Source organism: Rhamphochromis sp. 'chilingali', assembly GCF_963969265.1.
Source record: "Rhamphochromis sp. 'chilingali' genome assembly, chromosome: 19".
Classification (NCBI taxonomy): Eukaryota; Metazoa; Chordata; class Actinopteri; order Cichliformes; family Cichlidae; genus Rhamphochromis; species Rhamphochromis sp. 'chilingali'.
In genome coordinates, this window is record NC_137946.1 from 30,365,150 (window position 1) to 30,437,238 (window position 72,089).

General features: G+C 39.4%; 1 long non-coding RNA gene across 2 annotated transcripts; it reads left to right on the top strand.

Moving 5' to 3' along the window:
* The first annotated feature begins 20,436 nt into the window (after nt 1–20,436).
* LOC308386598 lies at nt 20,437–49,170 on the top strand. 2 transcript variants are annotated; one of them, XR_013969820.1, is made up of 4 exons: nt 20,437–20,527; nt 23,010–23,082; nt 25,177–25,369; nt 37,946–49,170. It is a non-coding gene; the product is annotated as an uncharacterized lncRNA (long non-coding RNA). The 2 variants fall into 2 exon arrangements; XR_013969821.1 differs by lacking the exon at nt 23,010–23,082 and having other exon boundaries at nt 20,451–20,527.
* The last annotated feature ends 22,919 nt before the right edge of the window (nt 49,171–72,089 follow it).

Genomic DNA, 72,089 nt, shown 5'->3' on the forward strand with positions numbered 1-72,089 from the left:
AAAATTCCAAAGCAAATGGGGAAGTAAGCAGGAACACTCTTTACATACAGATTATACATACTCACATGGGGATTAGAGACAGCTGGGAGAAAATGAGATGCACACAATCACAATGGAGTAAGTAAAATTAAATACAGGACACAAGAAGACAACTAGCAAAGGAAAACTAGAAGTAACATTAATGAAACACGGACAGTTGGACACTTAATCTGAGGAGCTGACTCAGATACAAGAAATGGTGGGAAATATTGTTTGTGTATTTCAGGAGTAACAGACGTTTCTAGTTAAGGTTTGAGATCCAGGGCCTGACAGAAATACCACCAGAATAATGCAGAATCCTGTGTGCTACAGAGAACTATTGTTAATCACAAATATTGTTGTCTGAAAAGCGCAAAGCTGTTTTCTGTAAAGGTGAACTGTGTGTTGCTCACTTGCTGAAGTCACACAGGAGTGTTGCAAATCATGTAACAGAATAAAATAAAGTCTAACGAGTTGTATAAAATGATCAAAGTGCATGATAGTTTTACACCAATATATCTTTAATAGTTAAAGACCTTTCTTTGTGAGATGCCTGTTTGTGTTTAGAAAAGCGACTAATCAACCATGCATGAGAATATCATAGGAATCCTACATGTTGTTAAGGAACTGATAGCTCTGCCTGTCTGATAGTGAGCGATTTCTCATTGAATATGTTTCACTGAAAATTAAATGAAAGGCAACACAGGAAGCTGTCAGTGTCAAGGAAATTTCTCACACAAAAAGGAATCAAAATAAATTAAAAAACACTGCAAAACAGAATCAGTGATTCTTCATACCGTGAAACTATGGGAAAGAGTTCTTGAAACTAGGTTAAGGAGAGAGGTGACAATGAGTGAGCAGCAGTGTGTCTTCATGCCAAGAAAGAGCACAACAGGGGTGATGTTTGCTTTAAGAGTGTTGATGGAGAAGTATAGAGAAAGTCAAAGGTGCTGTCACTATATCTTTGTGGATCTAGAGACAGCATATGATAGGAGACCAAGAGAGGAGCTGTGTACTGTGTGAGGAAGTCAGGAGTGGCAGAGAAGAATGGATGTATGGTACTTCTCTGCTGGTGCTAGGAGAGCTGGACGGGGTATCTGCTGGTTGTGCAAAAAGCAGTCCTCCATGAATGAGGACAGTGAAACAGTGGTGAGGTGACCTGTTGACTAATGAGGCCAGGCAGGAGTCTCTGTGGACTCTGGTGTTTGCAGATGACCTTATGATCTGTAGGGAGCATGTGGAATCAAGCCTGGAGAGGTGGAGGTATGCTCTGGAGAGAAAAGGAATTAAAGTCATAAATGTGTGTGAATGAAACCAAGACAGATGTAAGGTCAACATGCAAGGAGTGGAGGAATTTAAATACCTGCATATATCCAAAGAAATGACGAGTGCACATGAGACATGATGTAGAGAGCAAAAGGAAGGGTGGATTTGGTGGTGATGAGTGTCAGAGGTGACATGTGAAAAAGAAAGCTTTGATAGAACTCTGTGCAGTTGTGTGGACAAAAACTGGTGTTATCCTTCCATCACATGTCTGTCGTGTATGTCCTCCATTTAAGCAGCTTTAGCAAGCTCACAGTAACTGTTAAAATGCAAACTGCTTTGCATCAGACCCTAACCTCCTCTTAATAATCAAACATGATCAGTGCTATGTGTGCTAACATTGCATGCTCTTTTTCTGCATATTCATTATAAGGGACTAGGAATTACCAGAACAAAGCCACACAGCAAATCGAAATGACCACTGGTGGAAATACCATTTTATAGCATTTTAGAGCTATAGCAGTTCTGACTGAGCTGCTGCAAACTATTAACTTCTGCAGACACATCTCTAAATCTCCTGATCCACTGCTTAAGCTGTGACCGCTGAGAAGGCTGTGAAGGATTACCAAACACTTGGGCCTTTTACATATCTTAAAAAACAAAACAAACAAACAAACCAACCCCCAACACACAAAATGTCCAAAAGGTATTTAATATGACATGCAACAGCTCTTTGTAAACTGCAGAAATCAGAAAAAAGACTGAAAATGCTACAGTAAAAGAAACTCCAACATAATTAACTGTGAGTAAATTAATTTAGCCTCATCTAACTGTAAATGACTTTAGTCTAAACAGAAAAATATTTGATTACAGTGCAGCATTTATGTGCGTATGTGTGTTATTCCATTTTCTCCCCTCTTAATTTAGTAGTGTGACAGTGTGGGGTATGCAGTTATGACCTCATCACATGGTGGTTTCAGAGACAACAGCCAAGGTTCTGTGACAAGTCCTCCATTTGGTATTGTTGGGGTTTGCCTAAAATGCTTTTCCTAATCCTAAACTCATTTCACATTACTTTTCTAAATATTTTCTTGAACGCAGTACCAGTTCCATGCAGACCCTTGTCTTACCTGACCTTACTGCAAGCTAGCAAAGTTTTCCCTTACCCAGAACTCAGCGTTTTAATGTCTTTGTTTCCTCCCCACACATTCCACAGTTTAAGCAGATTCTCCTTTAGTTCTGATGGTATAATTGTTTTTATTCTAGTGCAGGAACACAGAAGGATCAGTGATCCTTCAGTATGTCTGGGGTTGTCTAACATGACTGAATTCAGACAGCAGGCGCTCTGTAATTATAGATGTTGTCATTCAGTATGTGCTGCAAGTTGGTGCAAATTAATTTCCCCTTTGTCGTGGTTCCATAGTGTAGGGGTTAAGTGAGGGGAAAATCCCTGTTTTGAGACCAGGAAGAGCGACAAAACCCTGTGAGCGTTGTCAGGAATGGTATTAAAAATCTGCCAGATCAAACACACAGATCCATCCCCGGTGGTGACCCGTTGTGAATAAGGGAACAGTTGTAAGAAGCTGTACATATACTTGAGTGAAATAAATTTTACACTGTGTGTGTGTGTGTGTGTGTGTGTGTGTGTGTGTGTGTGTGTGTGTGTGTGTGCTGGCACCAAAACGTCACATAGAGCAATCCTGTCCTGTGGTTGAAAGGAGGAAATGTAATGGTGTATTTTCAGGAATCTGTGATTTTATTCTGTGTAACCATTTTTCTTTAAATCAAAGAAAATTAAAATTAGATTTGTTATGTGCCTCCATTCTGTGATTGAGCAATTTTGAAACTTAATGAGCTACTGATGGTGACATTTTTTATTTTAATGGATTTCTTCAGGAAGCCACTTAGAGTATATTTGCTACTTTTGCAAAGATGTTAAAACTCCCACAGTAAGAGTTATTTAAATGTTGTGTTTGGTGTTACAATGTGCGTCCTGCAGTGACAGAGTGTGAACCATCAGAACGCATCATCTTCCTGCTTTAACACAAGGGTGAAGCACAGGTTGCAAATAAAATGTGAACATAATCACTGTGACATCATCACTCATTGGTTCTGGATGGGCCATCAAAATATTTCATGGCCAGAAAGCTTGCAGTGTCTCCCAGCACAGTGTCAAGAACATGGAGGAGAATCCAGGAGACAGACAGTTACTCTAGGAGAGCAAAGCTGTAGATTGTCCTTAACCCATCACCAGGACCCACATTTGCTTCTTTGTGCAAGGAGGATGGGATGAAAACTGCCAGAGCTACAAAATGACCAAAAGCGGGCCACTGATATGAAGGTGTTTGATTAAACAATCAGACTTAATGAGGGTGGCCTGAGGGCCCGATATCTTCCAATGGGCCTCGTGCTCACTGTCCAGCACTGTGGAGGCTAATTGGCATTTGCCATAGAATACCAGACTTAGCAGGTCCACCATTGGTGCCCTGTGCTTTTCACAGATGAAAGCAGCTTCACGCTGAGCACATGTGACAAAGGTGAAAGGGTCTGGAAAATCTGTGAAGATTGTTATGCTGCCTCTAACACTGGCTGGGTTGTTGTGTTTCAGGGATGGTCTGGGGAGGCATATCTATCGAGGGTCGCACAGACCTCTCTAGGTTAGGCAACGACACACATAATGCCATTAGGTATTGGAATGAATGCAAACTACAGAGTACCATTTATACTTCCTGCACTTAATTTTCTTGACATTTATTTTCCAGATATCTTTGATGGAAGTGAAAGTCATCAACCTACAGAAGACTGAGTGGCATCCTGTTATTCCTAACCCATGACCCAGTCCATATCAGTGTAGCTATCAGCATGATTTTTGTTCCCAGTAAAATTTAATCTAATTTAGTGTTTCTTTATTTTTTGAGCAGTGTACAGTTTTGAATGATGCATTACACCTAAAAGAACCAAAGTATTTACATAAAAAGAAACATTGCATAGCTAAGTAAATGTGTACTGACCAGTGAACTACATCTGCACCTCCAAACGCTGGAGGATTTGAATTCTTTCCTGGGAGGCTCACTGAACCTGTATTCTCATTCATTTCCCCATCCATACCTCCAAGGCTGCTACCATCTGTATTACCAGACATGCATCCGTACCTCAGAGGCTGACAGGCTCAGGTTGGTTTTTTTTTCTCCCTTATTCCTCTACACCTCAAAGGCTTCAGATGGATGGATTTCCCATTGCTTGGGTGTAAATCTTTCATGTGTGAAATTGTCTGTGCTTAAAGAAGCCATTGGCTGTGCTGAAGAAGCTGTCTGTGCTGCAGTTGTTGGTGGCGACAGCCTGTAGTGTCAAACTATGGCAGAGATCAGTCAAATCAGGGTTTTTCTTTAATTCAATAAACAAATAATGGAAGCTGTAAAAGCTGTCTATACACATATCCCCATGTCTGATGAATCAGAGTTTTATGCAACATCACAGAATGGCTTGTCTTCCTAGAATTACAACACAAATCATTATTGAAAATATCAAAGTTTTATTACCCTGCATTACCTTTGCTTCTCTAAACGGCAGTAAAGCTCAACTTTAAATCTGTTTTTTTCATTTGGTTTTTGTGAAATGGAGAAAAAAAAATCAGCTGCATGAATATTATTGTCAACACTGCCTTCACCAGCAAAACAAAACTATTGGCAATCTGTCTAAACACTTTTAACAGCGTGCATTTGTGTTTAGTACTGCAAGTACTAAAGAAGTACTACACCACTGTTACAAAGCCACACAACCTCTATTAGTTTAATGTGAAACCACATTTGCCAATCAGCCTACTACTAGGAGTCATCTCTAATTTTTTTCTTTTCTTTTCTGTTTTTTTTTTTTTTTTTTTTGCAGACATGGTTCTTTAACTATAACCAAATAACACTGCTTCCATAAACACAATCAGTCCTAATCAGTTGCATCAGTCATTTTTTTTGAGAGGCACTGATTAAAAACCTATTTGTTTCTTAATAGCAACTTATCATTGAGTGGCATTTTCTAGCTTTTTAGTGTAGCGCAGGCTACATACTTTAATTCTGTAAAGTTTTACCTTGAAAACATCAATTCAGTCAATTTATAGAGGCAACAACAACTACAGATGCAATTTAATCCTCCGTGGGTAGTTCCAAACAGGACCTTGACACATGCAGTGTGATGGTGTTGGTAGCGTAAAAGGGTCTATAATTCACTGTCAAGATGTATGAGTGGACACATAGATACCTACCTTTATTTAGTCAGGTGGAAAAACTATAAAATGAATAGATATGCACACATGTACACAAACATTGATCCTCATAAAAAAAAAATACAATAAAAATGAAATTAAAGTAAACATTCAGTAGTTTCATTGCTCATGGACAAACAGATTAAAAAGACTACAGAGCATTTGTTATACAAAACATCAGCCAATAGAAGCTTAAACTGTTCTAGGATATCACACTCGTCTAACCTTAGAGTTCTAAGCCTGTTCTCCCTGTGAGCTGCTCAATAGGAGAACACAGAATTTTCCTGTTCTGTAGTCTTAGATTGATATCAAAGGTAATGCATTCTTGTGAACATACGCCATTTTGCTAAGTCTTGAACGTGATGATAAATTACGTGGAAATTTATCAAGAACTGATTTTAAATGGGGGGTGAGGGGGAGACATTGATGTTCTCCAAGTTCTCCGTGTTCTCATTCGTCCTTCTGGCAGAGTATACAATGATGGGTGCTGGAATTGTCATCAGCAATAAATCTAAAAAATACAGCATCAAGGGGCTAAAGTACACCAGCAGCATCATGCATGTAAATTACATCTGCATAGTCAAGGACTGGTAAAAATGTTGCGTGTACAGTCTTCAGCCGGCTGCTAAATGAGACACTGATTGCTTGAGCTTCCTCATCACTTCCTCAACGTGAGTAGCAGAATTTTTCCTTTGTGATCAGATGAAAAGCATGTAGCAATCTCAGTTGTATTTTGCAAAAGCTTAAGTCTACTTGGTGCGTTCTGAATTACACAGAAAAATCTAATTTTAAGTTAAATGTGATTTTGTCAATCAAGAAACGAGCAACAGCGTGTTTGGCTGCACTACCCTAGCTGGCTGTTTTAACCTGTTAACATGTAAAAAGTACACGGTTGATTCCCAGCCTAATGGTGTGCGCCTACAATGAACACAAAGCGATATCTTTGCACTGTGATATTCAAGTTTGTCAAATCTTAAAATTGGACATGGCAGCAAATAAAAGTGGCAATGATATCTCTCACTGTCTCTGATGATGATGTCTCTCAGACAGTAGGAAACTGTGTTCAGCTGGTTTTCTAGTACACTACCTAAATTTTTCATTAATATCTTCAATCCCTCTGTAGATACTGTCAGATAACATGTTCAAGCATTTTTATGATATATTTTCATATACTTGTTTGATTTAAAAATAAGTGTGCTGGCCTGTTTCTGTTTCCGAGCTCTTAAAGAGCATTAAAAATGTGGTCCTCCCAGTACAGACACATATGTGATCTTGTAGAATATGATACATTACTGTAGTTTAAAGAGCATTTAGACTTAGCTCAGTCTTGAAGATCTGCAGCAGTAATATAGATCCAAACAATACTGATGGGGAACATTTTCGCAGTATTTTTACTTGCCAATAACATCATTTTGTGTCATGAGGTGTTTTCTACTTTCTGCAAATTTCCTCCAGCACTCGTCTTTGTCAGTGGCAAATCATTTGATAGATGTCAAAGTAATTTACACTTTTTTAAATGAAGAGGTGCATTTTTTTATTCCATTTTTCTAGCACAGTTATGAAATGGTATGTTTTAATATGATATGCTCCAATTTTCTTTGTGATAAATGAAGAAAAGAAAGAAAAAAGCAAACAAAAAATTTAAATAACGTAAACAAAAAAAATTGCTTCATACAATGTTGTGAAAGCCTGTCAGCTGTGACTCACCGGGTAAATTTTGGGCTCACCAGATGCTAAGAAATGAAGAGCTAGCTTATTATTACCATTTGAAGGTAGCTAGAGCTGTATGATTCAACTTCTTTATATGGACCCAGAAAAAAGAAGAGTGCTTGGACAAAAGTGAGAAACTGTAGGAGTTTCTGATTCTGTACTTACAGCAAGCATTTATTGCTCTGGTCGTTGGGTGAGGAGGATAATGTAGAGCAGGGGAGGGCAACTCCAGGCCTCGAGGGCTGGTGTCCTGCAGGTTTTAGCTCTCACCCTGGGTCAACACACCTGACTCAAATGATTAGTTCATTGCCAGGCCTCTGGAGAACTTCAAAACATGTTGAGGAGGTAATTTAGCCATTTAAATCAGCTGTGTTGGGTCAAAGACACATCTAAAACCTGCAGGACACCGGCCCTTGAGGCCTGGAGTTCCACACCCCTACAAAAATGTGCTTCATGTTTGATCAGTGTCGTTTCACTGGTCCTGTGTTTCACATGCTGTTCCTGGTGATTATAAGACACTGCTCCATTAAACAAGTCTGTAAGTGGTAATAAATTGTAATAGGTTAAGGCTATACAGTGTGTAAGGAATACCCAACGGCCAATCCCACTGAAAAACTGATCCTCAGTGAAATGACAACCAAATAAGACCTTCTGCCATCAATAAATTACTAGACTAAGAACAGTTTGTGTGTTTGTTTGTTTTTTGTAGTGTTTACTATTAAAGAAACAAATATTCTACTTTGCTTCTATATTGCAGCCAAGTTTATCAGCTCTCATGGGGCTGCTGGGCTCAGCACAATATGTGGAACTGTGCAAAAAAAGGTGGAGGTTTCAGAACTTTCAGTGAAATATTGATTGATTTTTTTTTTTTTGCAACTCTTCCTCAAAAGCTTTAATAGCGTAGCACTTGCGGGAGGAACACAACAAATCAAAGCTGCGTTTGCACACACTGCCGACCTACAACACACACCTGATGTGTCTACTTGGACAGAAAACTGTTTCTGTAAGTGTTTTTCTTTAACCTTGTGCTGTATGACTTAATTCAGACTCATGCTATCAAGTCATCCAAGTCATTCCTGTCCTGCTGTCAGCTGGATGTCTGTTTTATTCCCTGTGTAGGCGGCCGTCACGTCTGTCAAAAATTTTGTTTTGTTGAACTTTTGACCGCAGTTCCCAAAAGAGCTCCCTAGCTGCACTTGTGCCTTGTGGAGCAACAAACTGTCGTTGTGTGGTGCAAACTGTTGAAAATACTGGGTTTCAAAGTGCAGTCTGTGCAGGTTTCTCAGACATTAGACTGTCGATTACAGTCTTTGGTTTTTATTTTTTCTCCATTCACTGTTTCTTAAATTTTCTGTCACTTGCATGACTCCCACTCCAGCCATCCATCCTATCATGGGTACACCCTGGATAGGTTGCCAGTCTGGAGGAGGGCTAACACAGAGAGACAGAGAACCATTCACACCTATAGGCAATTTGGAATCTCCAGTTAACCTAATCCCACTAACTGCATGTCTTTGACTGTGGGACGAAGCCGAATACCCACACGGACAGAACATGCAAACTCCTGACTGAACGTTCTACGTTCTCATATGAAAACAAAGGGGCACTGTGCATTCCAGATTTTAGTCAAAATTATGTAACAGCTGAACTCTCTCTCTTCACGCCCTTGAATCTTTGGTACCCATTTAAAAACAGCTGAAAAACATCTGTTCGCAGAGGCATTTGGGTAACGATTCTGCATTTTCTGTTTTTTTATTCATGTGTGTTTATTTGACTGTTTTCAAAAACTTTGTAAAGCACTTTGCGACAGGTTCTTGTCTTGAAAAGCACTAAATAAATAACCTCAACCTACTTAAGCCTTTGTTTGTTAGAAATTCGAGCAAATTTACAGTTTAAAACTGGCTTTGTCAGAAATGAAAAATGAAGCCAGTGTGAAAGTGCCAAAAACTGGAGTTTCTCTAGGCACCACTTGAGACTGGCTCCAAAACACAACCAATCCCCAAAGACTCCCGAGTTAAAATAGTCAATTTTATAGCACTAAAATACAGTAAAATCCACAAAAAACAAAAAAACAAAAACTGTTTTGGCATTTATAGATAGCCATGCCTTCGTAACAACATGTCTGGGGTAATTAATGTTTAAAACTCACTCATCTGAATACTATAGGTGGGGACGCAGCCACTTTGACCTGACACAGGCAGCTGAAGTCAATCAGCATCTTCACCTCATCCATTCTGAGTCATTAAACTGGACATCTTCACTGAGTCTTTGCTGTCTGTGCTTTCAGAATCATTTTAATAGATGCTCTGTCTGAGTAAAATTATAACTTGAACTGTGATTCAGACCACCAAAATCTTTGTGCTTAGTTTTAGTGAGTGACTTTCTAAATTTTTGTTGATTACTTTTCCATAATTGTGTCTGTGCATTGCATGATTTGGTTTATGCTTCAACTTTGGACTCCACCCTTCCACCCAACATGTGCCCAACACGCTGCAGAGTTCAAAACCAATGGGTGATGTCATCCATGTATTATGCTGTACATGGTCAGAATGAGTTGATTATGGTTTCGACAGCACAGTTCTGCACTTTCTTGGGTTCCCATCAGTTCCCATCTACCAAACATAAAGTTCATCAGAAGAACAGACAACAGGCACACAAGCAACTACTTCATGCATGATAATATAACTCTGTGTATAACATGTAGTGTCATACCCACCAGTATCGACATGGTGGATGCAGCTCCAGAGCATTTGACCCACCAGCTGCAACAGCAGCTGGCTGACTGACATTTTCCTTAATAATTTATAAGTGGTCCATAAGCAGATGTGTGCCAGCTGCTGCCTCAGGGCTCCTCCTTATTCTCCTCCAGCGTGTTGAGACAGCAGGCTTAGCTTTATTTGGATATTATGATATTTATACTCCAGACATTTGGCGGATGTTCTTAGACAAAGAGAGCTGCTGTGGATAAATGCAAGCTAGTTTACCTTTAAAACCATAAGCATGATAGTAAAGATGTTCACAACAAATGAAAAGGACCTAAACTGATGTTTTTCTTCACCTAAAGATTCCGGAGATTCTGGTCTTAATATTCAAAACACGCCATGCCATTCATTGTGTGTGTGTGTGTGTGTGTGTGTGTGTGTGTGTGTGTGTGTGTGCAGCTTCAGGCTTTCTTGTGCTCACAATACAGCTTCGTTAAATTTGTGTTGTTTTAATGAAGCCTGTTTTGTTCCAGATGTCACCCTAAAGATGTTTAAAGTGAAATCATAACGCAGCATTGATGAATTGCATGTTTCCACAGTTGAAATATTGCAGCTCTGAGCTCTGACAGTTTAATTACTGTAATTTAAAGACGAATTGTAGCTTAATCTCTGTCATGGTTTGCAATCAGTATTCGGTGCCAGAAGGAAATGGCATTGCTGCAAATCACATGAAGCCCTCTGGCAGCTGTCCTTGTCAGGGCCTTTTGATTTGGTACAAGTGGACCAGAGGCACTCATTCAAAAACTAATGGAGAAAAGTGAGAAGCGCTGGGGTGTTACTCATCATGATTTAAAGTGCTGCGCTTGTCCTTCTACAAAGTAGCACGGAGAACAATCTGTGAGTCTGTTTTTCTATAAAGAAAAAGATTTGTTTTAGAGCTGCCGTTACTTTATTGAGCGAGAAAAGTAAATGCACGTTAATTTCTTTTTCAGAAAGTGGTGCAGAAACACTTTTGTGTGTAAATTTACTAGGGATATGGCACAAAATGTATTGCCTCCTTCAGAATAAATTGTAATAATTTGTTCCTTATTCTGAGCTGCTGGGAGAGTTGTTGCCCAGTTCAGGTTCTCAGCCGTCACCTGGTGAAAGGTGAACTATACTCTGTGCAGGTCCACAGTCTATCAGGGTCAGGGTTCAGGTTGTGATATTGTTCATGTTGATTAGTATGAAATGGAGGGATGGAGGGCAGTCTGAGCAGATACGTGGAGTTGTACCTGTGCTCCTTATTTATATATAGTGACCATAAGAAATCACAGATAGGGTGCTGAAATTAGTTTCCTCTAGACGACTGCAGAGCTCAGTCTCTTTCAGGTGCAGAGGGGCAGCTGAGGTACTTTGGTTAATTTGAATAGAATGCATCATTGTGTTCATCTGACTGGGAAGAAACCCAAAGGTAAAACTGCAGGTCATTGGGGAGATTACATATTTCATGTAACTCACCTTGTAATCTCTGAGGAGAAAACTGATATCTATAGAGGAGACGAACATTAGGAATACTGTTTTGATTAGCGTTGGTTGGGTGGAAGTATTTCCTTTATTGACAACAACTGTAAACCAATGACTCAAGTGCACTTTGTCTCTCATGCTGATATAAATGCCAACCATTGTTAATATCCTCCATTAAAATTGTCATGTTAGCAATATCAGCACAAACTTTTACGTTTACTTCATGAAAGGTATTGATGAAAAGGAAATTTTAGCCTGTCTTTGCTGTACAGTGAGTATTATTGCAGAGCTCTAGAGCCTTTCAGCTTTGTGCAAAGCCAGAGTAGCTGTAGCTTAGGAGGCAGAGCAGGTCATCTGCTGATAGGAATGGTGGTTAATGGTTCGATCCCCCTAGTCTGCATGCCAAATAACCTTGGGCAAGATATTAACCCCAAGTTGCTCTCCGATGCATCCATCGGGGTAGGAATGTTAGTTAGGAAGCACCTAAAAGCACAGAATAATGATAATAGAATGTATTTGTGGCCTAAGTGGCTGTGTCCTTAAACCACTTGGCCTGAGCGTCCTCACCTTTGGCCTCATAAGTCACAGTTCTGAGTACTTATCATTTTGGAGATTAAAGACACTTCCTGTTTCTTGTTCATCTCTATACTTTACCTTGCATTAAAAACTTTATACAGCCTAAATAGTATAATGTCAGCAGGTCTAATAATAAATATTATACAACTACACTCTGCATGTGTAATTAGTCTAGATCTTGATTAATGCATCATGCACAATGATGGTAATTGTGCTGGTTACACGAGGAAAATGGACTGAAAGCGCTTTTGGTTTGATGGATAAGAAATTGGATTTCCAACAGAAAGGAGGGGCTGGTGTAGCCTTTATGATGAATAAGTCTGCCTTTAAAGTGAATGCTTTCTGCAACAGGGACCTTCGATTTCAGAATTCTCTCCCAACCTAATGATGTGAAGCTCAGTAAACATATGAAACTGATGCTGTTTAAGCAGTTTGTATGTACTGCACTTTTGATTCATTCCAAGGTGCTCACTTTATGCCATTAGAATTGTAAATGATTTTTAGGTTGTTCAGACCCTTTAGCTTTTTTTGGGTGGGGGGTGGGAATCTCACACCTTTTCAGTGGATTCACAGGAAGAAATAAAATGCAGTGTTACTGTAAAGTTGATAAAAGCTTAATATATTCATGAGGGTTTGTTTTCCTTTTAATGAGAACAGCATGTTTCCAAGGCAGCATAAAAACCTACAGCTGTTCTAATGAAGTGTTTTCTTGCATAAGTGAAGAAAGACAATTTAAATTAGTGCAACTATCTCTGTAACCGAACAAATATTTTGCCTGATGAAACTTTGGTGTGCCAATGCATAATTTCACAGATCTTGTTATTCTGCATTATCATGCTCTGCTCATGAGTGGCACCCTGCAAAGTCAAAAACGCATCTTCATATTATGCATTTTGCCCAGTTAAAGTGGTCATTGTGTTTCCGCCTATTTCTGTTTTCTTCTGTCAAAAGCCACTCTGTTGCTCTGCTGCTGATATCAGCCAGTGAGGTACGGCTAGTTCTTTTCAAAATGAGACGTGACAATCTAAAAGAAACGACAGAGTCTCAAAAGTGAATTCAAATGAAAAGTAAATTGCATCCTGTCATGAAAAGAAAAAATATCTTCTTTAAGCAAGCTTTTGAGTTTTACTGAAAAGGTGTCCCCAAAATAAGTTGGGATAAAGAGCTGCTTATTGCATGTGAGTGAACTAGTTTAATGGAGATTTTAGTCAAACATATGGAGTGGGAGATAAAGTCTGACTGGTTATCACATAAGCACAGGCCTGTGAGTCTGGAGCTGAATTAAATGCCTACAGAAAGCATGTAATCCCTGAGCACTAATACTGCCTTTCTTTCCCTCTCAGGGGAGATGCTTGATACTGATGTGACTAATATCCAAACGCTCCTCCTGCCTTCTGATTCCTTCAGACCAGGGAGTCAGGAGAGGTGTGACAGGCCTGCTCTGCTCAGTTGAATAATTACCGGTAACCTGCTTTTCCACAGAGCTTTGGAGCTATAAATGACCACGCTGTCACACACTAATGGAAAATCATGGCCGTGGCAGTGTGGCAGCGGCAGGCTCCGGTCATCAGGGACCTTGGTGGCTGTATTCAGGTCAAATCCTTTAGTTAATGTGCAGGCCTTCCTGGAGTAAAAGCTTTAGTTTGCCCAGTAATACGGTGAAGCTGTTTAAGGTTACCTCAGGATCTGCAAAAGGCAGCTTTGCAAGTGTGGTGGTGCTGCTGCTGCTCCAGGTCACCTGACCAGAAGAAAATCTGCTTGCCATGCTATTATGGAGATATAATAATCCAAAGAAGATTAATTCTATATTTTATTACAAATACAAATACAGTGTGTGTGAGAACATCTTCTCAGCATCACATGTAGTGCATGTGCACTTTACAGCAAGCCAACCCTACTCGTCTACATGCCATACTACTCACAGAATGAGGTGTGAGTGCTTGGATTTGAAATGCTCTTTTTTTGTGAAATAGCTGAGAGGGAGCATCGCATCACTGTTGGCATCATTTCATGTGGTTCGTATCTTGGTAATGCTAGAAATCTTCTACAGCTCTAGAGATTTTCATATGACTGTCCCGCTGATACAGAACAGTGAGTGTGAGTCCGGCTTGAATGTAGCAGACATCTCACCAAGTGAGATAGAGATGAGATCCACCAGCATCGATTTAACAGTGAAAAAAAGAAAAACATGAGTCACTGATTTATCCAGTCCAAATCTTGCATCTTGTCATATGCAGGATTTATAGTTTTTACTGTACCCTGACACCTAATCCTAAAGCACCACAATATGTAAGTGTTAGCTTTTGAACACTGTTCTCTCATTTCTTGGCAATTTACAAAAAAAGACACAAAATCCATCCATCTGTTTATCTTTGTCAGGGTCGTGGGAAGAAGCTTCTTTTTTTATCTAAAATATTGTGTTTGGGTCACTTCTTACCAATTTGCATCACCGAAATCTCACAGTACAGCCTGTTCTCACATCAAGACATAGCACATTGATATTTTGTGAGGACCCCTCCAAGGCATCACGTTGTGATACACCTTTGCTTTTTTTCAACATGCAGGGTTCAACATGATACAGTTTAGTATTTCTTCAGTGTCTACAAAAAAGACACAAAAAAAGTTGGCAAAGTTATGTAATTTTGTACATTTTGTACTCAACCTGCTTCATAAACTTTAGCAGTTTTTTGTTCTTCATCAAGTAAGAAAAAAACACTAAACTTACGATATGACCAAGCATCATGTGCAACCTAATCCCATTATTTGAGATTAGGTTTTATATGAACTGCCTGAGCAGTGTAAGCCTCTAAATAATTCTGTATGCTTGAACAAACTCTATGACTGAATTTGCTTTGGAGAAAATGTGCAACATCATTTGTTGTCACACACCAGTTTTTGTAGGAGGAGTTTGAAGCCTGAAGCTGTGCCACTTGCCATAACCTTGAAACTTTCAGGAATATCCGATGTAATCTGATTTACACCAGGCCTATTCCACAGTGTACTGTAAGAACTGCAGGAGGCCTAACCTACTATGACACAAAGATTTTTAATAACTAATGTTATTTAAGACCTTGCTGTAGGGTTGTTGGGTTAGATGTTGGAAACCTCTCCCACCAGTTGAAAAGAGCCAAGCTTGTTAGCCTGCTTGGTTGCTACTTTGTTCACCAGTAAACTTATTTTTGGCCAAGAAAAAACATTTGGCTGGGATCGGCTGTGAATGTGCCAAGCCTAGAGAGCATTAGAATAGTCAAAATCTCCTCAGAGGAATAAGTTAAACTCAGCACAGACACACAGAATTTTATGAGCTACTGTAGAAAAATCTTTAAAAGGGATTTTTCACATTATACACTTCATCAAGATTTACAAGTGAAACAAAATAAAACAGGTTTAAAATAAGATACAAAAGTACAGCTTAGTGTGTAAAAATCAGCACTGTGTTGTAAAAGGTAAAGAAGTCATAACTGCTGACTCAGGGTTTTGAGTCCTTGAGTTCATGATTCCATTTAGTTTTTGTTCCTTGATTTCATAATTTAGGTTGTACTGTTCATATTTTTCATTACCTCCCCAGGTTATCTTTTGGCTTCTAGTTTGGTGCTTAGTTTTCTATTTGTTGTTGTTTCTTTCTTGTATGAAATAGTTCAGAAATCTTTATTTTTTGTTGTGTTTAAGTTCTTCAATGTTTATTTTCTAGCCTTGTTATTTAAGTTTTATCTTCATCTGTTTTTTTTATTATCTCTTGAGTCTTTAATTATTAGTTTTGTTACTGTGTCTACTTTAAGTTTGTACTGTACTCTTACAAAAAACTCCCAACAATACAACATGTCTGAATGTTAACGATGCCTCTTATGTAGATAGCTTTGACTTGTTGACTAAATCAAACCAGTGAAACATGCTGTGGAGCTCTTTTCAAAGCTTCAAGTGTCATTCATCACATGACAGTGGTGTTTTGTTACACTTCGGGACACCTGGCACAAGCTTTGAATGTTCGGTATCATTGGCCCATCTTTAGTTGCATTTGGGTCTGCTAAAATCAACAATCCACACAGCACATTATAAGAGCTGAATTTGATCATCAGGAAGATTGTTTCTTAGCCTCTGGGCTCTAACTGGAAATACCTGGAAACACATCTCTGTCTAATTTAGAGGTCAGTAGAGGCACATCTTTGATCATGTTAGATCTTTAGAACCTGTAAAATTGAAATAAAGTTTTTTATTTATGTATTAATGTTCAGATTAAATATATTCAGTGGGGTCAAACTTACTGTATCGTAAAAAAAAAAAGGAAATTGAATAAAAAAAAATGCACAAGCTAAAAAAACCAACCAAACAATAAAACAAATCACAAAACAAAACCGTCACAAAAACGTGACTGAACAGCTGCAGAGATGACTTGTTAACAGTAAAGGGCTAATAGCAAACACGTATCTACTATATTATATGAATTATGTGGTTAGAACAGATATTACCTGCAGCTCTCTTGCAGCTCTCTTCGGTCCTAGTCTAAGGAGCTTGGAAAGAAAAGCAACTGGACGTCTTTAAGTGTCTTGAAGAATGTCTCCTTTCATCCTAGAAGCTTCTTCAGCTTGAAAACCGAGTGGCTTTTGGTTTTAAAACTTTGTTATCAGCAGTATCAGCTGGTAATGACCCACGCCTTTTTCCAGACATTGATTTCATACCGTGGTGTGAAAAAATGTGTTACACACAAAGGCTTTTAACAAGTTACCAAATTGTAACGTGCAAACATGTAAAACTACACAACTAAACGACCAGTATCAGCTGGTTGGTAGAGTGACCATGTGACACCTACAATTGTATGGTCATGAATGTAATATTTTCTAATACATTTATTGACTTAAAAGGCCTTGTTTCGTAGCGGGGTTGCACTTTTCAGTTGAGGTTATGAGGACGTAATTGCGTGGTATAGCCACAAGGGGGAAGTAGCTGTGAGTACGATAGGCCTTTGCAACTCTACCGTACCTCAGACGAGGAAGAGCCATGCAGACCAAACTCTTGTCTCCTGTCTCTACTTTTCTGTATAAAACAGGTCAGTAGTTCAAGTTAGCTAACTGTGATGCACGTATAAAGGCAAGAAACCGTTTTCTGTCTTAGTTTAAAGACTGGAAGTGTTGTAAGAAAGTATGTTTTCATAGATTTTATAGATTGAGAGAAAGCAAAATTTCCTCCCAGTTGTAATGGAAGTCGCGATTCCACCTGTAGTGTAAAGAAGTAGCTGGTCTTATTACATATGTTTCATTTTGTGGCAAATGTAGACACATCTTTTATCCTGATGTTACTGGAAAGTTTACAGTTGATTAAGATGACTTCAACAAAATGCAGTTCTTACTCATTATGTTGTTAAATGTAAATAGTGTGGTTTAAACTAATTTGTAGGCAATTGCAGAATGTCTGTTTGTTGTTTTTAAATGTAATATATTGTTGAATCTGTTAAGGCAAAGAATTGACAACAGTAATGATAAGCAGGTTAATTGCAGTGTTAACATTACTGCACAGAAATATCGTCGACGCTGGACAGCAGCACAATTTAGTTACAGATTTATTGTAAATAAGGAGGCTGATATAAGAAGATTTATACTTGCGAAATAAACAAGGTAACCAAGCGGGTCTCACATGTGAACCTGATGGAATGTGTTTTTTTGTTACAAGACGAATGTGTGTGTAAACAAACAGAAAAGAATGGTGAAAAAACAGACGCCATAGAAGGCCTGTAACAACCACAATGATTATATTCAGGGGTGCACATAAGTGGTCCGCAGGTGTGCATTTGCTGTCAAAATAAAAGACGCACACCAGATATAAAGTTGCAACGCGTGTTTGCATACATATAGAAGCACTGATTTTGTCCGCCAGAGTGGGATTTTCACGGCTTATTCTGCACCACATCTCTGTGCGTTCATCATTTGTTTGAAGCCAGCTCACCTCCTGCAACCACTTTTCCGAGAATACGCGCTTCTTTTGCGGTTCGGACTCCTTCTTACATTTCTTTGGAGGTGGAGGAACACCAAAGTAATTGCTTAAAGGAGCTTGCTTGTTCGACATCTTTAAGAGTTCTAAACAAATGTCTCTCCTCCTCCAGAAAATCTTATGTACGCACCCCTGATTATATTGAGCCATCAGTGCTGTTAGCCTCTCCCTGAGTATCATGCTGCCCTAACCAATCACAGCATGATATCCAGTACCAGTATAGCCCTAACACTCAGTGTTCTATTAGAAATTAAAATTCTTTAATGTTCTGGTTTGTTTTGAATATGATTGTGCCTGAGGAAGATATATTGATATGGTATTAAACATTTTAATGATTACATTAAATTATTTGTTATGAGAAAGCAAGATCAAATTAGTATGCATTTCTTAACATGTCACTTGTGTTACTTTAACATTTGTATATGATGGTAAGCGCACACATCCTTGTGTTTTAATATCCTTTTCCTATTTCCATTTAATGTCCTAAAACCATCCAACTTGTCGGAGAAATTTTCTCCACTTGAAATTAGCTTCTCCTAATGAAAATTGAATTTGTTATTATGAGTGCAGTTGTTGCCTGAAGCGCTGCCTGTGAGCCTAAGATTTAAAAGCCTTGAATGCACTCAACCTGAAAACAAATGGATTCCAGGCTGGAAGAAATTGGATGTATCCATTAAAGTGACGTTACCCAGGCTGAAAATGGAATTTGACCATTTGTCTCCAGTCAGTGACATCAGTTCAGTCCGGCATGGAGTACCTAATGGCTGATGGTGCATGCAGTATTGGGACAGAGTAATTCCCACTTGACAATAATCATGGGATCCTATCAAGTCAATGACTGCATTTACCACAAACGCCTTCACAAAGACTGGGCAATTTTCTGTCTAGCAGCTCCTCCTGTTATGTCCATGAAATCGATTTTTCTAAAGCTGATGCGAGTTTTGGTGACAGTTTAAACTTTACTAGGAAGAGAAGTTTATACGGTGAATGAAACTTGGGGACCAGGGAGAATGGTCTTATTAATAATGTACAATTTGTCTCCACAGCTTCACATGTTGTGATTTGAAAAATGTTTTTCTCTGCTAAATAAAATGCTTTTTGTACATCATCCAACAATTTTGACCATGAAATTGTTTTGAAATCCCATATAATAAGAGTCATTTTTTTTAGATAGGTAATCGCTGTGCAATGTGAGGGAGGTTGCTCAAAGAGATGAACCCACAGAGATTTATTAAGGTTGCAGCTCTACAGAGCTATTTGACCTATTTATTGTATTTTTTTAGATTTTATGGCACATTTGATTTGTATTCTGCTTCATCGCTTTTATCAACCTCCAGTGGCAGCAGGGATTGAAGCAAATAAGCAATCAGTGTTTTCACTACACACACATGTGCATGTACACACAGTATATATGTGAGTTAATTGTATTTAATAGATATCTTGTATTCCAAAGATACCACAGTTTGACAGACATAGTGTGGTATTTGTGCACCAACAAGGTGATTCCCAAAGAGCTGTTTACTGAAAATAGGTTTCAATAGCTCTTTGGAAATCACCTTGTAAACAGTGTCATCAAAGTAAACTGCAACATATCCCGCCATGGTGTGCAGGCCACAAGAAGTGTCAGGCCTAAACTATCTAAGCGGAACATTATCTGAAAGTCACATCGATAACAAGTTTTTAAAAAATTCAACCCATTGTGACCTCCCTCATGTATGAAGGAGGTCAGGAGAAAGTTAGAACAGGAAGTGTCTACATTCATCTACACAGTGGAGACTCTGTATCGTTGTATTTCAGATGTTGCTAACATTGATGGAATTATGAACACCAAAAATGATCCACCATGATCAACCATGCAATACCATCTGGAAAGCTTCTCAGCAGCATTATCACAATGATCTCAAACACACTGCCAGCACAGTAAAATCATGCTATGATTGAAAAACATGCAATGGAACACATCAGTCATGGATTAGAGAACAGAACAAAGAGCAGCCAACATCTAAATAAAGTACAAACTCTGTTTTGCTTTATATACTGTTTCCATTTGTTTTTATGTTTAAATAAATTGCTACAACTATTTCTGATTTTCCTAGAGAAATACACAGTGTTCTCTTTCGCTGTGTGTGTTCTTTCTTTGTCTGTTTTCTGCCCCCTGGTGGCCATCGGTACATTGATGCAACTTTAACAATAGCTTGTTCTTATAAATCATGCATATGTGGCACCCCTGTGAGGGAATGACCACATTAATGTTATTTTGTGTAAAACACTCATGTAACGGGACATTTTTCATTGCTATATGTATTTATTTTCAGTTCTTTAAGAGGATAGAAAATCCATGTAATAGGGATTCATTTTATGTTAGAAAGCAGTGAGGGCGGAACTTTGGTGCTTGCTCCGGGGTTTGGGGGTGCAGTAAGTGGAGCCCACCTTCCGCTGCTTCCTCAGACACGTTCTGGAGGAAAGCAGAGACGCATCGTGTCTTCCTTACTCCGCCCTTCACCTGCTTTTACAGGTCGGTAAATGGTGCTCGCACCGAAAATGTTGTTTATTGTTACCATGGTTACCCACTAGGGTTGCCAACCGTCCCTTAAAATACGGAATCGTCCCGTATTTCGAAACAAAAGTACACGTCCCGTATTGAGCTAATAAGGGACGCACTTTGTCCCGTAATACAGTGAGAATCAAAAGTAGTCTATAAATGTTTATGGAATTAACACTTTGTTTGAAAACATAATTCCCAGCCCCTCTCCTGCTTTGTGACCAATGAGCTGACACCACACTTATGACAATTCGAGTATGACAATTCAGATTACCGCTCATCTCATTGGTCGAGGAAAGGTCGCTTGCGGAGAAAATACCGGAAGACAACAGATGACCACAACAAGAAGCATGGCCAACAGGGGAACAAACGCCGACTCTGCGGTGCAAGTCTCGGATGACAGTACACCTAAAGCTGGGCAAACACTGTGCGATTTTTTTCAGTCACGTTATTCAGCTCCTGCTCAAACTGCACGATTGACTCGCAGGGGTTAGAAGTTCGTATGTCACGATGTACTCTCACACTATACCGCCCGATGCTCTGATGCGACCTGAGTGCTCACACTGTGCCTCCATAAAATGAAGGTTATAACAGAAAATCTGTCGCTCGCTCTCTCTGTCTTTCACTCACACACACACACCACCACCATCAACTTTGCTAAATTGCTAATGAAAAACATTGCTCAGGCAGCTGTGATTGAGCAGCAATGTAAATCCAACTGTTTTCACGGTTGTTGTGGTCGTGATAATTTTGTGATGCCACATCGAAAAGGCTCGGATGAGCTTTCCAAAGTTCTACAAGTTGTGCCTCCATCGCTTGTGTCCAGATCACACGCTGCACAGCCGTGCTGCGCCGTCTTTTTCACCAACGTTTACGTTTGCGCGTGAGCAGTGTGAGCGCCTGTGGTGACACCCTCACGAGCGATTGATGATCGGGAGCTGGTCGTGAGGTGTTAATCACTTCTCGTTACCCCACGTATACTACACGACGCACGATGAAGGCCAAAATCGGTCCGATCACTCAAAAATCGGCTCAAAATGGGCCAAAAATCGCACAGTGTGAGCCCAGCATTAGAGCAGCAATGTTTGTTTCCCTCAGAGAAAGGGAAGAATGGGAAAAGGAAAACACCTGGCTGGAAAACGTTAATATGGGCATGTGCAGTGAATATCAGCGCTATGTGGCCAGAAGTGTGATAATATAATTTATTTTGTGTAATAAACAACTGCAAGGATAGATGATTACAACAAATTGATGACTAATACATAAAAGTAATACATAGATGAATAATGATGATGAGTTATGATGCGTAATCATGGGAACAAGCGGGTTTACAAACAGGAGCAGCTGATTAGCATTAGAAAAGCTGAAATAATACCTCAACTGAAGCCAATTGTACTAAATGCACTAAATGTGCACTGTTACAAGAATATTTTTCTTTCTATTGTTTTCTATTATTTTAAGTTAAGCAGGACAGAGTTCTTTTAAAGAAAGATTTACTTATATTCTCAAAAGTTAAGCATGACAGGCTTCTGTTTAAGAAAGAGACCTGTTTTACTGTGTTAATGTTGTCATTTTGAGCTAAAAATAAATGGCTAAATGATCATTTGTTTCACATGTGTTCATATCACAAAGAATAGAATATGCATCTACTTAAATCAACTTCAAGTCAAATGGTTAAAAAAATAATTTCACACACAAAAAAAGAGCTAGAAAATTCACCACACTGGGAAGGGTGAAGACAACTGGGTCGCCCGGCCCTGGCCACGAGGTGTCCCTTATTTATTTTTCAGGGAGTTGGCAACCCTATTACCCACGTTAATGTGAATGAGAGAGTTAAGGCGGTCCGCCCGAGTTAATTACATGTAAACGCGGGAGAAAACCAGAGGAGTGTCCCGTGCGACCGCACCGCGAGCCCGCTCGTTAGGTGGAGCGCTCGTGAAGCAGAGTCAGTGCGCTCCTATGCTCGGTGCAAACGTGTTGTAATGCTCCAATCGAATCAGTTCTGTGAGATGTGAATGTTAATAGTTATGTTGAAAGTGACTGAGTAGATTAGCTAGTGTAACACAAGCACTCTGAGCAACTCTGTGTAGCTAACAGAGGCATTCACGGGTTAATTAAACAAGCTGTGTTTCATGATGCACTAAATAGTGATTTTGCCAGTAAATTACTGGAGGGAACAAATGTAATGTATTTACCAATGCTGTTATTGAATATAACTGTTTAGCCAGTAAGACACTGCAGAAGACAATGTGATGTGTTTATTGATATGATAAAAGGATGTAGTTGTTATGGAAAGAAGTGTGAACTTAAGAAACTGAACCAGTTAAAAAGAGTATATTTCACTGATGTTGTGAAATAAGTAAATGTAATTGATGTGAATGAGGAACCAGCTGAACAGTATATTGAAAGCTCATGTTTAGTGTTTTATAGCATTTATTTGTGTGAAATAAATCAGACTCAGACACGTTCTGGAGGAAAGCAGAGACGCATCGTGTCTTCCTTACTCTGCTCTTCACCTGCTTTTACAGGTAACATATTTGTCATCGTGGTCTTCATCCTTGGGACCCGTAACACATATGAGTTATGTTTTGCCTCAAAAATGTCCCTATTCCTCCCTTTAGGAGCCATATGTCTGTCGTTGTGTGATTCTGCATGTATGTCAGCCTTTTTTTATGTGTGTACATACTTTATCCCTCTTTGAGCTCTGTGCCAGACATCCAGAATCTTAAGTAATGGGATGATGAACAGAATGTTTCGCGTTGCAGAATGGGACACATTTAGATATTCTTTTGATGTTACAAATTGCATTTTCGACACTCAGGCCCATCCAAATGATAAGCATTTGCTCCTGCAATTCACTTTGATACCTTCCTGGCAAGCTCGCTGGTACTGCGAGAAGGCTGGTCAGGTGCCAATGTTGAGAATTGGAGTGACACCATTTTGTTTCACTGGCTGTAAAAGGACAGAAAAATGTAAATGATCTGCAATTCATTCTTCCCTCAAACCACCTCACTGCACGGCGAACAGGTGTTCCACTTTATTTCGGAACTGCACAGTAATATTTTTGCCTTGTCCCCCATCCCCATAACATCTCACTATATTGACTAGTTCTGTGGGACATGTGCTTCATATAGTCAGAATAAGGCTAGCTTGTCTAATGCCATACTCATCAGTGAAAGCACCAAGTAATCAAAAAGTCACAGGCTTTGCAGATTTTTTGAACTATAATGAAATGTAGAAAGAAGTTGCAGTATACTTGATGTGTGCCGTAATTAGTTATGATAAAAATAGCCCAAAACATTCAGATATGGCTCAAAAAAGGTATCCCACTCTATGAATATGTTCAATACGATACCAAACCATTCTAATCAGACAGAAGAGCAGCTGAAATAACTGTGAAATAGAAGAGAATTAGTGAATATATAAGTCTGTCACATGAAACCAGAAGAACAAACTCCATCCATCCATCCATCCATCCATCCATCCATCCATTCGCTTCCGCTTATCCTTTTCAGGGTCGCGGGGGGCGCTGGAGCCTATCCCAGCTGTCATAGGGCGAGAGGCGGGGTACACCCTGGACAGGTCGCCAGTCTGTCGCAGGGCCAACACACAGGGACAGACAACCATTCGCACTCACATTCACTCGCACATTCACACCTAATGGCAATTTGGATTTTCCAATTAACCTATCCCCACAAGCTGCATGTCTTTGGACGGTGGGAGGAAGCCAAACAAACTCAAGCTTCATTTTATCCTTATTGAATTTACTGAACAAGAGAATTGGGAAAATATTTTTCATACACATACTAAATGACAATCTGGCAACATGCACATTAGCAATTTCTTCTGTTTTAATTCTCAAGTTAGTTGTGGAAATTTCAAATTACCTCTCAGCATCACTGACGTGTCTGACTCCTACCTACCTGGCTATGAAATTGAATGTATAGTCATCTAAAAAAAGGCATTGCTAAATGCATTTTACATGATACTAGTCCCTATAAATATCTCTGACTCAAAAGAGACTGATATTTTCAGATAAAACACATTCATTTCCTCTTATATTTAGAAATTCTGGAAACACTGACAGTCACTTTGCACACGAAGAGCTTGTACTGCACATCATTTGAACAGCTGCAACAGAGTAATTATCATATGGGATAATAGTTTGAGTGCTTTCAAAATCAGTTGTTGACACTTTGCATTATAGTGTGTTTGTTGAAGTTGTTAGATTTGAATTGCTAAATCTAGAAATAATGCACAAATGCACTTTTACGATAATGGATTGTGCCTTTGGTACAGGTGAGGAGAGGCATTAGGTTTGAGCAATTTTATTTAGTTCTAAAAAAAAAACAAAAAAACAGTCAAAAGTCAAAACCCACAAAAGAATCATGAATTTCAGTCAATTTGTAAGTAACCAAGGAAATCAGTTAATCTGGGAGTTCATTTAGGAAAAAAAACCTTGTGTTTTTCATGGAAATAAATCAAAACAAGGATGAATCCCCTGCATTTCCACCAAAAGAATCAAAGTTCATGAAATCAAAGTATAAAATCAATAAAGAAAATAACGGAAGCTTGAAGGACAGTCCTGTAGTTTTGCTAGTTTCTGTTTCTGTTTCTCCCAGCTGAGCAACCTGATTCAAGGTTAATCTACATGCTGCCTTACTACTTACAAGGAGGGGAGAAATGCCAGGGGTAGGCCAAGATGCCAGTGATGTGGAGGACTCAAATTCAGTCTGCTTTCTTCTCACGCTGAGTGTTAGGTCTGCAAAAAGAAATGATGGGCTGGACAAGTGGCAAAACTGAGTAACCCCACAGGTAAGATGAATGAAAAATACTCATACAAACAGGCATACTTACATGAACAACAGAACAGTTTCGTAATCACTACAAGGTATTAACCTGTAACTGTCATACTGATTAACCGGTATCCTGTCTAAAGTTGAAATTAAAATTGTACATTAGGAATTGATTGGCAAAGTCTACTTTCTTTTAATGTAATTTCCCCTGTTGTTCACTTGTGTTTATTTTAGGACGTCTTGCATTCCTCACATAGAAACCGTTGCACTCAAGTAAAATACCGTTTTACACATACAAAAAAAGGTTCTTATGTAGCAACCTCCAGGTGGCTAAACCTTCTTCAGCAGCACTGTTAGGGCCCCAGGTTACCCATCGTGTTGGTTGGTTTGCTGCATTTATGCTCACCATGACAGTGCAGGTAGCTGTTTCAGTATTCTTTTGAACAATAGGCACTTAGACAATACTTCCACATCTCCTGCTGTAGAAGGAGAAGAAGTCAAACCTGGAAGAAAAAAACTGCAGCTTTTCTAACTTTTGCAACATCTCCTTCTACATAATCTGTGAATCTCTGAGCGTGTTGGTTAGTATATCATTAAAGTGGTGGTAAAAATCAGTGATTGTACATTCAAAAATGTCTTCAACCCAGCAGCAGCAGGGACACAACATACCGTGCTACAAACCTCGAGACTGTGGCTTGTAACAGCAGATGTGAGTCACTTTGATGTCAGTTTTGTGTATGCTGCTTTTCATGAGGCACCATATGATGTATGGACAATGCTGCTGGTAGATGACATAATAAAAAACAGAACAACATAGAACTGAAATCAGGAGAAACAAGCATTGTGACTGATCCAACTCTGAGTCAGGGCTATATATTTCAGAATATAAACAGTTTCTGTCATTTCATTGGCTTGTGATTTTCAGCAGTAAAATGCTAATCATTTTAATATGATTAGCACTTAAATTGAAGCTGAGAGCCATTATGGTTTGGTCCTGTCCATGCCAGGTGGAATTTAAGCATTAGAATATCCTTTCAAATGGAAGCAACCTGTTGAGTGTAAAATTCCCAGATGGCTCAGTTTTCTTTTCACTGCTCATAAAAGCACAGTTAAAAAGTTTTCTAACATCCCAGTTTATTTACCTCACCCATTTTCCTTCCGTGCAGTCATAATGCGTGAAGAAGTGATCCGTAAGAACATTTTCTATTCCGCTTATAGTAGTGCTGTCCTGGAAAGCTGCCAGTCGCCGCATTGTTTTAAGCGAGATCCACCCTCAACAAAAATGCAAACCAAAAAGCCTTCGCTGTGTTGAACAGAACCATTGTTTATGTCGGCAACATAAAGAGTTGGCCATGCTGGCGGAGGCTCTAAGCCAAGTCAGTCTGCTGCTGGTAATGAAGCCGTGTTTGTTTATAGTTTGTTTTAGATCATCTTGCTGGTCAGGTAAGACACCATGGGAGGGATGTGTGGTTGATTCAACAAACACCCACACACCCACACACATAGACACACAGTAGTCATCTGGTAGTAGGCTGAAAACACATTTGTATACTCTGTATGTCAAGAACATCTGTTTATGCACAGACTCTTGCAGTTTTACATGGGCAAACTCCAATTTAAAAGTGACACGCACCCACAATATAAATAAAACAAACTGCAGCATATCAATAAAACTCCAAGAGGGCAAGAGCAGGGAAAGCCTGAATAATTTATCACAAGAAATTACCTTAAATGGTAAATGGTCTGCACTGATATAGCACCAACCCTGCTAGTGCTGCACAAGCTGCATTACCACATTGCTCACAGCCATCCCGAACTTTAGTTTTTTTTGGAAATGTGTGAAATTGTAAAGCCACAGTAATGTAGAAAAGAAATGTGTTTGGTAGATTGATCACAGTTAGTTTGATTTCAGCACGAACTGTTTAAAAACAAAAAAAAAAAACATTGTTTAAAAATGACTTTGACAGATAAACAAAAGCAGAATACTAAATTAAAACAGCTGTGATGACAAAATCACTGTCACTGATATTATTCAGCAAAGACAAAGTTATCATCTGCAATTAGCCCAACCTGATTCTCCTGAGAATTGCTCAAAGGACTTTTCCCGGAAAAATTTAATGATATATGATTTTTGATACATGTCAGTCTGAATTTCTTTTTTCTTTTTTTTGTCCCTTGGGTTAAAACTCATAAATTAGTGTTAGTTTGATCACAGGTAGCAAAAGTACAGGCATTCTTTACAGTACAGATAATAATGATAAAAAAAAAAAACCCTGGTAAAGATATTTGAATCTCTTAGTATATACATATAAAAAGCAATTCATTAAATAATGATAATTTATAAATTATAATATATAATAGCATTAGCACATGGATTTTTTTTTTACTTTGACTTTAACCCCTGACTACCCATTTTTCTGTTTAAGGGTGGAGGCAAAGTGGGATTTGGGAGGTGGATAATCTTAAAGCTTGATTTAGACTTCTTGCGGGAAACTTACATAGTAAATGGAAACTCCTTTTATCCCTACACTGCACACCATTTAATCCGTTGTGATATGCAGCGTGTGGTTACATTTCATTTTACCCCAAAGTTCGTATTGGGTTAAAATGGGGTTCCAGTTATGACATACATGTAAGTTATGACGTAGATCTGACACAGAAATTACATGTCAGATCAGTTGGATTGGCTCTGTGTGGGAAAAAGTATCACAACTCAAAATCATTTCTATTGTGAGCTTTAGTAGATTTTCTTTGTGTGTAGGCTGTGATCAGCTGACCTGCTCCTCTTTGTGGATTTACACAAATGAATTCAGCAGGATGTAACCCAAGTAATCTTGGTTGACTTCCATCTGCTACCCTGACAGTATACCGTTTATACTGTTTACAGTGAATGAATTCAAATTCGTCTCATTTTCATGTAACTTTTAAAATAACAAAAGAAAAATATACACCTCACTTTGTTCTATAGAATGTTTCACAATAACATCACTGACGCCTCACATTGTCATTCGATTGGATGTATAATATCTAATCACATGCACAGTAAGGCCTCAAAGTATCTTTTGCATGGAAACTTGTTGCTGTTTTTGCAATCACAAATGTTCTAAATTTCTGATTGCAGCCACATGTAGGTGCAGTTATCTTTCCAAGCTCCATATTTGTGTCTATTTCTGATGTAGCTTTACCTTTATGTTTTAGACAGATAAGCTCTACCAGCAGAATCCTTTTTGCTGCTTTGATTCCTTGTTCAAAGAGCAGAGGCTTCACTGCCAAATCTAACTGTATAATCATTTGACACAAATGGTAAATTCATTGACATAAATCCCCCCACCACCACCACACACACACACACACACACCCTGCATTATGTAATACTGCCACAAATGCTTTTGATATAGATTACCGAAAGTCCCTGCCAAATTTCACACTGAGAGCAGTTTCACTCTCTCTTGATGGATGTTGGGTGCACAGGAACAAAATTCTTAGGTGCAGAAATGAGACACATTAAAAGTGTCTGGAAAAACTAGTGGAATTATGCAGAACCGAATCGAGCCAAGCCAACCGTTAAGAGATAATTGGCGTAAAACGGTAAAAAGAGAAGCACATGTGAACAGAGAATGAGCCAAATTAAAAGACCACTTCACTCAGATGTGTCCATGACATGTGCGTTTGTTGTCATCTGGGAGCAGGACCCGGGTTTCACTACAGTGCATTCAGCAACAAGTTGAGAGTTCTAAGATGGAATGAAGCAATTCATTTACTAAAACTCCACTAAAGACACAAAATCTGTTTCCTCTTGAGCGGCTTATTAATACGTGCCTAAGAGTGCAAGAGAGAAAAAGCCAATCTGCCCTCCTGTACAAGCCTGATGTCACTACGGTTTGGTAGGCTGGAAGTGACATCTCATTGACCCATCAATGTGTGTGTTGGGTTAACATTGTGAACATATTCTAGCAGAAAGTATTTCCATGTGGGAAGTGAAATTTAAACCACAATAAACAATTAAAACAGCAAAAATAGTAAACTAAAACTTGTTGGCTAATGCTGGGTTAATGTTGTAAATGTTGTTTTAAACCAAACCATGATAGTTTCCAAAACCTTACCAAATAGTATAATGAACCTAATCAAAGAGCATATGGAAATGACACCCTATAATGAACCACATCTAAGTGATGAGTGAAAACAATACAAAACAAAGCTTCCATGCAGGAGACATAACTGTAGGAGACATGCAGGAGACACTAGTCTTATGATTTACAGCACTGCCATCCCTCATACCTCCTTATGCAGGCTTTGTCACTGCGGTGTTAAGCGCGTCAGCTTTGAGCCCTTCAGGCATTTTCTGCAATGACCCTCACAGCGCCACAAGAATTTAAGTTTTAAGATAAAAATAATCCTTTCTGCAGTATTTTAGGTATGTTATAACCTTTACGAATATTTGTTTAAAATTCATGTGGATTTTTTCTTTTGATTAAATATGATTAGGGCTCTGCAAAAGTTTTTGGTTTTTAAAGTCCATGCATATGAAAATCAAATAAACATCTCAAAAATCCTCAATTTTGAATCCAGTCTTACACTTGATCCTTGTCAAGATATATTCAATTAAATCTGAAAAGTGTTCACTTATGAATGGAGCATTCAACTGTAAAACCCTTAGGTTAAGTTAATCAGCCCAGTGGATTTGTTTGTGTCGGTAATGGAAAATTTAAATTATGCAAAAATGCCTTTAAGAAAATATTATTTTATCATCATTATAGCTTAAAGACATTAATAATGTGAGTCTGTCAGTGCCTTTATTTGCAATTATTTGCTCAGGAAGAGAGCAGGCATGACTCACTCGCAAATTTGACTTTGTCTACAAACAATCCACTACAGTAGTAACGAAGGGCATAGCTTAATTTTTGGTAAATTGTAAATCGGTAGGTTCTTATGTAAGCACACCCGCTTCCCTGATATATATATATATATATATATATATATATATATATACACACACACACACACACACACACACACACACACACACACACACACACACACACACACACACACACACACACACAGGCAGCATTGGACCCGCAATATAGTCTCATTTTACTATAAATTAAGATCTACAAAGCCTACATTGTAAGGTTGGGGTGCCCGTACTGGCAAAAGTTGCAGGTTTGTTAGTCCATAAACATCCTGTTGGTGCCTTTTATGTGTTTTGCACTTTGCCTTTTACACCTTTTTTTGTTTTCCAATTCACTCTTTGCAATCAGTTTCACAAGCTGCAAATAAAAGAAGTTAATAAAATAAAAATACTTGTGTAGTTTAAAAGACAGGGGCTTAGGTGAAAATACAGCCCTTGACGACAGTAACCCTGTATGCTGAACCTGACGAGTGGGGACTGATACACCCTCTCACTGAGGCCATAGCTGATTGCATTAATCCCCTCCCTGGGAACGGGCTGCATGTTTATAATAAGCTCTAAGCAAGCAACACTCTTTGGAGCTGGAAAAAACACGGCAATGTGGATGTGCTGACTTCATAACATCTCTAAGCAGGTTGTGAATTTTTTTTAATACCTCATCCATCTGGATGCTGGAGTTAGGGGCATGACCTCTATGATTGATAGGTACTCCTTCACAGGCAGCTCTGGCCGACAGCTCTCTGCTTCAGCTTTTGTAATAAGAGTCACTGAACTGAACCTCACTGCCATGTTTCTAATGTTGGTGCCTCTGGAGCATTTTTATGGATTTAGGTGAAAAATACTATGGCATATTGTGAGATTCAGTTTTAACCCTTTTGTCCACATAAGGTAACTCGCGGCTTCAAAAAAGAACGTGTTAGTTGGAAAAATAGAAAAACATGAAGGCTTCAAAATATAGGACCAAACTATATGAATGACAACCCATATGGAAAAGAAATAGTAAAAACATATATGATTTACTCATGAAAGTGGCCACTTTCTCATTACTTTCATATATTTTTTTAGTAAGTATACAAAACATACAAGTTTCATTATATAATTTTTCAAGGGATCTTATATGTGCTTTCACTCTTGTATGCTTTTCATACAAGTTTCATACAAGACAGATAATAACTTTATAAGATTTATATATATCTTTTCCATATGGGAACACATGGTTACGCCCATAATTAACACAATCATTCTGACCCTGTAAGTTTGGATTCATTGTTCTGTATGCTGACAAAAATGCACATTTTTAGATTTTGTTTTCTTGTATAAAACAACCATTTAAAAAAAGAAAACAGAAATTGTGTACATTTAAAAAAAAAAAAAGCCTCCATGTAAACAAAGGGAGTGCCTTGTCGTTGATGTTGTTTAGACACGCCAGGGCGCTGTACTGTAGCTGCCAAAGCAAATTACAGGTCTGGTGTTATGCAGGATTAAATGCACTGTCACTAAATGCAGGTGGACTCTTGCTGCAGCCTTGATCAGGAATTTCCACTGCCAGGCTGAGCTTTCCAGGTGAGCAGCTGCAGACAGAGCGATGGACTCCAGATGGCGGACGCTGTTGGTGTCCTTCCTCAGGGTCATTCCACACGACCTCTGCTCCATCACTGTTTTTCTGCCTCATTAGAAACCTCTCTTCTGTTTTTCCTTCATCATCTCACCTCACAGGCTGCTCGACAGATGGCAGCCAAGGCGACAACTACGGTAGATTTATACGCATGGGGAGAGCCAGTGTTGACAGACAGTGTGTTTCTGTATTGATTTTACTTATTTCATTAGGTAATTGGCCCATATCATGATGTGACACCACTTTTCATCAAAGTTGTGAGACTTATATCTGTGTGAGTAATGAATGACTCTGCCTGTGTGTGACTGTGTTCAGGTTTATGCAATTGTGATAGCTGGGGGAAGAAAGAAAAACAGTAGTTATGTAATTTATTTTATAATGAATGGAGCTGAACTCTAGAGTAGCATTTTGAAACAATCCTTATTTATCTTATAGAAGGTCTTGGTGCAACCCATCGCTTAATCGTCTGTCTGAAACAAGCAATTTTGGTTCAGTTCTCCATCTTTTAAGCCACCTTTCATCTAATTGGCTGTCCTTTGTAAAGAAAAGATTTGAACCAGAGCTGTGTACCCAAGATAACTATATCAGAAATATCCTAACATGTGGAAATCAAAGAGTGGGTGAAATTGTGTGAGCAATCTGTTCAATAGGAGCTTCAAATGCTGTAACTTTATATAAAGTCATATGGCTCTATGCAGAGATGCTACTAATTTAATCCACTTGATTAACTGATCATCAGCAGGTGTGACCTCTGCAACAGTGAGTAAGTAAACTGTATTTAAATACAGGGTGGGCCATTTATATGGATACACCGTAAAAACATGGGAATGGTTGGTGATATTAAAGTCCTGTTTGTGGCACTTTAGTATATGTGAGGGGGCAAACTCCTCAAGATGGGTGGTGGCCATTTAGAAGTCGGCCATCTTGGATACAACTTTTGTTTTTTCAATAGGAAGAGGGTCATGTGACACATCAAACTTATTGGTAATGTCACAAGAAAAACAATGGTGTGCTTGGTTTCAACGTAACTTTTTTCTTTCATGAGTTATTTACAAGTTTCTGACCACTTATAAAATGTGTTCAATGTGCTGCCCATTGTGTTGGATTGTCAATGCAACCCACTTCTCCCACTCTTCACACACTGATAGCAACACCGCAGGAGAAATGCCAGCACAGGCGTCAAGTATCCGTAGTTTCAGGTGCTGCACATCTCGTATCTTCACACCACAGACAATTGCCTTCAGATGACCCCAAAGATAAAAGGGGGGTCAGATCGGGAGACCTTGAGGGCCATTCAACTGGCCCACGACGACCAATCCACTTTCCAGGAAACTGTTCATCTAGGAATGCTCGGACCTGGCACCCATAATGTGGTGGTGCACCATCTTGCTGGAAAAACTCAGGGAACGTGCCAGCTTCAAAGAGGGAAACACATCATCATGTAGCAATTTCAAATATCCAGTGGCCTTAAGGTTTCCATTGATGAAGAATGGACCCACTATCGTTGTACCCCATATACCACACCAAACCATCACTTTTGTTGGTCCAACAGTCTTGGAGGGATCCATCCAATGTGGGTTAGTGTCAGACCAATAGCGGTGGTTTTGTTTGTTAACTTCACCATTCACATAAAAGTTTGCCTCATCACTGAACAAAATCTTCTGCGTGAACTGAGGGTCCTGTTCCAATTTTTGTTTTGCCCATTCTGCAAATTCTGTGTGCCGATCTGGGTCATCCTCGTTGACATGCTGCAGTAGCTGGAGTTTGTAAGGGTGCCATTTGTGAGTAGCTAATATCCGCCGAAGGGATGTTCGACTAATGCCACTCTCCAGTGACATGCGGCGAGTGCTACGCTGTGGGATCTTGCTGAATGAAGCTGGGACAGCCACTGATGTTTCTTCATTAGTGACAGTTTTCTTGCATCCACATTTTGGCAAATCCAACACTGAACCAGTTTCACGAAATTTAGCAAGCAGTTTGCCGACTGTAGCATGGGAGATGGGTGGTCTTGTAGGGTGTCTTGCATTGAAATCTGCTGCAATTACCTGGTTACTGCGTTCACCAGATATCAACACAATTTCGATCCGCTCCTCACGTGTTAACCTCTTCGACATGCCAATGGTTGTGAACAAAGAGAAACTTGTAAATAACTCATGAAAAAATAAAGTTACGTTGAAACCAAGCACACCATTGTTTTTCTTGTGACATTACCAATAAGTTTGATGTGTCACATGACCCTCTTCTTATTGAAAAAACAAAAGTTGTATCCAAGATGGCCGACTTCTAAATGGCCACCATGGTCACCACCCATCTTGAGGAGTTTGCCCCCTCACATATACTAATGTGCCACAAACAGGACTTTAATATCACCAACCATTCCCATGTTTTTACGGTGTATCCATATAAATGGCCCACCCTGTACTCAACCAGACCATGACAAAAACGACTGCTAGAGTCATACAGAAAATGATTGCTTCTAGGTACTGCTGCTTTAGCTGGTTCTTTAAGCTACTGAATCATGGTGGGTACTTTAGTAGCGAATGAACAGAATCAGTGTTTTGATCAGTTGCCTTATAAGCTTTGTTTGCATTATGAAACACAAATTCTCACAAATATCTAAATGCTGAAGGGTGGAACAACTCTTCCAAAGAGAGCTTGTTTTTATGGACATGTCTCCACCACTCTTCTTTTAATAAAATACAAACAGACAGTGCTTACATAAAAAATATTTAGGCCATACTTTTTACATCTGAGACAAATTCAGATATAGCCTACACACTAAAACTATACTAAAAGCTGTCAGTTATCTAACATTGCTGGTACAACGTTAATGTGACTATCAGAACATCTTTTTACCATTTATTTTTGGAACAATTAGGTGGGACACATACTCTCTGGATGATGCAAAGCTGCACCCACGAGTGAGCCTATCATGAGTCACACAGTCTGTGTGGCTGCTTTAACCTGTTAACACAGGAGCTGAAATAAAAAGCTACAGGTTCTGGAAAGTTTCATGCACAAGTATGTTAAATTGTTCCTGAGCTCAGCCATCCTAACAAGATGTTTTAAAATTGAAAGCTGGAGTGGTGATGGTAGTGATGCTTGCAAATTGGCCTATTACTGCTTTAAATCTGGCTTTAAAGATAATATCCTGCAGTGGTTTAGAATCTAATATTGCTGCAACGATGTAGCAATTCACTCCAAGGTGCATGAGAGCACAGTGACATCACAGCTGGGTGGTGTTACAGGTACAAAAAGTACCTGTGGTTAGAAACAAAAGCACTTCTGACCGCATTAAACCAGAACAGGAATTAGAAGTGGTGAAAAAAGGCTCATAAATTTAAAGCAGAAAGGATTATGAAAGAATAGTTTTCAATCTGATATTAAATTATGAGTCAATGACAAATTTAACCCACAACATGTTGCACTGGTTACTAGCGCTCCACCATTAAAGAAGTGTCAGTATACCCCTAAAACTGCTATGCTTCCATCTTATTTATCAAGTACACAAATTGTGCAACATTTTAATGGAAATCTGTCAGCAGTAAAAGGTGTAGTGAGATTTGGTTAGGTTCTAATTACAGTGTGTGGTGTAGTAAGGCTTCTATTATCTAAAACATAATGTAGGGAATAAAAATCACTGAAGGGTCAAAGATGTTTCTTTTATAAATGCAGATTTCTCATTTTTTTTAAATAACACCCTTCATGTTGTTCGCAATTGTTTTCTTGCTGTCTTAGTGATGAAATTTGCAGAATCCCATTCGTATTTGTGAAGTCTTATTTTATTTACTTTTTTTCTTGCCACTAGCTGCCATCAGTTGATCCATTGTTGTGTTTGTGCTGAGTGCAGAAATGAGATGAGCAACTTTTTTTTTTTTTAAAAAGTCACATTTTGGTATCTGTTTTATTCTTTGTCTTTTGGTGATGATGGGTGAATTATCAATCTCTCCACTCAGTGTTCATTTTGTGTGATGTATTGGAAAGAAAGCTGGTATAATTTACAACCCTTGTCCCACAGTGTAGGTGAACCTCGGATTGGTTAATTGGAAAATGAACAGGGGGAAATGAAACAGGGTGAAAATCAAAGGATCTGTCTGTGCCTGTCAGCACCCAGACTGAATTATTACCCCGAAGGTACAGATTTAAACCTGCACTGCACAGCTGGGGACTAAAAATTAAACCTATTCATCCATCTGTCTGAATACAATTGGCATTTCATAAATATAACCAATGACGTGGTTCATAAAAAACAAGTTTATTAAAAAGGACTGTTCTGTGTCATTAAATTTCAAACGACTGGACTTGAGTATTTCTCTCAGAAAAACAATTCTCATACCACGAGTTTGAACAGACAACTATTTCATCAGCGTGTGTACGTGTATGTCGTTTTAATTCCCCATCCAGAATTGGTAATGAAAAACCCTTTGATAGAACAGCAGTATTTTATGAGAGCAGGTTGCTATTTCTCAAAGTTGCTGGCATGCAGTCAATATGTACAAAGTCTGCTTTGGTGAAGTGGAACACTATTTCACATTAGCAAGACTTGTTTCACGCCCAATCATGAAATAGAATATAATGATGCCTTTTAAAGGAGCTATTTGTTATTATAATTTCCTAAATCTTAAAGTGAATCGATGAATTTTTTTTTCCTTACCTGTCCCAGTTCTAGTGCAGCTGTAGTTCAGATTATGATCCATTACAGCTGTACTATAATGGCCACAGCCAGCAATACTGAGGTATGCACTGCTGTTAGTGGGTGTTAGCCAGCGCTGGTGAAACTTTCTTTGAAGTGAATCTAACATGTCAGACACTTAACAAATAAACTCTCATACAAGGTGAAAATCTAATCAAACTGTTTATCAGAGGGAAAGTGAAATTTTTAGGATACGTGAGTCAAATTTTAGCTGGAATACTGTTAGCTTATAACCAGCTTTTGTTTAGCTGGCCTTAGCCCATGAGTTCTCACCTCCTCCTCGGCCACTGTATTTAAGATGCTTTACTCTTCACAAAGGTTATTGATTGCAGTTATAAAAAAAATAACATTATTATTATTTTTTTGTTGAATTTTAACCAGGTTAAAACCCAAAAAGTGCTCGGTCAGTTTCTTACAGTTTTAGTAAAACCTGATCAATCACTCTGACGATGATAGTCTGACATGGCCTAAGAGAAAATGGTGCAAATTTAACAATAGGTGGGTTTTTTCCCTTTTTTTCCACACAATATAAACAAAATGCTGCTGTTGTAAATTAAAGAAACACATTAGCACGGCTCCTTGGGCAGAAATCTGTAATGTTTACAAATACAGAAAGCTACAGGAAAATAATACCACACTTTAGCAGGACATAGGTGGTGACTTTGTCAACTTATTCAGACCTTTGGCTCTGAATAAATTAACAAACTCTCATGATGTGATCCATTCTTAAGGACAAACTACACTCATATTTATGCCCTCTTCCTTTCCAATTTTCACATTATGCAAAGCCATCCAGTGAGCCAGATTGGTTCTGGCCCCCCAAGCCCAGATATTTCCCCATTTTTAAGTCAAGCCAAAGATTGAAATGAATGATTTGTGCTTGCAATTGTAAGCTTCATTTATGCTCACAGGTCTGTGTTTGAATCCCCCTTTAACCTTTTAAATTTAACTTTTTGGGTTAATTGCAAATTGCGAAATACACAGAAAAAAAGGAGTTTATTTTTTAAAGAAGGTTTACATATTTTACTGTTTTATTTTTGTTATGTTCTTTTTAAAACAGAAAATGGTATATAATCTATCTAGTGAGTGGAAAATTGGCACAGCTGTGACCTGAAGCTGGAAAGACCGCCAGATTTAAGGTGCATGTGAGACCAGCTTATCAGCTCATGGATAGATAGCACTTGTCTTGGGGGGATTAGGGTGAAACCTTATGGCCCTACAGAACAGTATGCCAGGACTTGTAATAAAACACATCAGATTCAATCACCCCACAGCTGGAGGACACATTGTTTCGTCTTGACTACCTTCCATCGAGTTATTGATTCCCCAGCAGCACCTTGTGATACTTATTAACCCTGTGGATTGTCTCTTGCAGAAAAGGGGAAAATGCTGGAATTATCAAAGAAGAGGACCAGAGGTATGAAGAGAGGGGAAGCAAAGAGACGCAGTGAAGCATAAAACCTGTGTCACAATTGGATTTCCGGAAAAAATGTCAAATTATCTCAGAGCGTGGCATACAAATATGACAAATTTAAAGTTACTCATGTCTGACAAATTATGTTCAGTTACAATGACTGTACTTCTGTATCATCATTTGACAAAACATCAAATTCTGCTTTCCAGATAAATTCTAAAAACCGAAGGAACCAGAAAATTACATCTTCAAACATGGCCAGAATATCATGCCCGGTTTATTGTGGGGAGGATGTGTGTGTGTGTGTGCACACGTGCACTTATGGGGTGAGGGGGTTTAGCGTGACCACCAAAGCTAAAAATGAGTCCACTGATGTTTCTTTGAGGCCCTTTGGATAAAGCCTTCAGCCCAGTTGCTTACATTAATTTGCATGTTCTGTCACAGTAGAGCCAGATGGCGAAGGGAGACCAGTTTGAACTTTCAATGAGAAAATCACAAATTCTGTGGCCTTGCTCCCGCATATAGTGAGTCCTTGAACATCTGCGAGTGCAACCCAACTGCTAACTACCAAGTCACAGCTTGTGAGTGAAATGTGACACTGAACTCAGTATGTCTCCATCTTACATCTGTAACTTCTTTGAAGACGACACACTAGGGGCAAAAAACAAGTTTGTTTATTTTCATATGATGGAAAATTTTAAGATTTGGGGTTAGCCACATTGATAATTGTTATCTACTGGGCATTTATTGAAATTAATCTCTGTGTGTATAAGGTATCAATTAGAAAATGTTATGATGCAAACTATTATATGACAACAAAAAACACAAATTAAAAAGAAAAACGTGATTTCCATAGCCATTTACTCAAACAAGTTTGCCTTCAGACACTGGATCAGAAATCTTTACATCAGTAATGTTAGATTATAATATTATTTTATGCCATGTTATACCCCTAATTAAAGATTGTGAATTATTATGTAGTTTTAGTTTGCATTATTCTCCTGAATTAGAAGAAGCTGATAACTATTGCATTAGTTAAACTGATTTGCATTACATTAAACTGCTGACTTGTTGTGAATGAATGATATTGTTTTATGATGCATTATACTGCTGAGTTATAAGAAATCTAATTTGTCTGAGTAGAAGAGAACAGAGTGTGCTGGAGTTTTCTGCCCCATTTCAGCAGGAGCAGATAAACAGGGAGCCAAGGTCGTAGCTTAGGCGCTGTGTGAGAGAAAGCATGTGAATGTTTAGGCTTTGTATGATAAGGTGGAGGCACCAGAGGCTATAAAAGTTTGAGCAATGCTCCACCATTTTGAGATTTTGAGGCTGTCTGCATCAGTGTCCATCTCCCACGTGTGTGATCATTAAATCATCGTTTGACTCAACCCGACCGGACCAGTGTTGTTATTGTGGTTTTTCTCTTGTCTCCATCCCCAATATTTTGAACCTTAACATTTTGGGGGCTCGTCCTGTGGTATTGGGGTGGAATTTAAAAGTTTGGACGGTCCGAGGTTGTCGAACGGACAGGCATGAGCCAGTGGTCTGATTTGAGTGGACAAAAGCCGGCTTATCTAAAGGTAAGGCACTACCTGTTGAATTATTTCCAAAATGTGCCAAATTGGATATGACTAAATTAAAGTCTACTCACTGAAATCACTGGTAGAGTGTCTGTTTTGATTTTGATGAGAATCACCGTGTGTTATGCAGTTAAAGTTGCTTAAGAGTATTTAATGAAGTTGAAGAAATATGAAACTGTTCCCAGAAGTAACAGAGAATGTTGGGTTTGAGTCCCTGGATATTGAGCTGAAGGCTCAGGTAGTTTGGTAGGGAAATTAGGACAGAAACTGTTCCCAGAAGTAACAGAGACTGGTTAATAGTTTTACAAATTAGGTCAGAAACTGTTCCCAGAAGTAACAGAGACTGTTTAATTGGTCGTAAAAAAGTTATCTTTCTTCGGTGAGACCCGTTATTTTAAATTTGTCGAAATTGTATAGGCGCTCTTTAGAAGTTAGGTCAGAAACTGTTCCCAGAAGTAACAGATACTGTTTGATTGACTACAAAAAAGTTGGACTTTCTTCGGTGAGACCCGTTATTTTAAATTTGTCGAAATTTGTTAGGTGCTGAATCTGTCAGGCCTGTCAGTGATTGTAAATACAAGACGTCTTTTGTAATATAAAATAATAGAGTTTTGCCTGAGCTTGGTGTGAGACTCTGTGTGACGTGCAGCTGCAGCGCTGCGAGCTATTTTTAGACGGTGTGTGAACATGCAAATGAGCGGTGACACGCACAGAGGACTTTTGTTGCTGTTTAGCGTGTTTTTGAGTTTTATAATTTTGATTTGCAAACAATGATACATGCCTGTAATTAAAACGCTGATTTTGCTGATTATGATACTACAAATAAGGTTTTGAATGACTAGGGTGTGAATGAGGTTGGGTTTTAAAGCTGAAACTCAGAGAGGAGTGTGTTGGGAGACTGGCATGTAGTCTGCAGTGCAAAGGTGGGCGTCTTGCCTGCTAGTCTATTTAACAGTGATGAAAATGATATTAAATAAATCTCTCAGTGTGTTGATACAGGTGGCTACGGGGCTGGACCAACTGCCCCCACAAGCACAGCGGCCGAAGCAAAATTATAGTAATGGAAACCAAACTCAGCAAAAATCAGCAGCTGTGGAAAAGACAGCAGCTAGCAGAGAATTAAAGGAGAAGTTAAGAGAAGTTTTTACACATAAAATTGCGGCCAACAGACTTGTGGAGGTTGGGAAGGCGCCTGGAGCATCACAACAAAAAGGTGAAATAAAAACACACACAAGCAGAGAAATGTGAGAGAGAGGCACGTGCTAGAGAAATGCCTCGTTTGAGAAAAAACGTTAAATTAGCCCATGTACAAACGCACATACACGCAATGAAGAAACAGCTTACACCCATGAACATGTGAAGATTTTCCAGCAACTTTAAAGCAGTGAAGCTTAACATACACCCGCCGTTACACAATAAAGTTTATCCACTACTAACAAATAAACCCTCTGGGTTGCAGGACAACAACTTAACTTCAAAAAAAAAAAAAAAAAAAAATCACAACCAGTGATAACACGACAAATTTAGTGGTTAATAAAAGTCAAATTGTGACATGTTTTCTTCTGATTGATTAATACAAGTGATTACTGAATGAAAGAAAATTCCATTTTTGTGCTTTAAACATGATCTTAAGAATTTTAACATGTACCTGTGTTGTCCTGTCAGCTTGGTGGGTTATGAGAGGATTATATGGTGAGAAAAAACAAAAAAAGGGGGAGAGAAGGCTGACACAGGGCCTGGTCCCGTTGTTTTTCCCCTCTCTGAGTAACACAGCCAATACAACATGATTTTCCTGTTCGTTTGTTTTTGTTTTTGTTTTGTTTTGTTTTTTCTCTTTATGCTTGATTACAGGCTGCTTTGTCGGCCCGGAAAAGCCGAGGCTGACCCTGGACTCCTGCTCTCCCCTCTACCATCGTTGCTCTCTCCTTTACCATCTTCGATGTGACTCTGACCAAATGCTAAAGCAGCTGGACCCACAACAACTTGAAACTGTCAACAGTGCTGCAGGAAAACGATCTCAGGCAGCAGAGACGGAGAGAGTTAAATCCAAGGCCCGTTTCACTACACGGGGAGATTTCCGTCAGCGTCTTTTCTTTCTGAGAAGACTGAGAAAGGCCCGGCTCCCACCACCGATTCTGACCACCTTATATAAAGGAACTATTGAGAGCATCCTGAGCAGCTATATCACTGTCTGGTTCGGGAACAGCACCATGCCGGACAGACAAGCTCTACAGAGGGTTGTGCAATCAGCTGAGCGCACCATTCGCTCCGAGCACCCTGACCTGCACTCAATCTACAGCAGGCGGTGCTGGACCAAGACCAGGAAGATCGTGAAAGACCTCAGCCATCCCAACAACAGACTGTTCTCTCTGTTGCTGTGTACGTGACAAATAAACATCTGGATTTGGAAAACGAGGCACTCGCAAAGTCACCAGCATTGTGCCTGATCGGACACACCCCTCTCACACACTCTTCACACTCTTGCCATATGGAAAAAGACAGCTTCAGCTGACAGAGCTGTGATGAGACGCCCATTAAGCCCAGATGAAAAGTGAGGCCGAGCAAAACCATGCTGACCTTAACCACTCTGCATTAAAACTGTGCAGGACAGTGACGGACCAACAATGACCATCGGGCAGCAAAAAGGGCGTGCCAGAGACAGGAGGAGTAACTGAGGTCAGGAGGCACCTCAGAATGGACAAAACACCAGGAGAAAATAAGCTGAAGGCACAGGTGTCGGGGCTCGGCCAGGAGCTGACCTCTGAGAAGAGCCGAACAGCAGAGCCGCAAAAGGACGTGGAGCAAAGCAAGGAAAACATCGATGTACTTCAATCTGAAGTGGACGGAAAAGATTGTGAGGTTTCTGCCCCTCAGTAAGAACTCAAGACATCAGAGCAGAAACTGAGCATGGCTCAAGAGGAGCTGGCTGATAATGGAACCCATCAGACTTGCAGTCCCAGACGCTGGACGTGAAATCAGGCCGGAGCATCCTGGAGCTAGATGAGCAGTGTGATTTGTCCGGTCTGCTATGGAGCAAACGTTAGGGGGATGGCTTCCTGTCGCCTCTGCCGTCCTCTGATCGTTCAGCGTCCTGGGCTGCCCAGCTCCGGACTGAACGCTCGGGCCGAGACACCCAAACAACCATGGACTCCATTCCCCTGGAATGGGACCACGACTACGACCTGAGCCGTGGGCTTGAAAGTGCAAGCAGGGATCCCAGAGAGCCTTGAGGCCTGTGTTAAACTAACAGAACAAAGATTGAGGTCTTCCACTGGGGAGGTGGAAGCTGCAGACTCTCCTATACACCTTCTGGATGTCAGCCGTTCCACCTGCAAACAAACGGACAGCAGTCGCACTTCTGCAAGCAACAAACGGACATCCAGACAATTGAGCTGCGTATCAAAACCCTGAAGGAAGACCGAAGCAAAAGGGTCAAGTTAAGGAGGAGCGAAATAAGGAGAAGATGCTGGACACTGGAGAAAAGGACTGCCTCAATTGGGGCCAGAACCAGTATGGACAGAACTCTGAGCAGCAGCACCAATGGATGCAAACAGACTGAAAAGGAGGAGGGCAGGACCCAGGGCACGCTTCAGGCCGTGGTTTACCCAGAACACCAGAACAGGAAAGTGATGAACACAAACACCCACACAAACACACACATCTACATGCATTGACTCAGAATGAAGAGAAACACATACGAACATATGCACTCGTTGATTGAGTGAGAAATGACACACACACCCGCAAAAAATCAAAATGCTAATTCAATTCACTGAGAAGTGATCCACACACACACACATCTACAAGCTTGTGCAATAAAGAGTGATACACACACACACGCTGATGCAACGAAGAATGCTTTACTAACAAATGCTGCACACAAACATCCGAATATGGAGTCGGGTACAACAATAAGAAGCCATTGATTGTTTATGGGTTAAATGCATTTCATGCCACACAGAGGGCATCTGTGTAGATTTAGGGGACACGGTTTAAAGTAGTTTGGTTGTGAAAACAATGTCTGTGCGTGATGTCTGTTTATGGCTTGAGGCCTCCACTGAATTGTGTACTGTGCTTCACACACCCTGATAAGGAGCAGTGGTACAGAGTGAAAATGATGAGTGAATGATGTGAGTTTTATTTCGGAGAGAATATCAAAAGGTTGTGTTGATTTGACTCAGTTGTTTAAGTTTCCGCCAAAGCAAAACATTTGTGTGTAACCAGTGTCTACTATTGAATCAAGTCAATCCAACATGTCTTTGTCAGTGAAAAAAAAGGAGTTACGGTGCCTGTAGGCCTACACAATACAGTGTGTGAAGTTTTGGTTGATCTTTGGGTTTTGTTTGACACTAGGTTGATTCTATCAGTGAGGTTTGGATTGTTCTCTTTCTCTAAGAGAGAGAAAGATGGTTTGAACTTTGGACATGTTTGCAATAGGCCCCAGTATCTGTAATTATATGAGTGTTTTATTGTTTACGTTTGTTTTTGCTTTTGTTACAGTGCACTGAGATAAGAACATCTGAGAGGTGTGATCCACCGGTGGTGATATTTTGGTATTTTGTGAGTTCCTGATTTAACAAATCAGCTCTTTAATCCAGGCCTGAGAGATTGAACTTTAAAGCGCTATAAAATATTCTTATTGAAAACAGTCGCAAAGTATTTTTTCTCCATGATTATAATGAGCTTGGGAGAAAATTCACTTATATGGGACACTGATCCTGAAGCCTAAAAGGATTGCAGCGAGTCAATCCAGTCCAAAGAAGGAAAAACAAACAAGGAGCTGTTTCCTTTAAAATGATGACGTCATCTTGCTGGTGATGGAGCCTCGAATAGGTTGCGCGTGAGACACCATTATCAGCAATATCTGGTATGAATGTGTGTGAATGTATGCATGTGACTGGACTGTGACGGACTGACGACTAAAAGTTTTAACTGACTTGGTACTGAGACAAAAACGGTGCTGACTTTAGGATTATTAAATGTCCACAGACAATTCACCCAGCCTGTAAAAGAAGGGTGGATGTTTTGTTTTGCTTTGTTTTGTCTGCAAGAACAGAAGAATGACAGAGACTAAAGAGCTGTAGCTTCACAGCAGTGTGAACTGCAGACTGAACCCTTTGGTTGCTAATTTTGAGCTACTGATGTTTGCATTAAGGAAATTGTGTTTTAGTAGCTGTGTTTTAATTAAGGTATTACATTATATTGTTGGGAATATTAAATGCTAAAGTGAAGAAAAGGTTTGATCCCACTCATGACTGAGCATGTTATTATTAACCATAGTGGGTCACTATAGAGAGTCAATTAATTTTAGAAAAAAACAAACAAACAAAAAACCCTCCACCGAGGTCTATGAATAATAGGGGAATGATAGACAGCCACACTCGAAATGGAGATATGTAATGATAAACACTGGTCCCCGTCTTTTGGGCGCTTTCTTGAAGTAGTCAACATTTTAAAAGTAAGATAAAATAACAGGGGCATGTGCTGAGGGGTGGTGCTGCACAAGAACAAGAGTAAAATAAAGAAAATATTGTTTTTAGTTTTGAGAAGTGCAAATTAAAATGTACCATTACACTCAGAGGATCAATATGAAGCTTGATATTTGTTAATTTTGAATGAAGTACATGACTGGTGACTGTTCTGTCCTGAGCTTTTGTTTTTACAGCACCCGCTTGATCACACCAACAGTTTCTCGCCACCGAAGAGGGGTACTTGCAAAAAATAAAGAACGGGGAGGAATATCATCAAAACTGGAAAAAGGTAATCCCCAAAGGGGGTGATAACGCCATAACTTTCACTATGGTCAAATTCTCAAAGTTTGACCCTCAAAAATTCTTCAAACATTTAGACACAAAGTGGAGATTTAGATAAATATAATGTCGTAAACCACATAAGCATGAAGTATTTGATTCAATAAGATGGTGAAAAAACAAGCAGCAAAAGGTTGATCATGTTAATGGTGTTTATTCAAGGGTGCAGAGGAGATTATTATTATTAAAGACAACAAATGAAATAACGAAAAGTAGAAGTGGAAAGAATTTGCGTTAACGGTAATAAAATCAAAACAAAAAGGAATACTAACTAAAACTGTACTGAATGTTCACAAAACTAACTAAAATTAACTGGATTTATAGCAAAATGTGTTTGGTTGCATTGATGTGTGCGTGCCCTGCTGTAGTGAAATTAAGGTAGTACGTTAGTCGAGTCGTCTGTGTTGCTGCTCCGTCCACGCGCAGAATCAGGTCAGGAAAAGTCGGGAGACAGCGCCAGAATAGAATTGAGGATGATTTTAATATGACTGTTTTGTAGACATAACAAGAGTCTTGTAGTGGAGAGGGACGTAATGTCCTCCTGAGACCCAGAGAATAAGAAAAAACAGGGAGAAAATATTTTCGTTTTTTCTTTTTTTTCTTTTTTCTTTTAAATGAATCAAGTGTTATTAAAATAACAATCTCATAAGATGAAGATCAGGGACCAACCCAGAAGTCACTGACACTTCACTAGCTGTAAACTATTGGTTCAGGAATAAGTGATGGCACTGAACTTTCTACTTCACAAAAGTCAATTTATTTAGGAAATCTGAGGAAGTACTGATTTTATTTGGAGACACAAAGGAACATTTGGCACTTCCCTCATCTTACATCTGTTTCATTGTTGCACCCAATCATTCTACAACTGAAATGCCTTGGACTGCTAACCATTTCAGGCAAGTGGAGTGAACTATATTTTGCTAGACTCTCATCAGATTGGGGCTTCCCTTTATTGATCTTTGGAGAGAAGTCTTCATTACTGGTATTATTCAGGTCTTGTTCATATGTTTGTCCCAGGTTTCTCAGCCAAGAGGAGCTTAAACTCCAGATACTGTGAGTTCCTTTCACACATTGAGATCACTGATAACTTTCAGCAACGACGTGATCTTGTAGAAACAATTAGGTGTTATGGATTCAACTATAATTGCGACTCTTATTTTTTACTTTATTGGAAAACATTCCTGCATTTTACCCATATTTTATTTTTAACTCAAAATCAAAATTCCAGATTCTACTACATGTTGGTTTTGCACCAGATAGGACGACAGATTTCAGGTGGCCCTGTGTCTTTCTCTATTACATCTGCCACTGCATCTCGATAATCTTTGTGTGGCTTTTAGTGGGTCCTGACCCTCTCATATTTTGAAAAATCTATGTTTGAATCTCCCTTAATAATTCTGTTAAGAATTCTCTCCGCCTTTGTCAAAAGTTGGGTATTAGGAAAAAGTGAAATAAATATAAATATAAAGTCCCAATGTGTAGAGCACACATTAATAAATTAGTCATGTTCCCTGTGAAAGTAAATGAGCCTAATTCTTAAAGACCCCTGAAATTATTTACTAGATGTTTATTTTTTGAATAAAATAAAAATCTGAGTTTAACAAAACATTTTAATTGTAAATATCAAGCTTACCTTTCTTTCTTCCATAAAATGTGCTGGTGGGCACGCCAGCCATTTTGAAAAGGTGGGAAAAACAATTGGCAAGGCCACACCCCCACACATGTGACATAATTTTAAAGGTACTGTTGTCCTCTCTAAGAAACATCAGGACTTAGAGGAGTGGCAAGTAGAGTAGGAGAGCTACAAGCAAAAACTAAATGTGTACTACAGTGCGCAAAAAATAAATTACTGGGTCATCAGGGGGTCTTGAGGGACATTTATAAAACAAAAAATCCCACAAACCTTAAAAGTGCACTTGAAAAGCTCACACAAGAAGGTTAACCTAGCTTACCTAGAAGACCTCATCAGGGGGAGCACACTCCCCCTCTTTGAAGAGCTCACCCACTTAACTCGCATTCCAAGAAAATAGCTAACCCCAGATAAGGCAGCGTGATGTATCCCGAGATAACAGGACTGGGACATCTAAATAAAGGTGTGAAACAATCGCATGGAAAAGGTTATCAATTGACTTCAACCAAAATTAGGACCACTCGGTGCGGCAAGAGTTAATAGTCTCAATACCCAAAGATAACCAGAAGAGCATGATTGATATGATGGAACTGGGATTTTGTTACACTTAATTTTTGTAAAACACAAATAAAATTAAACTGAAACTAAGGATTTTCAGAAAATAAAAAATAAAACCTAATGAAAATGGCAAAACGTTTAAAACCCTGGTGCAGAGATTGGCAAATCTGACCAGGAAACGTTATAAAATGGATTGTCAGGACAGTCAGCGTTAAAGCCACTTTTGACAGTCCATACTAGGATGGCATTGGACATCTTCGGGGCGGAGGAGGGTTGGTGTGACCAAGGTGTGGTTTGGCTTGTTGTATGTATATTTGAGATCATATGGCCATGGATGGACCAGTTACCAGGGCATGGAAGGAGGACAGACTCATTAAAGGAGGAGAAGGAATTTCCTGGGATTGGAGATCCTCTGGGTGAGTGGTTGATTAAAAGCATGCATAAAATAGAAGTTATCTGTTGTTATTGATTGGTAATAGATTGATAATTGGCCACATTTACAGCTGTATTGACTTGTTGTGGACGTAGTCGACTTCAGGTTTAAACACTCTAATTAACAGGTTGAAAATAGTGACATTAAAGGAAGAGTATGCAGCACCACCCTGTCAGACGCCAGTGATGGTGGAGCTCACTGATGAATCAGGTGAGCTGGATTCATGGCTGATTCAAAACTAAGATCCCCCTGCTGTGGTCAGTAAGGGGAGAAAAGGGGGAAATAAAATCAAGAATAAAAGAGGCATTTATAAACGTTTAGGTGTCAAGTGAAACGGGACAAAAGGGGGTGTTATACTGTTATTTTCAATGTCAGCATTATTATTGTATGAGAATCATGCAACAAACATTGCATCGATGATCATTTATTGAAGCTTTTGACCTTATACTAACATCTGTGTTCCTGTGATTGTTATAACCTCTGATGAATCTTCTATTTACAGGTGTTAGGATAATGATATACTTTTTCATTGCAGGTGTAACCATGATCATTTTCATACATATTGCAACTTGTTGCTCATTGTGGAGTTGTGCTCAAATTATTAAGGGTTAAAAGCTACAGTCAGCGCGAATGTCTGACTGATCTATTGAGGGGAAAGGCTTCGAGCATAGAAGGCCGCACGCGCTTACAAAACACTGATATCATGTTATTCTTTGTGATCTTTTCTTAAATTATGTCTTTAAAGTTAGTTTAAATAGTGGCAGTTAATTAAACGAGATTTATTAAAATATTAAATACCTGAGTCAGAACGTTACACGCGGATCACCTTAAGAGTCTGGGAAACTTTGTAGCTGCCTAACTTTTTTTTTGAATGTTCTAGCTCCGTTGATTTGACACATTGGAATGTGTCAAAAAAGGGGGGGAAGGTTGAGCTTTAACATCAAACAAGGATTATTTGAACATTTTATAACTTCATTTGTGTCTTTAATACCTTAGGAATGGTAAAGCTTAAGCTAATAGCGGTCCGAGAAGACGGACCTTTTAGAGAATCAGTGAAAAAGCATAAACTATCACTTTCATGTTTAATCATTACTCATTGAAATGAACTGAATAGCGCTTAGAAGATTTGTTAATTTTTTGTCTTTTGTTAAAAAGAGGGGTTTCAATAATTTTCAGACACACCTTTATATACAGCAGTTGTGTTTTTATTAGCAAACACCTATATGTGCATGGGTAGTCTTTATCTTTAAACCTTGGGGTCTCTACAAGAGGTCTGTGAGCTTGAGAATCCTGTGTAGTATCCATCTGCATGTTGTTCCCGGGATCTGCTGGACCTACTCGCCCGGTTTTGGGTTACTGCTCATGGCGACCACTGCTGTGATAGCAATGTCTTCCTGATGTTTCTATGACTTGCTATAGCTACATCTATCACTACGGCCGTCTTCCTCTGGTTGTCCACCACTATGTCCAGTTGGTTAGCCAGCACTGGTTTATCTGTCTGTATCTGGAGGTCCAGGTTTGTCCAGCCACCGTTAGGATTTCTCAATGTCAGCGACTTCTTCAGTCTGCTACTGGTATAAACCCTGCAGGGAATTTCAGCATTAAGTACAGAATTTCATTTGCCTACCTAAAGTAGTGCTCTTGTGTAAGTAATACAATAAAATTAAATTAAATCATGAAAATATTTGACAATTTGGACAGCTTTTGAGATTTACAGGTCAGGGCTATCTCCTACCAAATCAAATCAAATACTGTGCAGCCCCACGCACGCGGCGATCCGCGCTAACTCGCTAACAGAGATTTGAGTTCAGATCAGATTTAATGTGGTTATGGCATTAACGTCATTTTAATGAGATTAACACTGACAGCACTAGTATATATGTATGTCAGCTGATTAATATTGTGCAAAAATGGCATTTATGTACAATATGGAGTGCATAAAGTTTCAAACTTTCGATAATTGACAGTGAAGTGTCTGTGAAGTGTTAGTGTTAGTGTTAGTGGTCAGTGTTCAGCAGACTGATGGCCTGATGGAAAAAGCTGTCCCTCAGTCTGCTGGTTCGGGACCAGATACTGCAGTATCTCTGCCTGACGGAAGTAGTTTTAACCAGTACCAGTATGGTCTCCCCTTAAATCTCTTGAGTCACATGCTCATGAGCTTTATTTAGAGGCTTGATGTCTGAGGTAAGGAAGCCTGACTAACTTCATATAATATCTCTTTTAAAACAGAAAATGCAGCTAAAAAGCAGCTTCTTCTCTGCATTGATTAGAACCACTGCAGATGTTTCATGAATATCATGTCGAAATCTCATCCCGCTTGTTGCAGACCCTTAAGCGAGAAGATACCATGTGGTCTGGCTTGGGAAAGTTCTGCATTTCTCCAGGAGAAACTTGAAAACAATGTACTTTTAACTAAGAATTATAAATGTGTGAGCAGAGTAGACAAAATCTTGGATGTGCAAAATTAGAATTCATTCAACATTGTCATTTGCATCTCCAGAAATATAGCAAATCAAAACTAGAAAGGTAGCAGTCCATTTTACATTTTAACATTCAATTCCAAAGCTGTTTAAACAGCTTCCAGTCTTAGAGGGCTTTCCAAAACCTTTTGATACCACACTGAAAGGATTTGCTCCCATTAAGTCACAAGAGCAATAGTGTTAGACTACTGATGTAGGAAGAGTAAGGCCCGTCTAACAGTCAGTTCTTCCCAAAGGTGTTCATCACACGGCTTTGCACATGGGAACTTTGCAGCATTGTCATGTTCGAGCATATTCATATCATAAATACTTGTGATTTTCCAGCTGTCCAGTATTTCACATTCAGAGGCTCAGAACAGCACTCCGCTGAGAAGAAGAAAAAAACCCCTCATCATTTCAAAATGTAAAATCAAACTCGGTCTGAGAAAATGTGCTTTCTGAGTCCATTTGACTGTACGGCACACATGCTGTACATCAGACACTCGAGACTAAAAGCCTTGTTACGCTTGTGTGTGAGCACTGATTCATGCCTGCAGACTGTGAATGCATTCCCACTAATGAGAGCACACTCCAAAGGGATTCTTCAAAGGCCTGCCTGAGCCTAAAGAGCCTCCTCTTGTAATTCACCTGCACAAACTGAGTTCTGTTCCTCTGAGTGCTCTGCTTTTCGAACGAGACATGTTTGCCTCAGTGCATAGCCAGTGGTAATCAGCGATGTGAAAAGGTGCATAGAAAGCCAAAGAAAACTGTGATTTCCTGCCAGAAATGAAAGGAAATTTTATATCACAAATGTCTTTAGGAAATACAACGTGGGGGATAAATTTTTACCAGCCATGAAAGCAAATGCTAACATTTTTACCTTGTGCCTCTGTCTGTTTCTGTACATGTGAGTCATCGGGGGAAAATCCAACGGTTCTAGCAGGAACAATCGGCAAAGATGCAGTCTTAAAAAAAAAAGCAGAGACGTGTAGTTTGAAGATAGGTGTAGTCAGACCAAACGGAAACCTCATACGCTGAAAGTGCCAAAACTGCAGTTCCCCCATTCCCCACATAAAGATCAATACTGTTTAGTACATCTTGATGCATGCTCAATCATCCAGGTAAGTAAATCATCAGCTGCTTATCCCAGCTGGAATTTTGTCAAAGCTGTGAAGGCACTTGAAGAAACCTCCAGCCGTTCCAGGAGAGAAGGACAACTGCTGCCTAAGCGAAAACCCATAGTGATCCCATATGTGTCAGGAGTATCGGAATTTTTTCTAAACCACCGAGTCTCTGTGGCCTTTAAACCCCAAAACACGCTGCAACAAAAACTGGTCCACCCTAAGGATCAGGTCCCCCGACACAAACAGACTAATATAGTGTACGCTGTAAAGTGCCAGGAGGATTGCCAGAATTTAAACATCGGGGAAACCAAACAACCTCTGGCAAAGCGGATGGCACAACACAGAAGAGCTACCTCGTCAGGCCAGGACTCTGCAGTCTATTTACATCTAAAGGCCAGTGGACACTCTTTCAATGATGAGGATGTACACATCTTGGACAGGGAAGAGCGCTGGTTTGAGGGCAGAGTCAAGGAGGCCATTTACGTGAAAAGGAAAAGACCATCTCTGAATCGAGAAGGGGGTCTTAGGGTACATGATGTGATTGCAGCCATTCCCCAACTCTCTGTGAATGGTACTCATGGCCATTGATCAGTGGCTTTGATCAGTGGTTGTTGATCAATGGTTATGAGAATTTCCATATTAATGATTAAGGAACTGACCTCCCAGCCCAGTGTTCCTCAGTGGTGCTGGTTTCAGTCATTATGCAAATGTACTGTTTAGAAGATTGGGGAAACCTGCAGTCAGCTGAGACTGAAGAAGTCACCTGGATGAGTGACGAAACGTTTCTCCCTCTGAAAATGCTACGTCCAGATGAACAGAATCAAACTTTGGGGACTGTTTAGTACATACACGTTGTTTCTCTCTGTAGCTTTTACCCATTTATTATAACGATAGATGGTCATCTGACTAAACTGGACCATGTTTGCGGTTTTTCTAGTCTTTTTCAATTCAATTACCGGCAAATGACACAGCCTGCTGTGCCAGTAATTGCAGTAGCACCCGTCCAATAAGTCACTGCTCCAGTTTTGGTTTGTGCAATGGTGACATCACAGTGGCTGTTTTGTATTTTCCTCCTCCTTCTTCTTAAGATAAGATAAGATAAGATAAGATAACCTTTATTAGTCCCACACGTGGGAAATTTGTTTTGTCACAGCAGGAAGTGGACAGTGCAAAAGTTATGAGGCAAAAATTAGAATACAATAAGAATAAATACAGTACACAACTGTACAGAATAGAATAAAATAAAATACTATATACAGTAGAATAAAATAAAATAAATATACAATAAGATAAAAATAGAATACAAATACAAATACTATATACAACTGAGTAAAAATACAACGATGACAGAAAGGATTATTGCACTTAGTATTATTGCATATGTATGGATGTGTGTGCTTGATCAGTTAAAGTCTTTATTATGGAGTCTGACAGCAGTGGGGAGGAAAGACCTGCGAAATCTCTCCGTCCCACACCGTGGGTGCCGCAGTCTCCCACTGAAGGAGCTGCTCAGTGCTGTCACAGTCTGCTGCATGGGGTGGGAGATGTTGTCCATCAGGGATGACAGCTTAGCCGCCGTTCTCCTGTCACTCACCACCTCCACTGGGTCCAGAGGGCATCCTAGAACAGAGCTGGCCCTTCGGATCACCCTGTTCAGTCTCTTCCTGTCCCCAGCAGAGATGCTGCCGCCCCAGCAGACCAGACTTACTACTTAGTACTAAAACTGCTTTTGTGCTAGCTTCTGCTATGCCCAACAATGTGCCTCTTTCAGGTGTTCACTAAAAGCCCTTGACACCTAAATATGTTTCCACAGCATAAAGTTTGGACTAAAGCGATGTGAGGAAGCAAGATGAATTGGTGAAGCACATTTTTCCATGGTAACTGGGAAAGAATTCGTGCTCTTATTGTTGTTGTATACCAGTATAAGCATGAAATACGTTTCCTCTCTTTTTGAACATACAGGCTGCTAACTCCTGTCATCTGTGCCAAGTAAACTTTAATTTATTATATAATGATGATGCTCATTACAGCTTACCCCAACATGTTTAAGATAACATACACAGAGCTTAAAGGGTAGGCAAATTCAGCAACAAACAGTCAACCACAAAAAGATAAATGAAGTTGCTCTCAGGTTTCTCTCTGCCTCTCTGAAGCACACATAAACACACACTCCTTTGGTGTGTTTGATGTGCGCTCTATAATCCTCTTCAGTAATAGGAAGGAGCTGTTTTGTGCCACAGGGAAAAGCCATCATGTAGAACAGCTGCTCTGAGCTCAGGCTGATCAAATTATTACCTGGCTAATCTGACCCGCTTGCTGCTTTGTAGTTTACCAGCTACTCGGCATAAACAAATCCCAGGAAAACAACCTCTGCTCCCGGAGTGCCCCGTCAGAAGTTTTGATGCCATTTTGGCATAAAGCTTCTTCACCTGCATTTGGATAATCAATCAAGCATGTGGAGGTCCCTTAGTCACGTCCTCAGGCTGAGCTTCATGAATGATATTTAGTTTAGTATTTTTCTAACCTCCAGCAAACCAAAACAGCTGATAGAGAAGCTGCAGTAGCAGGGTTATTATACTGTTTTCCCCATTGGTCAAAAAGGAAATATGTTTTTGTTCTTATTTTCATCTCTCTCTCTCTATTTAGATGAATCGATAGATAATAGATATTCCTCTAACAAGAGCTAAGCTAGTTTAAGAGTGTAAGATAAAGACCGTATCCTAATTAAATTAATACAGGGCTTTGATGCAAGTTCATCAGCTGGCAGAAAAAACAAGTTTTCTCTCCATCCACCCCCCTTTCAGCCAGCTTACTGATTGGCTGCTCCTCAGAATAGTTTAACAGCATGTAGGTGAGGATTTTCTGCTTACCATAAAAGCTGCGTTCCTGAGATAGTAACATTTTTGCAATTTTTCTCTTGCCCAGTTTTGAAGCGTCTGTGTGAAATGTAGCATCGGTTTCCTATTCTTAGCTGACAGCAGCGTCACCCGATGCGGTCTTCTGCTGCTGCAGCCCATCTGCCTCAAGTTTTGACATGTTGTGCATTCAAAGATGCTCTTCTGCATGTTGCTCGCTGGATATTATCTCTTTTTCAGACCATTGTCTGTAAACCCTAGAAATGGATGTATGGGAAAATCCCAGGAAATCAGCACATCTCAGCAGGAGATCGTGTTTTTGGAACCAGCACTTTGGGGTTTGGACTTTTAATTCTTTATTAAACGCTCCTTTAGCTTCTTAGTTTGTTTATTCTTGACCCTTTTTGGGGGGCTTTAGTAGGAGTTTTGGTTTTAGTAAGTGGGTTTCAGTTAGTATGTTGCTTAGGGATTAGTTTGTATTAGTTTTTCTTTATGTTGTTTTTTTCTTAAACGTCCCTTCTGTGTCAAGTCTGTGTGTTTGTGTCACTGTCTCAGTGTTTGTTATTTGCTGTTTTATTTTGCTAGTCTCATCTTGTGTGCATTGTTTTTAGTTTTGGTTCCCCTTGTTTCATTTGTTAGATTCTGTTCACCTCTGTCTTGTTTTCCCCAGCTGTGTCCTCTCCTCTTAATTACCTTACGTGTGTTACTATAGCCCTTAGTTTTTCCCAGCACAAATAACGTCATGTTCAAAATCACTTGAATCCCTCTCCACCCCAAATTCTAACACTCTGAGCCTCAGCAAGTTGTCATGAGCATTGTCTTCTTAGATATGTGTTAAACATGCATACTTAATAAAGTGGCTGGTGAGTGTGTATGATAGAAAATAAGGAAAACCATGAGAGGTCCACTTCAGATCAACTTAATTATGGTGTTAACAGAATTCTGACTTCTTTCTCCTGCCCTCTTATTGTTATGTTGCGCAGTAGCCTTCCCTAAAATCTAGGACTTGATTCTGTCATCATACTTCTCCTTCTGCTAAAGATGAAACACAGCATGGTGTAGTTTACACATGCACGCACGCACACACAAAAACAATCAAAAGAATTGAATTAACTGCACCTAATACGCATTTCTCCAACAATAACATTGCAGTGAGGTGGAGGGTTTCCATTGCTGCTGATCAAACTCAGATTTTTGTCTTTCGTGTTTCTGTTTGCTTGCTTGATTGTGAGGTTTTTTTGGGGGGGGTTTTACCCATCACAGCTATGCATTTCCAATGAATGGTGGTGTGATTGAAGCAAGACATCTTGTGAGCACAGTGGGTAGTCGGCTGCATTTGTCTAGAACTGACAACACTTGTGTTTTTCATTTGTCAAGGCCATAGTGGCACAGGCAGGAAAATGTGGAGTAAATAACTTTGGCTCTCAAAAGACAATTGGAAATCCTGTCATCACAAACTCTGTCTTTGTTGATTCAGTGCAGAGACACCTGACAAAAATATGCAGCCTGTGGTTCATGCCTGTGTGGAATCCTCAAGTCTTTGCTATGCTCAGCCATTTATTTATTTATTTATTTATTTATTTATTGCCTGTCCCATTTGGTTCTTTTGCCATCAAAATTGTTGTCTAAAGGCAAAGAAAGATGCCCAATGGATTTACTTTACCAAATGGACCATCCCAGCCTTGCACTATTGGTCTATTTGATTCACCTTTGCTTTTATTGTTTATTTTATTTTCATTTGCTGAACACGGGACAGACTTGACTGGGGAAAAGAAAAGGGAGAAAGAAAGAAAGAAAGAAAGAAAGAAAGAAAGAAAGAAAGAAAGAAAGAAAGAAAGAAAGAAAGAAAGAAAGAAAAACAGCGGGGAAGAGGGACGGTGATAAAGGGCAAAAACCAACAAAACAAACAGACAGAAAATACATATATCAATCAGCTGGATCACCTGTTGAGAAAGAAAAAAGAGAAAACAAGCAAAGAAAAAGAGAGCAATATAATAAACAACATCATCACGATGATTTATGTGAATATAACAGTAAATACTAAATATTAAATATTATTGTGCAGCACGTAAGATTGACAGCGCACAGTGTGCTTTGCGGTAGCAGCCAAAAAGGGTGTAGTTTGTGTGTGTGAGCACCCATGTGTACACCTGTGAGCATGAGCGCGGTTGTATTTAAAAGGTTCCTTCATGTAATGATCTGCTAGAGGGTGTGGGCGGGCCACAGCCCCGTCCTCCAGGGCATGAAGCAGGTATGGAGGAGATCAAGGCTCCAGACATCCAGAGGCCCCAAGAGCAAAGGAGACCAAGGAAGACCAACGGATACATGCTCAGCCATTTCTTCTTTCTCAGTATACATTAGTGGTATTTCTCTGTATGCCTGTAAAGACTGTATTTTCAGCTCTTCCAAATCAGCAAGCAGATTCTTTTCTACTCTAAATATATCAAATGATAGTCCTGCTTACAGCTGCAGGCTTCTGTTCTACTAAAGCTGATGCTGCTAAAATAAACATGTTTAATAATGCAACTACAAAATAATGCTGGAAAGTTTTATCTAACAAAGTCAGAGTAAAGAGCCTAATCAAGACTTTATAATCTCGGTGTTATGGTCTGCTTTATGGCTGTGTCAACTTACCTTGGCAATTAGTGACATCAGCTCAGGGACATCAAAAACAGTGTCGCTTGAGATTAATGATCTCAGGAATGTTTTTCCCAGCTGGGAGCTGACTGCAGGAGGCTGTAGTCACTGCAACCAGTGGACAACTTGACAGCAGCTCTTCCGAGTGAGGGAGTATTCATTTGTTTAATCCATCTGGGAGGCTCTGCTGATTGGAAATTACTACCTAGGGATCCTAAGATTTTCATTAAGTCTGCAATAAACGCGTCACTGTTTCTCTATAGTTTCATCTTATTTTTGACATCATTGGGTAATTTGACACTACTCAGATTGACATCTGGTGTTTCCAGCAGGTGCATCTGGCATCTCCATCATAGTGTTTAAATTGCTTACACCCTGGATGTGCATGGTGATGTCAGTCAGTCCTCACAAGAGTGCTCAGAAGTAATTTTCCAATTTTCTTTGTGCTTATGCCATTGCACAGTATGTTCCCAGGACATCACAGGCTTGTTTTTGGGTAGATATTAAGTGTTTAGTTTGTCCGTGCTTAAATATTGCCCATGTTGAAGTGTAGTGGTGGTGAGACTAAAACTTTAACTTTAAACATCTGCTGGAGCAAAGATGCACTTTGGCATTGTTTCAATTTGACGTGTACCTTTGTTTTTGTAATCTCACACTGGTACTGAATGCTGCCACCTAGTCGAAGACACGAGTCACATGACCCTGTCAGTTTTTAAGTACAATAGACACTCATCCAGGTCTCATCAAGAAATGTGAACCACCATTGCTTTGCCACCACCAATATTTACTTTTTTTTTTTTTTATCCGTGTGAGTTTTCATTAGACCCTACCATTTTAGCAACCCCTTGACTTTTAAGGAGGACGAAAGCATTCTGACACATTTTATTGACACAGTATTCCTTTTTGATCTTCTCCTAAACAGAGTTATGGTTATGATTGACACCTCACAGGAATAAAATATTGTTACTTTCCTTGTTCTATTATAACTTTGTCTTTATCTACATCTGAGATCTGCCCCCTTTTTTCCAATTAATTCTTTGTGTGTTAGAGACTGGCTTTGATGTTTGATAGCAAACTAGAAAAAAAAAAAGAGTCCTCATAAATTACTGCAGGGAAAACAGGAAGGAGATGGAATTATTCACAATATGAATACAGAAATGAAAAAATGATGAAAATTGAACTTTTTTCAATTTATTAAAATATCTAACAGTTTATAGGACTAGCTGAAATTGCTGATGTGAATCATGTGAAATTAAAGATTTCCTTTTCATGATAAATGTCATCTGGTTAAATGGAATTAGTATGGAAAACACAACTTGTGAGCTTCTTGTTACAAACCCTCTGCGCCTCCACCTTTGTTGCTCTGAAGCATCTGTCTCTGGACCATTTGGAATAACTCTGAGCTCAACAGTGACTTTTTCTTTCAAAATCAACAACACATCCAAGGTGGCCCTGCATTATGGCAACAAATTTAAATCGAAAGTGTTCAGAGTAGAAATGAAGAAATTGTGTTCCTGGAGGGCTACAGCACCAACCAACCTCATTCGCTACAAATTACAGCAGATGTTCTGGTTATTTTGTGTCTTTCATTTTGTCCAGTTTTGGAAGTGTCAGAGAGAAGGAAAGCTGAACATATAATTTAAAGTTGGTTTGGAAAACTGTGGACTGCAAGCAAAACTCAGAAGCAGAAACAGGCCAGGCTGCTATGCCATCAACTTGTCACCTTGCATCAAGTCCGATATTTGTCTACCGTTTTACTCCCAGGTTTAAAAAAAAAAAAAAAAAAAAAAGAAAAAAAAAAGAAAATCTAGTTAGTGCTCAGTTCTCTTTTAAAATATCTTTGTCACTTTATATTTGGAAACTTGAGATACTTGCAGTAAAATGTTACACACAGGAATGTTTTTTTTTTTGCATGTTTGTTTGTACCACTGTAACACTGACCTGTGAATCATGCAAGCACTAAAAAGGCACCCAAATTTAGGGACAAACAATTGTTATTTATACAAAACACACTACTTACTTACCACGTGTTTCATTATTCACTTTCTTACCAGCAGGCCGTCACAAACATAATGTATTCCCATCTGATTTCAAAATGCCAGTTTCATTACAGTAAAATCATTTTTTTTTTTTTTTTTTTTGGAATTCCTAAAGAGCGATTAACTGAAATCTGTCATCTGTCAGCATGGTGTTAAGGAATCGAAAGACCTGGACCTAAAATTTGCTTCTGATCATTCAGATGATTTATCTACTGCTCACCAAATCTTCATCAGAAATGGTCTCAGTGAAGTGTGGCTATCAAACTAAGCCAACCAAAAGGCTGATTTATCAACGCCTTTTGGTTGGCTGGGCTAAAAATCAGTGGCACAGGTCCTATGAAGTGATGAATCCAACCTTCATATTTCTGTTTCAAATCATCATGTAAGGAAGAGGTCAGGAGAGAGGCTCTGTCATGGCTTTGGTTTGCTTTTCAGCCCTTGCTAGTGGTCAAAAGTTATGAACTTATGAACAGAGAAAAATACTCTAATATTTTGATCAACCGTGCAATACAACCTGGAAAGTATCTGACTGGCAAGAGCTACGTTTGTCAGCATGACAATGATCCCAAATGCTGTAAAAGCATACTTGATTAGGAAAACGCACAATGGAACACCATCTGTCATGGATTGGCTTCAAAGCAATGTGGGATCATCGTGACACAGAATGGAGCAAAAGCCAGACTTCCAAAGAAGAGGTTTGAAAAATGTCTCAAGAAGCCTGGATAACTTCTCCTTAACACTGCTTAAGGACTAGTTCAGCTGCGTTTAAGGAGAGTGGTGGTCATACCAACTACTGACTTTCGTGGTTGTTGGCAAAATATAAAGAAATTGTGTAAAGGTCAAGACTTTTGAACAGGACAACATTAGCTTGAGGAATTTCCTCAGATTCCTTTCATTTGAGAAATTTTATGACCAAGATCTGAAGAGAAAGAAAGAGCAAAGGTCAAGGCATAATATGAGGCAAAAGGACTCCAAGAAAATCTTTTAGGGTTCATGAAATCTAAAAATAAATCCAACTGCACTCGACTCGGATGTTTAAGAGTAGTGCAGCAGTGCTGCCATCATTTCAGTGCTTCTAATTCATTTTATGTAACCAGCTGTGCACCACATTCTGGAGGCACGACATTGCATGTAAGGAACACAGTCGATGAGGTCAAGACTCTTTTATCCACATTAGGGCATCCAGTATGGAAAATATGCCTCTGGGAATTCCCCACAAAAACAAACCACTAAACTAAAGTGAAGACACATTCAGCATCTGCATTGTTTGTCTCAAAATAAGTAAAATGTGATTTTGGTGGTTCATATGTGTGCTTGTCTCTTGTAATGACCACTAATCTGTGAGCTAATTCTTCTTTATGACTGGCTGACATGTGCTGCTGGCTCTGTCTGTTGGTCTTTGCTGTTTTAGACATCATGCATTATGCTATGTAAGTGTTACATAAACTATTATAGCTGCTCAGCCATGGCCAGTAGTTTAAAGGTGGAATTTGGTGATTGTTTCTAAACAAGAGGCCAGTCCAAGGTGTGGGATTCCAGGGCACGCTCTATAATAGAGCGTGCTTTTGGAATGATGAAGGCGAGATTCCAGGCCCTCTTCCTTTAAGCGCTGGAGGTGCACCACATCTTCGTACCACATGAAAGTAATTAGATCACATTGCAGGGCTGCTGTAAAACAATGACAAACCCAAGTGATAGATGATGTGGTGGACAGTGGAAATGAGCATCTCTAAACAACTTCTGGAGACCACCCTGTATGATGCTCCACTTAGTAGCTGGAAACACAAACCAAAGTCTCACTTGTGGCACCTCCTTCATCTCTTTGGTCTTGGTCCTGATTCAGCAGCACTATCAAAGACTTCCTGCTCCACCAAAGATCAGGCCTGGTTCAAAGTGCTTGTGCATACTGGGCCACTGAGGTTAATCCTGGACTTTAATAATAACTTTTAATAATTAATAATTTTGTTGCATTTTTTTCACTGTTGTGATTTTCTCAGTTTAGACAATTTAATAATTCAGTTACAAATAAATTGTTACGTTGTACATAGTTTGAGAAAATAATTAAAATACAGTTGAAGTATTTACAATGTTGTTTATTTAGAGAACTTTTAACTATGTACAACATAAACAAAATGTATAAATTTTATTTGAATTATTTTTTTCAAACTATGTACAATTATTTATTTATTTATGTATTTATTTATTTATATTAATAATTATGTATTCATTTTTTCTAGCAAACCAAACAGCCTGTCCATTCTCTCTGCTCTTCTTTCCTCCATTTTTTATTGTAAAGCACTTTGGTGTACCGCTGGTCTTTTAAACGTGCTATACAAATAAAGTTGTATTGTATTGTATTCCCTTTGCATTCTCATGTCCTCTCTTTTTAAATCCAAAAATTCATCCTCCCTGTCTTCCTTTCTTTTTTCCACTCTTGACTCCAGCTGGCCCTCATTTTGCTGCTCTTCCTGATCCTGCACTTGGTTGCCCACTGCAGTGTCCTCCTGGATGGAGGCAATTAGGACTGGAGGCCTTCTACCAGGCCTCTGCCCTGGCTTGCCCTTATGGATGAGGTGTTAGGACAATGTAGCAACTCCCCCTGGCTTCTGCTCCGCGGCTGCTGAGTGAACCCTCATCTGGGACTCTCCTCAGCTCTTACTGGAACAGTGGCGCGGCTGCCCCTCTGTTGGTCTTCCATGGTCTCTTGTGTTCTGGGGGCCTCTGGATGTCTGGAGTTTTGATCTCCTCCATACCCGCTTCACACCCCGGAGGACGGGGCTGTGGCCCCCCCACACTCCCTAGCAGATCGTTACATGGAGAAACCTTTGGAATACAAGCGCGCTGATCCACACAGGTATGCACACGGGTGTTCACTGCTCGTAGACCCAAATTACACCTTTCTTGGCTGCTACTTCGAAGCACATCTGTCCTGCGTGCTGCACAACAACATTGAATATTTAGTATTTACTGCTGTTTACACTTAGCTAGATTAATGCGATGGTGTTGTGTTTAGTATGTTGCTTTGGTTTTTTTTGCTTGTTTTCTATTCTTCTCTCAACAGGTGATCCAGGAGATTTTTATTTTTTTTTCTCCCCCCCTTTCTCACTGTCCCTCTCCCCTTCTGTTTTTCCTTTCCTTCCTCTTTCTTTCTCCCTTTCCTATCCCTCACTCATGTCTGTCCCGTCTGTAACATCTGAAAATAAAATATAATAAATAATAAAAACAAAGATCGACCAAATGGACCAATACGGCAATGCCACAATGATCCATTTGGCAAAGTAAATCCATTGGGTATCCTTGTTGGTCTTCAGACAACAATTCTGATGGCTAAAGAACCAAATGGGACAGGCAAAAAAAAAAAAAAAAAAAGGACAATGTAGCAGCAGTGCTCTTCCCACTCACTCCCTCACCTGACGCTGGATACCTGCAATCCTAAAGGCAGAGGAAATCAGAAGTGACAGTTGACAAAAAAGGCAACACTACAGGTTTACATGAGTAAGTTCAACAGATTATAGTTAACAATATTAACATATTTCAATACTACTGTACATACTTTGCAAGCCCCCCAAAAATGGGACAATTAAAAAAAATACACACACACAAGGGTGATTTTGTCCTCCAGGCCCATCTTCTCAAAATTTGCTCTCCAACCCACAGCAGCTGAGTTTTTAGCACTGGTGAAAAGGTATTTGTTGTCTCGGCGGAGTTTAATGAACTCAGCCTTCTGCTACTTTCTCCCTAAAATATAACAGGACATCAGAGTAAATTCTCTAACAGTAAAGGGACCTCTGGCTAATACGTCGGTTCCGTGTCGGGCTTGTAACCAAAAACTAGCTTTAATTTGTTGTCTGGGTCAGCTTTGCTAGCGAGAGGCAGAGAGGCGTTGAAAGGCTGCTCCAACAGAACTTATTGTTTCAGAGAAAAACACGAACAGAGTACAGTCGAGTCTTAATAGCTAACTTACAAATGGGCTACAGTGGCCATGAGGCTACATTCCTTAGGACTATGCCTGTAACACTCTGCCTATTGCCTTCATATTGAATAACTTTTTGAATAATAATTTAAAAAAATATTTCTTCACGTCATTTTGCGGCTGCAAGTAGAGGTTTGAGACACAGGCATTAGAGCTTCTTAATGCGCGTCTTGTTTGGGTTTCCACCGACATGGAATTACCAAAAATAGAGAGGGCATTGCCTAACATATGAAACAGGAAAAGACCGCCATGTAACCCCTTTATGTCAGCCACGTAACTGTATTCTAAATACCACCTTTTTAAACGGTAACTGTAACGGAATACAGTTACTCATATTTTGTTTTTTAAATACTTAACGCTGGTACATGTATTCCGTTACTCCCCAAAACTGCTTATATATCATGTTTAACATGATTAGCGAAAGACTTCAGGGTATGAAAACTATACGCCGGGAGTCTGGTGTTCTCACGGGCTCAGTCAGCTTTCAAGCTGGTGAGTAACAGACGTCTCCAAAAATGTCAGAGCACTTTTAACCCTTATGTTAAAAAACAGCGTGACTGTGCATTTACAGTTATGCAAGTTTAACGACTGCAAAAAAAACCCCAAACAAAACAAACAAACAAATAACTTCACCTTAACATTTAATCTGGGGAAATGAAGGATGCATTTGTCGGCTGCATTTGGGGCAGCCTTCGTAGTTTTCATGTTAGTGTTAGCTTAGGTTCTAGTTTAGTTTTACCCCAGCTCGCTCTGCCTGTGTGTTTTGTTTTGTTTTTTTGCCAACAGCCTAAATAAACTGTTCACTTTTTGTTACACTTCTTTTCATTTCTCCCGTTTCTGCTTTTAAGTCCACACCATAAACACACTGGCTGCTCAGCCATGACACTAACATGGTGTAGCCTGGATTAATTTGGTATATTCACCCAGCCTTTGAATAAAACTGTTATCATTTAGTTCATTGTAAAATATATTTTATAATTTGCAAAAACCAGATAACCTCAGCAACCCATCATGTAGAAATCCAATATCTGAAACGTATCAAATGTAACTGGTAATAAAAGCATGTCCTGTTTATCATATGTCAACTGCTGATCCTACCTTCTGAACATCTCTCATTGTCTGCTTCTGTACTCATCTACCTTCAGTAATGAAGTTATCACACATTAAGGTTTCTTGCTTTACTTAATGGTAATTGTGCTGATGGAATGTCACCAAATGAAAATTTAAGTTGCTTGATATTATTAGTATGCATGTATGTAGAGTATGTAATGGTGGGCTGGAACACTGGCTAGTTCAGGCTCATTTTATCCCTCTCACCTGTCAATCATCTTCTTTGCATCACTGCCTAGTGGCTCATCCGTCAAGCATCCAATGGTGGGAAACAGCGCGATCACGCTCACGCAAAACCACCATGAATAGTCACACTTCCTGTCTGACTGTCGCTCCATTTGAAGAAGACATTTTCCACGCCTGAACACCTGCCTGTCTGCCTCCTTTGTAAGACTGGAATAAACAGGAATGAGACAATTTCAATAGAAGGAAAAATTCAAAAGGAGGAAACATGGAAAATGATTTATTTTCTTTTTATAACAAAATGTATTATTGATACACAATGCAACAACTTCAACATTATTCAACATAATTTCTGCATGTTAGAATAAGACAAGGCTTACTGTTTTGTTTAAAGACAGTGTGTGTTCACCAAGAATTCAATTAGACAGCCAAAAACTGAAAAGAACATTAAAGTCTTTAGAATTTCTTTGCCAGCCTCAGATTAGCAAAGGTAATAGCCTAAGAAGTTCCAGATTTTAATTAATCTGTAGTAAACCACATCTTCAATTGTGTTCCACTGCTGCAACGACTCATTGGGGGAAATCAATTTTCTTTCTCTCTCTGTTGTTAATTGGAACGAATGGCATTTGGCTGATTAATTGAAAAGAGGGGCGAAAATGGGCATATGTGCTTTGCCTTGTAATTTGCTACTACTCTTGTTTCATGAAAACTATGAGTAATGATAATGGATAGTATATAACTGCTTGTGTGGGATTGAACAATTGCTACACAAACTCACCTTTGGCTGCAATGATTAATAAAATGGTCAGCTGCAGCATGCAGAGCCAGAGCTAGATCTAAATGCATGTGTCAAAATTTGATTAAGTCAAGTAAGGAAGTGTAGGACTGCAAATTTTTACCCCCAACTTCTTTCTGCATTCAAAGAAATGTGGTCCAATCCATACAGCTGTGCTTTAAAATAATGGTTTGCTGCTTCCCCCCCAAAGTTCATGCAGGTTGGTTCACATTACAGTAACTTTCCAGTCATTTCCAGCCTATTTTGGGGACCTGGGGGAAAAAAGCATTCGTTACACATCACTGTTGCTTCAAACTGCATGAAAATTGATGAGCATTGCGCAGTGTCCCAGGCCCGGAAGAGGAGTTACTCTTTATGATAACACACTGATATGCACACTGATAAGAAATCTGTGTTAAGGAACAAAGCAAAGGGAAAAAAGTGGATTCAACTTTACTCAGTCATGCAGCTAAAGCGATTATTCTGGGTCACAGGTTCAAACAGCTACTGTAGTTCTTTGATATTGTGTTGAGTTGTGTTGTGCCTGAAGCTTCAGGTTTGTTTGTTCGCTCCTTTCTTTTTTTCCCCATCTCATTCTTTCGCTGTGTTCATACCTCGTAGGAAAGTGACACACTGACAGTTCCAAAAACTCTTTTACGACCAGCCTTGGAAGAAACTATGGGAAAGTAATAATAATGGATACTTTATTGATCCCCATGGGGAAATTACTTGTTTTTCTCTGCATTTGACCCATTCACTCAGTGAAGCAGTGGGCAGCCCACTAAGCAGGCGCCCGGGGAGCAGTGTGTAGGGACGGTACCTTGCTCAGGGGTACCTCAGGGTAGCCGTTAAGTGGATTCGAACCGCCGACCTTCCGATCATGGGGCGACCACTTTACCTACTGAGCTATCCCTGCCCCTAAGTATTCAGCATTATATAATTACTCCTCTTCAGAAAAAAATGATGTGCTCAGTGCATGAATGAATGCACTGAAAAGACCTTTCTTACTGTAATTCTCTGTACAATCATTATTTGAAATGTTTCTTGCCAAGTTATCAGCAGTTTGCCATGTTAGCAAGCTTGGTTGTGCTGCTAGTTACTGTTAAATAAGAAGCTAATAAAAATACTAGAATTTCACCCACCAAAACTCAAGTATGTGGCTTTGCTAATGAGAAATGTACAAACATAAAATTACTGCCTAAATGACTGCTTAAATTAATCAAGTCTTCACTTACAGCGTCCCCATTTCCACATGATCCCTCAGATCTTTGTGCACAGACAGTTGTGCCTAATTTATTTTTCTTTCCCCATAATGACCATCAGTAAGAGATACTTTTGTTTTTCTTTTTTTACAAATTTTTTTTCTTGAAGTTTGTCATGGAAGGGTTCAGGAAAACTTTAAAGTTGTGTGTGCTTTATGCTTTATTCCTGTGCTAATTTTAGTTTGTACAGGATATTACTTTTATCCAATTATGCTGCTAACACAACTTCTGCTCTTTGCAAAGATCTGCAGACACAGCATGCTAACACTAAGAAACCAAGAATGTTTTAAAGCTGAACCAATGCCGACTGCAGCGCAACAGCCAGACCCTGAACCAGAACAGATGAGCTGTTAGGTGGCTTTTTAAATCGTGCCCAAAAAATACTTAAGGGAGGCCCTGCAGAAAAGCTTGGGCAATACTGTGTTGGACAGCAAAAGCTGAAATAGAGTTGAACTTGTAATCGTTGCTGCAGAAACACTAAGGTGGATATCATGTGGATAGATGGATTCTGATGTATTAGAGACTGCTCACGTTTCTGTGTGAAAGAACGTGTCTCTCAAGTCATGACTGACAATCTTTCTTTAGACAAATAGATGCAGCTGCTTAAAACGTTACATAATATTTAATGGAGGTAGGAAATCATTAAAATGGTTAAATGAATAATTTTTGTAAGTGTTTCAGAGGAACTTATAAAACCAGCAATTCTGATTCTAGGATATGAGTCATTTTAGAGGACAATGACTAATTTGTTCCGATGGTGAAAGCCTGTGTTACACATAGGATGACTTTCTGACATGGTAGACAGAAATATATTGTACAGTTCTGTGCAAAAAGTTGAGCCGCATCTCATTTCTTAATATTTTGCTTGGAAAATATTTGCAGTGATTTGTTGAAATGTCCAAACATAAATGGAAAAAGTATCTCACGCCCTTTTTATTCCTGCTTCGCTTCCTTAAGAGTTGCTTCCTGATAGTCACCCTCCCACTCAGGCCATTTCTGATGAGGCTTCTGTGAACAGCCAATGGATCAGCTGAAGAGCCAGAAGCATCTCTCAGGTTCTGTATCAGGTCTTTGCTAAATTTAAGGACATGACTTTTAGATATCCTTCATGTGCTTTAGATGGTTTTTCAGGCCCGCCACTTCTTTTCTTTTCCCCCACTTGTCTGGTGCATTTTTTCTCCCTCTTCTTTTCTTTGAAGGACAAAGACACCATACCAAGATATTTCAAGTTTTTGCTCTTATTATCTTGTTGCTGCAAAAACACTATTTTATACCTGTCAAACTGAGCCTTGGAAGAAATGATGTGGTTATTTTCCTTTTTGTTAAGCTGCTATTAACAAAATGCCCAAAGATACAATTGAACACTAGTTCTGAGTTCGCTGGTGTGTAGACACAGCATTGATTCATCCCTTAAATTATGTGCCATTTTCATGTTTGAATGATTCGTGGGTTAGAGTGAAGTGGCCTAACCATACATTATAATTGTAGTGTTTAAGGCTCGTCAGTAAACACTCGCAGGGTCTTTACCTTACAATATAAACCACCTTAAGGTGACCCTTGTTGTGATTTGGTGCAATATAAATAAAACAATTTAAACTGAAAAGGTCATGTTTAAGGACTGGACTGAAAATAAGTGAAAAAAAAATCGGCCAATACTCAAAGAAAAACTTTGAAAGACCTTCAGAAAAAGTGGAGAGCTATTTCTAAAGACTACTTTACAAATAGACTAATAACTTTGGCTCCTTGAAAAGCAAATGAGGAGTGAGTCAAGCATATGTAACTCAGGAAAACCAACATATGAAAGGCGTATACCATGACATGTTCTGTGTCTTAACTGGCTGAATTTGCAGTTTGTCTGCAAATCCACTTGCATTTCTTTCTTTATCCATGTCCTCTCTGCCTTAGGGAGGCTCATCAGACATTTTTAGCTGCTTTGTGACTTTCAGAGGCCTTGACAGTCACTGAGCACTGGCCTTCAACTGTGATCTCCTGAGACGGAGTCAAGCAGAGTTTCAGATGTAGAAAATTCACTTTCACTAGAGCAGCAATGGTGTTGGGATCCAGTCTGCTGTGCTGTGCACAACTAGTCTATTTTATGTCTGATAAGTATTTAAAACAACTATGGTGTGTGTCTGTGACAGTTTTGTTTTCAATTTGGGTTTTAAAGACCACAGTCTGTACACTAACTGTTAAATGGTTGTGCAAGGTTCTCTGTTTCATTGTAGGAGTGTCTGTCTCATCAAGACCTTTAAAAATCATATATAATAAATAAAGATGCTTAGAGCTGGGCTGGTCTTTGAGGGTTTAGCATGTTGTAAAATTAGAAAAACAGAAATGTTTTTAGGGTTAAAACACAATCAAAATGCTGATCATTGTTTTGAGTTTTCAGTAGCTTTAAAAGTCTCTGCTTTTGCTGTTTTAAACCATATTAAATGCTTGGCCTGCACAGAGATCAAACCAAAATCAAATTAACAGTAAGTCTAATCATCATGTCTACAACACATAGGCAGTTATTGTCTTTTTCTTTCTTTTTTCCATTTGGCAAAACCCCTAATATTTATCTCTTGCACCCAAGCGTTCAGCAAGGAAACTAGACTGAAGCTCCTGTTGTTCCGTTTTCAGGGTTTAGAAAAATGACAACATGACAGGCATAACATGACAGGCTATTTTAGCATTTTCACAGAGAGGGCGTTCCCTACTGGCTGGTCTTCTATTGCAAGTATGACTGCAGGACCCTTACGATTGGGTTATGCTTGGTGCAATGGCAGAAAGCCCTGCAGAAAATGGTGCTGTTGCAGTGCTGGCAACAACACAAACTACAAAACAAGGTAACAAAAGGAAATTGAACTAAAAGGCGACCGTGGCTCAGGGGGTTGGGAATCGCATCTGTAACCGGAAGGTCGCCGGTTCGATCCCTGGGCTCTCTGTCCTGGTCGTTGTGTCCCTGGGCAAGACACTTTACCCTACTTGCCTACTGGTGTTGGCCAGAGGGGCCGATGGCACGATATGGCAGCCTCGCTTCTGTCAGTCTGCCCCAGGGCAGCTGTGGCTACAACTGTAGCTGCCTCCACCAGTGTATGAATGTGAGAGTGAATGAATAGTGGTATTGTAAAGCGCTTTGGGTGCCTTGAAAAGCGCTATATAAATCCAATCCATTATTATTATTATAAAAGAGAGTCTGAGTATGGCTTCCTGATTTAATGCATTTTATGTCAGAGTCTGATTGAAAGTGAGTAACTACATTGCATTAGAAGAAACATTTCTCTCCAACATGTAAATATCTGAATATTGCAAATAGTTTAACTACGTTTAGCGGAAGTCCAAAGTGTCACAACGGTGGCTCTAAGTCTTATTAAACTTTAGGTTTCTATATTGCCTGGCAGGCTCCCCTTCCACCAAATAAATATAGGCAAGCATATTCTTTAGTTCTTTTCCTTCTTAAACAGTTTTTGGTCTCCTGCAGCTTAAAATTGGTGCCACCTAGTTTAATATCTCCTGTACTTTTATTATACCACGAGTGCAAATGGAACATAAAAGATGGGGAAACAACACAGCTCTGTTTCCTTCCTCTTTCTCAGAGCTGAGCAGAAATGTCACATGAACAAACAACGAATTTTTGACTGACACAGGTTGCTTCTGAAGCTGACTATGTTTTTAAGAGCTATGAAGAAAAAATAAATCACAATAGCAAATCCTGATGATTCCCTCAGAAATTACTCTGAACAGTGAATTTAATCTTTTGTTACTACAGCTTGCTATTCAAAGCCGCTGTTGCACTTTTACCTTTGCGGTGTGCCTTCTGATCTTCCTGTTTTTGAACTCCGTCTCTGTCTGTCTCCTGTAAAAACAAGCATTGTTATTAGCCCTGCTGCTCCCACATTCCATGAATCTGCTGTAATTGAGACCTTGATCATCCCACACAAGACGACGCATCGATGGAAGGAGAGGGAGAAAGTTGAGGTCCAATTAGCAACTCTGCAGCAGCCCCACTCCCGGGACTTCCAGGTGGTCCCATGGATCTAATTTGGAGAAGACTTTGAGAACGCCAAAGTTATCTCAGCCAGTTTATGCAGAAGAATGTTCTCGCTGAAGAATGGTTTCCACATATTATTCATGCACTGAATACCTGCTCCTGCCAATCATTAGTTATTACTATTCTAGTGAGGTCCCAAAGTACAGTACTGCCAGAAGAATGCCAGAAATTTTACTGTTGAAAATCTTTTCTTTTCTTTTAAACTTGCACATTCATTTTATTGCATTTTTATCTAAAAAGGAAATAAGGCCTTGTCACTGGTAACATCGCCTGACTCTGTATCTGGTCCAATTCTGTCAGTTTGAGTGTATCTGCACTGTAATTTTCAGTAAATGTCTAAAAAAGTTGGAACAGAAGTAACTGTTGTCAGTGAGGCAGAATTATATAGTATTTATCAAGCAAGTCCAGGCACATTTTGCCCAATCTGCCATTTCTCTAAGAAAGTGCCAACTTAATTGTATATCCCTAAGCAACAATCACATTGGCTCATAATGGGAATATCTCTTGTGAAAATATACAGATATGCAGAAAAAAAATCTGTAGAAAATGTCCGTTTCAACTTACAGAGTGCCAGAGCCTTTTTGTGTGTGTGTGTTTCATTGTATGATAACTAAATTTCAAGGAGGAATTGTTTGGGGAAAAAATAGAGAAATATTTAAAAGGAAAGAGTATTAAAGTCTTAATTGAGGGTAGATGGCAAAGTGAAAGTCTTGCTTTCCAAGTTCTAAATAAGTTCATATTACTCCTTATAGCTATTAGTTTTATTTTTGATGCGCCCCGAGGTCATAGCAAATTAGAACAAACATCCTAACGAGTGATTTTGCAGAACTACATTCTATTTATAGAGTTGCTAATTATTTGGCATTATTGCAGGCAAACCAGCCAATGAAATGGATGAAACTAATCCTGACTGGGTTCCAACACTACACATGAGTTCTGTTTTTCCAGCAGTGTATCTAATAGCGGTGACAACTCCAGACTAGTAGGTGGAACTTTTCTTTTTTGAGGACGGCTTCTTTTGCCTTTCACTACAGATGGTCTGTTTATGTTTTGATCGAGAGACTTTTTGGAGGCAGCTACCTTGTCAGATGACCGAACCACCTCAGCTGGCTCCTTTCAATTCGAAGGAGCTGCGGCTCTACTCTGAGCCCCTCCCGAACTTCTCAACCTATCTCTAAGGGAGAGGCCAGCCACCCTTCGGAGGAAGCCCATTTGCGCCGCTTGTATCCGCGGTGTCATTCTTTCGGTCACTACCCACAGCTCGTGACCATAGGTGAGGGTGGGGACGTAGATCGACCGGTGAATTGAGAGCTTCGCTTTTACACTCAGCTCTCTCTTCACCACAACAGACCAATACAGCATCCACATCACTGCAGCCGCAGCACCAATGCGTCTTTAAGTACTTTCAAATCTATTTATCACAATTTGAACAACGAACACGTTTAAAAAGTTAACACATACATGTCATTTTTATTTTTTATATATCCATCTATAGAACGCTGCATGTTATGTTCTAAATCTGCCTGTTCTCTCTCAGAAACCTGCCTGCAGAAAATGAACCTAAAGTATGTAATGCAAGGATGTCATCACTTTCAAGATGGAATAAGCATGAAGTTCAACTTTAAGTGACAATTATGGACACCT